This window comes from Miscanthus floridulus, chromosome 2, assembly GCF_019320115.1.
Source record: "Miscanthus floridulus cultivar M001 chromosome 2, ASM1932011v1, whole genome shotgun sequence".
NCBI classification, from domain to species: domain Eukaryota; kingdom Viridiplantae; phylum Streptophyta; class Magnoliopsida; order Poales; family Poaceae; genus Miscanthus; species Miscanthus floridulus.
The window spans coordinates 48,989,234-49,061,322 of NC_089581.1; the positions used below are offsets into that span (position 1 = coordinate 48,989,234).

The window sequence follows — 72,089 nt, forward strand, 5'->3', positions numbered from 1 at the left end:
GGCAAACATCGCGTCCATACAATCACATTGCCAGCATACATACACTGGACTTTTTATGCGTTCAGATATCGCATTCGAGAATCAAGTTCCAACCACATACCAAGTCTCATACGTTCGAAACAACATACGATGGATTACATGCCAACAAAAGAAAGGTCATCGCGACAAGACCTAGATACTAGCGCAAGGCAACTAGCCTACTCCTCGGGGCCATCGTCGGGATCGGAGACGTCACCATCGCCTCCAGGTGAAACTACAGGCTCATCCTGGTCGTCGTCGTCGATGTCCATGCCAGCAGGCATTCGGTGGAGCATATGGGCCAACCCCATTGTAGAGCGCGTGAAACTCCTCGTGCAGGTTGCCGTTGTATTCCTCTAACTCATCGACTCTCTGCAGTAGAAGGTTTCTTGCGTTCCAGGCTTCATTCCTTTCCTGAACCAACTGTCCAATCATGCGATCTGCATTGTTGTTGGCTTGAGTCAACGTATGCACTCGCTGCATAGCTCTATCACCTCTCTCAACCGCCTGATCTCGCTGTAAGTTCATATCAGCCAACTGCTCCTGCAAGCTAGCTATAGCTCGTGCCTGTCTCTTCTTCTGCTTCTTCCCTTTGAGCTTATCCTCACTACGCAAGCCAGTCAAAGTCCAGTAGGTACTCTCGAGACCCTCATATGCTCTGATGGCGGTGAACATAGCACTCATTGCCTGGTTATCACTAGCCTGTCCTTCAGCTGGACCTCTGACTAATGCACTTCCTTGAGGCTGAACCCAAATGGCATCGTGAGGATCATCCCTAGGAAAAGTACCAGCTAGAGCTACTGCAAGCTTCACTAGGAAATCTGCTCATAATGTCCCTGATGACACAGAAGGCTGCTCCCTCTGCACCCTCAGCTGGAGTGCGACCCTCAAACTCCAAATGCCAACCATCCCAATCTGGAGCATCACCGAGAGCAGGAACCGTGATCTCCACCACTGCAAGTCCATCATCTGCCAACTGGCTCTCATTCCAAGAGTACACCGGCTCTTGACCCTCTGGGTACCCCACATCATGGAGCACTCTCCAAAGCAAAGTTGGCATGCCAAACTCGCTCAAGAAGGTGTCCGTGGTGCGGTGCTCCCTCAGGGCCAACGGACGTCGGGGTGCTCTTCCTCCGGTGGACTTACGGGCGGTCTGCTTCGTGCGGGCCATCTGTAGCAAAAGTTCTCTTATTACTTCGGGGAAACATATTTTAGGTGATACAACTTTTATCAAAATGAGATAATCAATTTATAAGGGGAGGAATGCATGAGATGAATGAGATGCACAAGTAACATGATGTATGTACGTGTCGTACGTTCTCACAAACTTATGAAATAATAATTTCTAACGACGAATTCGGTGGCATAACAACGATCTCTCAATTACGTAGCTAATACGTTCTACACGATAGCGTTGTTATGTACCTGCAGAAGATTCATTTCAGCCCAATTCCCAATGAATGCATAAAAGCAGTAAAATTTTATCTACACGCTCTACACGGATCCCCAGATACGTGTACAACGGTAGTAACTACCCGAACCATCGTCCTATTGACGGCATCGCCTCCATAGACGGAAGACCCATACATGAGATACCTTTGTAAAACATGCGTAGAACATGTAATTACTCCAGCATCAAATAAGCATTCACCCTAGATCGGCGGTGTATCCGATCATGCTCTCACAACTCACACTTACCGAGGCGTAGAGGCAAATGATCCATTCATTACCACTCAAACAAGTGGCACTCATACAATAGCACGCCGTATGAGCGACGAAAGAGAAATATGATGCAAGAACCCCAGTCAGTACTTAATTAAGCCACCTAAAGTCCTTAACTGGGCATAAAGGATATGATCACTGGCACACTTTAGATTTTGAAAATCACGTTTTTCAAATGCCTTTTTGTTTTAAATACACTTGTGAACAGTAACACGCTAAACCATGCTCCGATACCAGCTGTAACAGAACCGACCAATTATACGAAATTAAGTAAGAAAATCATCCACCAGAGCAGACGATTTAACAAACTTAAGCCCGTATAACCCGGTAGTCCGTGAAATCACGAAGGATTTCAAACCAACTCGTGTCCCAGCCATGATCGTAATAAGTTTAGCGGTCACCATCACATATTACATAAAAGTTTGCATCACGGATACATCAGAGTTTCAACATAGTTATTACAGAACCAGTTCGAATAAAAGTAGCGGAAGTCATTTGTTTAAACCACACACACACTCACGCGGAGTTTAAATATAGTGCCAGCGAATGATCATTTCCAACAAAAGCATCAGATGAGACATAAGGAACGACCATGCCCATGGTCCTAAGCATCACCCATCGCAGGATATAGGCAGTTGATACAGTAGCCGTAATACATCTGCCCATCTGCAACAAGTGGGAATAAAACCCTGAGTACGAGAAGGTACTCAGCCAGACTTACCCGACATAACCAAAAATAAATGACACCAAGGATTATGAAGGGCTTTATAGTAGGGTAGCTGACTCATTTGCAAAAGAAGCATTTTTAGCATTTCAAGAACCTTTCTAAAAGCATTATTGCCAAATTAATTATTATTAACCTGTCAACTAGATTTACACCTATACTAGAATAAACATGTGATTAAGCAGATAATGATAACCAATGATCATTAAGCAACTTCCATACTGTCATATTCATTATAACTGTCCAAGTGTTCCATAACATTTACTACGATGAAGTCACTCAAGTCAAGTGCTCACTATCCAGGAGCGATGGCGATTCGAATCGATTCCTAACCAGCTGGTGATTTATTCCTTACACAAATCTCACTCACCCGCTAAAGTGAGATATTGATCACCGAGTCAACTTTCCAGGTATCTCGAGTTTGCCAGGAACCACATGTACCCGGGGGCTGACCGACTGCGCTTTGGTCTTATCATCCCGCCCCCGTGTCCTACCACACCTGCTTCGGCACAGTGCGCTGCGGGCAATCTACTCGGCCCGAAAAATCTCCTAGCTTCGCGGTCGGAAGGTACTTTATCCGGCCAGCTAAATGTAAGGCATGCGTTCAACATGACTCGAGGCCCAACAACGGTCGGTCCTTAATCGACACAGACGGAAACACTACGGTCCAAAACTCTGCAAGTCTCCGCCCGGTCTCAACTTCATTTAACACTTAGTTATACCATGACTTCAGAGCCATCCAAACAGATCCAGGTAACCACCTATAGCTCACAGGTGATAGGAAATCACCTGACTTCTACCGGTCTAAGCCAGCTAAGCATTGACTCGACTGTGGATAACAGGGTAACAAGGATGTAGTATAACAAAGGTAAACAAGGTATAATGCAGCAACGGTTGCAAACAACTCCTGAACGTAATGCATCAATTAAAGTAAAGCATTTAATTAAACAATTGCAAACCGGGAGAAAAATGCTCCGGGGCTTGCCTCTCTCGAAGGAGCTCGGACGGTGATCGGGGCACTCCGGAAGTTCCTCAACGTCCTCCTCGTCGGCTTCTAGCACTTCCTGCTGCTGCACCTCGAGCTGCTCCTCGGGCTCCTCGGGTATGACGACTGGGTTCTCGGTTTGCGATCCTGTATGATGCAATGCGCGTAAGGGATTATGCAAACGGTGCATCAAATGAGATGAATGCGATGGATATGTAGAAATACAAGGTAGTCAACATCATCTAAGAACTATGCTACAAGCACATATCATCTACTGCATTCTCTTCTACTATTAATATGTTAAGTTAACCTATCTTATGAAATGCTTCAAAGATACACCAAAGCTTTACTAATTTCTTAATCACACTTAAAGCAACACTTGCTTAAACCCTAATTAATAATAGGTTTGAATAGGAACCTATATTTCTGATGCTCCTAAAAATCTGAGAAAATTACAGTAGCATACTACTACCCTAAACAGACTACCATAAAAATTTCATGACATTTGGATAAGTAAACTATCCTACACAAAAATGACAAGCTATAGCATAAAAAGGAGCATGAAATTACTTTGTACTATGAAAAGTGTCAAACAACAGAATTAATATTTTTCCTAGGTTCTTCATAGCCTATAATGACTGTACAAAAATTACCACATGCATGTTTTATACAAAGTTTGCTTTCTAGCAAAAATAACAAAAATCAGCCATTAAAAGTACTTGAACTACACCTCAAAAATTTCCCACAGCACATGTATGAAACATATTTTTCCTAGGAAGTACATGACATAATAAGATTAACAAACTTGGAATCATATTTTTCTGAAGACTATAGATTTTTCTACACTTTTTTCAAGTTATCAGCAATATTCATGATGAAATAAAATCCTACAGAAAAGTATATCAAAAATGACATGCACTATTTTTCCCAAGTAGATCTGGTGATAAGGAACCTAGCAAATTTTGTTTCAACAAATTTGGAACAAGTTTGATCATCCAAACAATTTTCAAACCATTTTTGATTTCAAATAACAAATAATAAAGGAAATCAATTCACTTTAAACAATACTGGGCCGGCCTGAAGGGAACAGCTGGCCCACGGCCATCACCGGCCTGCGCGGCCCGAGCGCGAGGGAGGGGGGGGACGGCCCAACAGGGCGTCATCCCACGGCCTGGCTCGGCCTGGCCAGCCGAGGCAAGGTGCCTCGCCGGGGCGCGCGCTGGCGCGGCGGCGCAGCTCGGCCAGCGGCCGGCGGCCATCTCCGGCCACGGCAGCGCAAGCGAGCGAGCGCAGGAGACATGCGAGGAGAAGGCGAGCTCGGTAGGGTAGCTAGGCGAGGCTGGAGGGGAGAAGGAAGACGGATTCCATGGCGGCCGAGCACGGCGGCGCCATGGCCGTCGGCGGCGAGACGCGGGGAGGCCCGACCTGTGCTCGGAAGGCGGAGCAAGCTCGAGCGCGACTTGAAGGAAGGCGAGGCGGAGTTGCGGGCGCGAGGAATTGGAGAATGGCGCAGTGGTGCGGGAGTTTGACGCCGGCGGAGCTCGGGCGCGGCGAGGGCGGAGCTCAGGGCTCGCGGCTCTAGCGGAAGGAAAGGCAGCGCGGGAGGAGTGAAGGAGGGCAGAGCGCGTGCGGCTGGCAGCAGGGCGTGCTCCTCTTCAAGCCAGCCAGCGCACTGCGTGGTCAGAGCTAGCCGGGCGCGTGGCGGACACGCGGCGGGCGTCGCCTGACGCGGTCGGGACGTGGCGCGGCGACGGGCACGGCGCGCGGGAGAAGAAGGCGCGGCGCGCGGAGGCAGGCCGGGCTGGCGCGGTGCGGGGCTGGGCCGAGGCGAGGCACGCGCGGCACGGGAGGCTCGCTGGGCCGGCTTCGGCTGGCGGGCCAGAAGCGAGGCGGCGGCCCGCTAAAACAGAAAACATTCTTTTCAATTTCAATTTTCAATAATTTTTCAAATAACAGTTTTCAAATATTATTTTGAGCAAGAAAATGACCTCTTTTGAAAATGTACCAAAAATGAAAGTTGCTTAGAATTTAATTCCCTACAACTTTGCTTTTATGACCAAAGTCCAATTCTATCTAGATTTTAAATTATAGAATCAAAGTTAAATTTTAACTCAAAACCCTAATTTTGGGAAATTACTTTGGAAACAAAATTTTGAATTAATTTGAATACAACCCTTGCTCCAAAAATTGTGCTAAACAATTCTAGATGATTTTCAAGCATAACCAACAGTTTCTACTCAACTAGCAAGCAAGAATCAGAGCAAAACAACCCTAATAAGTGTATGCATCATTTACTTTTCACAAACATGTTTCGTATGTTTCGAAGTAATGTTTCAGTTGTTATATGCAAGATTACGCATGTATGAATAGGATGCTTGATGATGCACGATATGTATGATTAGCAATGCCTAAATGCAGGCATAACACCGGGGTGTTACATAGACAGGCTTATATGTTCCATCTTGGGTCCGTCAGTTCTATACTACACTTTGGATTGACCCACAGCACAGATTCATTCAGTTTGCTTTCAGAGGTAGAGATTACATGCTGATGAGCTCTAGGGTCAGAGACATACTTAGGCTTCAGGAGCAGCTCGTCTAGCTACATGAGGTTTGCTATGGATAGACAGCGCCTCCTAGATGCCCTCATGGTGGTATGGTGCCTCCTACAAATCTAGTCTGTCATTGCTTCATAGAGCCTTTCGGCGAGGGGTCGAGCAGGACACCCAGTGATCTCACTCCTACTGCTAGAGTGCTTGATGCTATTATGAGGAGGACCCTGCTTCCGAGGATGGGGTATCGCAAGGGCTTGACTCGTATACAGCTATGACTACTGAACTCTCTGATGTAGCAGACTGTGTTTGACATTTGGAATCTCCTTCTATCAGAGATGGAGGATACTATTGCAGAGGGATTTAGGGGGTCATAGGTAGCTGCCATATGCTCACTAGATTACATTCTTGATCCATAGGGTAGTTACTGTGAGGCCACCTGAGATGCTGGCAGAGTATAGTGGTTCTACTATAGAGTTCCCTACATACAACATGACTCAGATGATCCGCCATAGTGCAGTGAGGACACCCAGCCAGCTGTGCCATCGTCTAGAGGTGCCAGAGACTGTAGCCCAATCGGATGAGACCATCAGAGGTATAGCAGCTACAGAGGAGGAACAACTTGATGCTCAGTAGGAGGGGATGATCAAGAGCGACCCTAGTGACAACTCAGATGATGACTACTGCGATATCCCTCAGATGCCTCCATGACGACATGACCATGAGGCCGGTAGCTCTAGTTTAGCTCCACCTACACCATAGACAGACTCCACTCTACTTGCCATACTTGAACGGATGATGCAGGATTAGGCTCGCTAGGCTCAGGAGACCGCTGCTACATTTGCATAGTTTTAGACTCGGCATGATGAGTTCCGGCGACAGCAGCAGGTGATCCAGTAGCAACAGCAAGCTATACAACAGCAGCAGCAGGCCATGCATCAGTAGTAGCTTCTCATGCAACAGCAGCAACTAGGGTTTATGCAGCATGTTGTGACAGCTATTGGGGCTCCACCGCCACAGCCTTCACCCTAGCTTGGTCAATCTGCCACCACTTCTATGACTCTAGCTTTACAGTCCAGTGGGCTTCAGAGTTAGGGACCGCCAGCGCCACAGTTTCCTTCACCTACAGAGCAGGTGTCCTAGTGGTTTGCTTCGCTAGTGCCAGCCCCGTAGTTCACTCCTATTCATATGAGCTTTACTTCACCTTAGAGTTCGCCAGTGCTCACCCCAGTTTCCAGGAGCCTTGGTGCTTCATTTAGTGAGTTGATAGGGTAGCCTACTCCGCCAGAGCTACATGTCCTAGGTCCTTCCATAGTTGCACCTATTACCAGGACAACAAAGACGCTCCCTTCGTTAGTTGCATCATTAGAGCAGGCAGCGCCAGTTATAGATCCGACCCAAACCACTTCAGCATCGCTTCTAGCTACAGAGGGTCGGACTGCTCAGAGCTCAGGATCAGATGATGATAGCACATAGTTCCAGCTCGCTCCTCGCACCTCAGCGCCCGACTCGTCCACTGCAGCTCCACCGATAGACCCTTAGGTTTTGGTGTTTGACGCCAAAGGGGGAGAGGGATCGTGTATGTTAGACTTAGGGGGAGCAACTTATCTAGGGGGAGCTTAGTTTTTCTATTATATTTGGTTTTTATGTGTGATACACTATTATGCATTCGTGTGTTTACTTTTATGCATCAAACTATATTTATGTGATAGTGATATCTACGTGATCATGATATTTGACATGTGTGCTCTCTACTTTGAATCTTTTATATGTCATATCACTTGTGTTATGCTCATTTGTTTTGCTTCCGCGTTTTACTCCGATGTAAATGAGCTTTATTACTTGTACTCTTGCTTATTTCATATCTTTTGAGTACATCATGTTGGCTTGGGTTATATAAGCTTGCCTAACTCTTTTTGTTTTTATTGTCAAAAGCTTACATGATCCAAGCATGTTAAAAACCTCATCTCTTTCACATACTCGAAGTGGTATTGTCATCAATCACCAAAAAGGAGGAGATTGAAAGCATCTAGGCCCCTAGTTGAGTTTTGGTGATTAATGATAATACGTGATTACTATGACTAACGTGTGTTTTGCAGAGGCAATTAAGTTAGGTCACGGTAGTGGATATCGATTGGGCTATCATGGTGGTCATGCCCCTACGATGGAAATCATTTTGGTTTTCAAAGGATGGACGACAAGGTTAAGGATGGATTAGTTCTAAGTGTCGTTTAGTGTTGAGGAGATACTTAGAGTAGTTTAGGACTTTGTTTTTCCTTTGGCCATACTATTAAGGGGGGTATGGATGGGTAGCTTGACCTAGACGAGTCTAGTGGGTTAAGTGTGGTGCACACTTGCTAAAGCCCTTAGATCCATTGGAACAAACTTTATTCACGTATGATCGAGAGTTGGAAATGAATGGAGGGTCAAATGTTGATCGGACGCTGGTTTTAGAGTGACCGAACTCTAGCGTAGAGTCCGGTCAGTTCATTTGATTAAGGTGAAATCATCTGGATGTGATCGGACGCTGAGAGGTGAGTGACTGGACGCTGGGTGCCAGCGTCCGGTTGACTCCAGTAACGTTCCAGAGATGGAAAATTATGACCGGACGCGTTCGGTCAGTGCTGATCGGACACTGTCTAGCGTCTGGTCACAACTTAAACACTGAAGTTCAGGGAGAACTGATCGGAGCATCCGGTCAACATGGCTGGAGCGTCCGGTCACCCCGTAAAGGCACATAACGGTTCGTTTTTGAACCAAGGTTATAAATACTCCCTCCATTCATGTGAGGGGGTACTTCTGCTCATTCTAACAACTGAGAAACACCTTTGAGAGTGCTAAGAAGAGTAATGTCCTAGTGAGGTGATTGAGATTTGAGAATCCCAAAGAGAGCCTCATTAGTGAAAGCAAGAGTAGCAAAGTGTGCATCCACCCTTCTCATTAGGCTTGTCGTGGTCAAGTGAGAGTTCATGCTTGTTACTCTTGTTGATCGCCATCACCTAAACGGCTTGGTGGTGATTGGGAGCTTGGTGATCATCCGACGGAGCTTGTGGATGACCCAACTCAAGTTGTAAGCGGTTGTGGGTGATTCACCACGACGGAGTGTCAAAGAATCAACCCGTAGAGAGCACTTGATCCTTGCGCGGATCAAGGGGGAGCTACACCCTTACGTGGGTGCTCTAACAAGGACTAGTGGGGAGTGGTGACTCTTCGCTACCTCGGCAAAACATTGCCATGCTCCTCCTTCTCTCTTTACTTTGAGCATTTACTTTGAGCAATTCAATTCTTGTCATTTACATTCATAGAATTTCCATACTAGAGTAGGATTGGAACATAGGTTGCTAAACTTTTGTGCGGTAGATCAATAGAAACACTTTCTAGGCACAAGGGATTAATTGGGCTAACCGTAGGACTTAATTATTGCAAAAAAAAAATTAAAATTAGCCCAATTCACCCCCCCTCTTGGGCATCTTGATCCTTTCATAGAGAAATAAGGAAAGAATGAAAGAAATGGATGTAAGAAAGGGGTAAGCTCCCAATAACCATACGGTTAAGACACTTACTCGGATGATTCTATGTCAAAGGGATCTCATGAGGAGGATCTACCACAACAACATGAGTCTAACAAGCATCTCCAACTATCGCATTAGGGGCAGATTGAGCATCGAGAACCATAGGTGCAACCTCCACATCCATATCAGGTTCTGGGACAGGAGGGTCGATGTGTGTCTGGTGACCCATTGGTGGGGAAAACCCATGAGGGATGGGATCGACTAACACCCGATGCACAACCACGTCCAAATATTGCAGCTGGCTCTTCATAGCCGATCTCACATAGTTCTCCCACTAATCCGCAAAATCAATTGGGATCATTCGCCTGAGGATGTTGGGAGGAGAACCTAGATGCAGTACACCCTCAACTGTAATGCCATCATTTCCAAGGCAATGCAGCTCCTCCTGAGCCCTTGCAACTATCTCACTAAATGAAGGCCTATCATTGAATATCATAGGCACGCTTTATATGTCAACAAACTCAACATATCCATAGCGATCGTATTTAACGGTGCCTCCATGATATATGGTCACTAGGTTGTCCATCTAGTTCAAACACATAATGAAACACATGTCCTTTAGTCCAAATTAGACGATAGATAGTACCTAACAAGTGCTTTCTAACTATAAACTAAGTAAATAAGATAATAACTACATACATGGATACAGTGTACTAACTAAATAGCTAGATCCTATTTAGTTAACTAAATATGTAACTACCTATCTAAGTAGCTATCTAACTATATCTATGTACCTATGTATCTATGTTTCTATCTATCTACATATCTATCTAACTAGATCACTAACTAAATCAACTATCCGAGTCATCACATTAACTAGTAAATAACAAATGCCAAAACTACTACACTACAATCAAAGCTAACTAAGTACGTATATTGCAAATTCACAATTTTTACCTGTCCGACGATGGAGTTGCGGACATCGATAGAGTCGCAGCGGACATCGGGCGTGGGTCAGGATGATGAGCTAGGCCGGTGGTGGCATAGGCGGATGCTGCAAGTGCTGAGGCCGGTAGGGGCACGGGCGAGGACGGTGGTGGCACGCGGCAGACGTGGGATGCCCAGTGCTCTGCGCGGTGAGGCTGGCTCGACGGGCGTGGGTGGCACGGCGGGCGTGGCTGAGGTCGGCAGTGGCGGGCGGCACGATCACGGTCACTACACCGGCGCGGCGGGGCGTGGCTAAGGTGGTCGTGGGCGTGGGCGAGGCGAGGGCGCGGCGCAGGCGTGTGGACTGACGAGGGGACCGGCGCGAGCATGGGGTCCGACACGGCCGTGGTGGAGGCGCTGTGCTGGCGGGCGGGCGCAGGGCGAGCGCGGGGATCGGTGAGCGAACAGGCGCGGTGTAGGGCGTGGTGAGGCGTGGGTGTCTGTGGACGAAGGCGAGAGAGGGCGCAGGCAGCGGCGGCGGTGTGCTGCTCGGGTGAGGGAGGTACGAGAGAGAGAGGGAGAGGAAGAGAGAAAGGATTGGGGCCCATATGTAAGATAGGCTCGGCATCAGTAACCCTTGCGCCGAGTTGCCTGCCATGTCACCGCTATGTCTGCTTCGAGCCCAAGAGCTCAATGCCAGCAACGCTGGCACCGAGCTAAGGGTCCAGATTTTGAAATCTTACCTCCAGAGGTATATTTGTGAAAAAATTTCAAAAAAGGCTAAAAAATAAAAAAAAATTGGCCCTCCCAGTCCTAGCTCTGTGCTATAGTGCCTCTGTCTCGTGGACCATTTTTTTTTGTTTTTTAGCCTTTTTTTAAAAATGTTTTCACAAATATGCCTCTAGAGGTATGCTTTCAAAATCTGGACCCTTAGCTCGGCACCATCGTTGGTGGCGCCGAGCTTACATGTCTCGATGCCATAGATTTTGGCGCCTAGGTCTTAGGCTCGGTGCAGATATGGCGGTGACTTGGTAGGAACCTTGGCGTCGAGCTTGGCGTCGTGGTTATTAGTGCCAAGCTTGGCGCCGGGGTTATTGGCGCTGAGAACGGCGCCGAGATCTATGGCGCCGAGGTGGTGTTTTAACCCGGCGCCCAATCTTCCTGCCCAAGCCTTCCTCCTATTCTTTCTCCTCCCTCTCAGATTTTTTCTCTCCCCACTTCATCCTACCTCACGAATCGGCATATTGGACCTTGGAAATTTTGATTTGATCCATAGATCTTCGAGAGCAAGGTATTCTCATTCCCTCCTAGTTTTTTTTAAATTGATTCGGTATATATTAGTCGGATTTTTTAACTTAAGAATCATCATTACTTAGGGTTTCATGCAATTTTAATATTTATATTATACAACCGTAGGATGCCAAGGCGTGGAAAAGCTACCAAACCAAGGTAATCTCAGCGCACGTTGTTATGATATGGGTTCATTGTTGTGGATCAAATAGGAAACCCTAGGTGTAGGGTTTAATGTTAATTGCTTTGGTTCTTAGAACGAAAATTGCTAAATTATAGTTATGGCCGGACGACCAGAAATGCCTTTAATCCATTGCCTCTGCCTAGTGGTGTTCTAGTGCCCATATGTTTTTGTGGTGATCCTTGCAAGGTAGCCAAGTTCGATGAAGATGACATGTATAGGCAGAGGTATTGGATGTGTTCAATTTTGCATTTGATCCTACACTTCGTCAGCGCCGCATTAACAAGATGGTGATAAATTGATGTTTTTGTCATATGACATCTTGCATGATTTTTTTTGTTTTGTAACAATTGTATTTTTTGCAGACCCCTCCACCGCTCTATGACTTTGAGCAGTGGATCGACACTGAGGTTAAGCCTGAAGACAAGAAATGGATGCAGAACTATTGCGATGGGAGGCAGAGGACAAGGAGATGATAGAGAAGATATGTAGAGAGGAGGCTGTAGAAAAGGAGCATAAGGAAGAGGAGGAAAGGAGACATGTTGCTGCATACATGGAGGAGAGGGAGAAGAAGCTTGAACATGCACGACGAGCAAAAGCAGCGATGGAGAAGAATCCCGATGCCCTGAGGAAAGGAAAGTAGCCTCGTTGCACTCAGTAGTCTCCATTACTTGCTAGTTCTATGGTTTATTCATAAACAATGTTGTCTACTGTTGGACTTTTCATTGTGTTGTCATGTAATGCACTTTAAGTATGTGCATGCTTAGGTCATGTACTGCGTTATTTAGTTTGTCGGTACGCACTTCTAGTATTAATGTGTTGTTTAATGTGTCATAGTATTGGACTTTTCATTATGTAGTTGTTTTCATTATTTGTGGTCATAATATTTAGAACTAAACCTAACATGCCTTAAGTAATTGAAGCGAACAACAAACAAAAGAAATGGCATGTGAGAACATGTACCAAACAAGGGTACATAGTTCCTTCGACTAAACCTAACATGCCTTAGATAATTAAACCAAACAAAAAACACATGGATGTACCATATGAATAAGATAGGGTCGTCCTAGTAGTGTAGCCACATAGCAAATTGTGTTGTACCTTCTCCATAGTAGCCTCCCATTGTTGTTGTTGGTGGTGGCGGGGTGACGGCGGATGCCCCTTGTTCTTGTGATTAGGGCAGATGCAATATGGATCATTACAAAGTGTCTCCTATGAACTTGCACCATTGTTGTTGTCGTCGTCTTTGTCTTCCTTGTACCCGCTGCTAACTTCCCTTTGTAGATCGAAGATTTGTATTAGATATACTGCTGATGTAGATAAATTGGTCCAGGATCGACCCACCTAGTGAACCCATAGTTTTCTTTGGACTCGGAAGACTACAATAAGTATGTCATGTGAGTTGTAAGGGTATTCGAGAAACATATTTAACAACACAAAATGTAATAGCAATTACCCATGCTTGTGGGTATTTGAAGAGGCGATGACCTGTTGGTAAGTATGGTAAGTTGATTAATTTAACATATACTCTTGTTTTCTTTGTCCTAGCGTTTTTTAGTAAACTTGCTCACTTTCAGAAGCAATGCCGGTGAGTTTAAGCTAGCTCCTATAAGAAGTCGATACTGCTAAGATTTAACGGAAGCGATAGCCCCCATATTCATTATATATTGACAGGAGTTACAATACCGTGCAACGTTTACAAGCCTAAGACGATCATTCTTACAGAGACCTTGCTAGTCATGACTAGAAGAATAATTCAATCTACCACTATGTTCATGTAGGAGTCCTAGTAGTACAACATTAGCCATACTCTGAGACTTCACTTACATGGCAGCCTGATAGTAATCTGTCAGTCACCACCATAATCATTTTGATTGACATGCCTTTGACTACTGGATAATTCCCAACTCAAGCAATAGCCTTTGGTTCTTGGTCTCATGCTACATAACCGTGATTTGCAGTACTATAGTAGCACTGATTATTGGACTCAGGAGATATACCTAAGTGCATGTAGCCCTTCTAGTCTCTATACTATACATGATTTTCCCCTTCCTTTTGGAGTACACCTCTAACACTTATGTTGTGGATATCGAGTTTATCTGATAGATTTATGTCTTTACTAGATTTGTTATTTATGATTTTTTTGGGTGTATTCTAAGCTTACTAATGCTGTGGACAGTAATAGAGATTTACTTTTTAAAAGAATCTATATTTATCTCACTAACTAAATCAACTAGCTATCTAATAACTATATCTATGTACCTATGTCATTAGCTATCTAACTATATTTATCTAACTATATCTATCTCACTAACTAAATCAACTACCTACATCATCAAATTTACTAGAAACTACCAAATAATCAAAGTAACACTACAATTCAAGCTAACTAAGTACCTACATTGCATATTCAAAAATTTTACCTGTCCAAGTCAATGCAACGATGCGACGCGGACGTGGATGTCGGGACCGGAGTAGGACGGGGACACGGAGGATGGGATCAACGGCGAGGTCACGGTGCACTAGGAGCAGGGGCCGTGTCGTGGCCGAGGTCGTCGGAGGGAGCGCCTATGCGCACGGCGGACGCGACGAGCTAGGGCAGATGAGGCGGCGTGGGCTAGGAGGGGCGGCGTGCGGCCGGCCCGGCGGGGCCCGGCGTGGGCATGGGAGAGAGAAAGAGAGAAATGAAGGGAGGGCACATACATAAGACAGGGCTTGGCGTAAATGAAAGGTCCTAATGGCTAGAGGGGGGTGAATAGCCTATTAAAAATTTCTACAACAACACTTAGCAAACCGGTTAGACAATTATGAGGCGAAGCAAGTGTTGCGCTAACTTACTAAAAATGCAAGCCACCTACCACAATTCTAGTTTCTAACCACACAATGGCTATGTCACTATACTAAGTTAGTGTGCTCTCAAAGGCTAACTAAAGAGTCACACTAACCAAACTAACAAGCTCTCACAACTAGCTACACTAAAAAGCTTGATAACTAGTTTGCGGTAATGTAAAGAAAGTGAAAAAAATGGTTATACCGCTGAGTCAAGGAGTGAACCAATTAATCATAAGAATAAATACCAATGAAGACCAATCACATCGGAATCAAATGATGTCACAATGATTTTTTTACCGAGGTTCTCTTGCTTACCGGTAAGCTAGTCCTCGTTGTGGTGATTCACTCACTTGAAGGTTCATGCGCTAATTGGCATCACACGCCAAACCTTCAATAGGGTGCCGCACAATGAACATAAGATGAGGATCACATAAGCCACGGGCAATTCACTAGAGTACCTTTTGGCTCTCCACCGGGGAAAGATCAAGAACCCCTCACAATCACCGTGATCGGAGCTGGAGACAATCACCAACCTCCGCTCGATGATCCTCGCTACTCCAAGCCGTCTAGGTGGCGGCAACCACCAAGAGTAACAAGCGAATCCCGCAGTAAAACACGAACATCAAGTGCCTCTAGATGCAAACACTCAAGCAATACACTTGGATTCTATTCCAATCTCACAAAGATGTTGAATCTATGATGGAGATGAGTGGGAGGGATTTGACTACGCTCACAAGGTTGCTATGTCAATGCAAATGGTCAAGAGAGTGAGCTAGAGCCGGCAATGGGGCTTAAATAGAAGCCCCCATGAAATAGAGTCGTTGTACCTCTTCGCTAGGCACAACACGGGGTGACCGGACGCTCTGGTCAGATCGACCGGACGCACCCTACCAGCATCCGGTCAACGGATGACTGCCATGTTATCCCTCTCTTCAAATACTGAGCGCCTGATCCTAATGGTCAAGTGATGATCGGACGCGCTGCTCGAAGTGACCGGACGCTTTCGGTCATACCCGACTGGACTCACCCAGCGTCCGGTCACTCACTGACTCCTCTATGCGCTTCCACATTAGTAGGACCGGATGCCCCCAACCAGCGTCCGGTCACGAAGTGACCCAGCGACCGGTCGAAGACCGACGCCAGCATCTTCACTGCTTCCACTAACCGGACGCGCCGGTCTAGTTGAGGCCAGCGTCTAGTGCACTATGTGAAATCATATCTTTTCTGTATAGGCCTATAGGGCGTCGATGGCACCGTCGAACTATACGCACTCTAGGGGCGGACACTCTACCGGTAAAGTCTCTTACCCCTGCTCAAATGTGCCAACCACCAAGTGTATCACCTTGTGCACATGTGTTAGCTTATTTTCACAAACATTTTCAAGGGTGTTAGCACTCCACTAGATTCTAAATACAAATGCAATGAGTTAGAGCATCTAGTGGCACTTTGATAACCGCATTTTGATACGAGTTTCACTTCTCTTAGTAGTACGACTATCAAACCTAAATGTGATCACACTAGCTAAGTGTCTTGATCACCGAAATAAAATAGCTCCTACCTTTTATACATTTGTCTTGAGCCTTTTGTTTCTCTTTCTTCCTTTTCAAGTCTAAGCACTCATCACCATGACATCACAATCATCATGTCATGATCTTCATTTGCTTCACCACTTGAAATGTGCTACCTATCTCATAATCACTTTGATAGACTAGGTTAGCACTTATGGTTTCATCAATTCACCAAAACCAAACTAGAGCTTTCAACCAATAACCACAGTGACAAGCTCGATGCCAAGATCTACGACGCCAAGCTTGGCGTCAAAGTGCCTGTCAAGTCACCGCCATGTTTGCGTGGAGCCCAAGACCTATGCGCCAAAATCTATGACGCCGAGACGTGTGCCTCCAGAGACATATTTGTGAAAAATTTTCAAAAAAAAAAAACAAAAAATTCGGTCTCATGGACCATTTATTCCACCAACCCGCTGCTGGCCTGCAGCAGCACCAGCTGCTCATTCCTCTATCTTTAAAAATGTTTATTATGTTGGTTTAATTGTCTTCTCTTCGGTCTTACTTCCTCAAAAAAAAAAGCTGATCAAACCTCTTTAAATTTAACTAGAAGCACGTTTGATGATCTAGGCTAGTTATTAGTTGGGCTAAAAATTATCTCAAATTAATTAGGATTGGCTATCTAGTCGTCTACAAACAAGTTGAAGGTTTGGCTACAAAATTAGTGCACCTATTAGTCCTCCTGTTTGGATACACTAGGGCTAAATATAGCTAATTTTTAGCTATATAGAAACTAGTTCTCGCATCCAAACAGACCTAGGTTTGTAGAAAAAAATTAGCAACATTTGTATTCCAAATAAATTTATTATATTCAGTGATTTATCTAAAAATACTAATTACTCACCATAATATTAATATATTCTTATATATATTTGGTCAAAGTTAAAAATGTTTGGTTTCTCAAAAAGTGAGAGTAACTCAAAATCTTCTATACTTAAGAGCCTGTTTGGTAGAGCTCCATCTGATTGTGGAAGCTGATTCTCTAAGAGAAATGATTTCGTGACTGAAAGTGATTCTATTGGATTATTTGGCATAAACTCTCAAAATAATGATGGAGAATCCCTTAATAGAATTAGAAGATGCTACTTTTCAACCTCTATTTCATTCCAGAGAATCACTTCATGGAATCAACAGATAATCACTTCTCTTTGAAAAACTGTTTGGCAGAGCTCCTGTTGGATCCAACAGAGAATCACCTCTACCAAACAGGGCTTAAATTGGGCTTTTATGGGCCTTTTGCGTAATATATACATATTGCTTAGCCGAAATCACTCATACGCCCAAGGTTGACAACAAAAGAGTTATGCGACCTAAATTTTTAATCCTACTCTAACATAACAATTCTTAGAAATCATCACAAAAATAATAATAACAATTATTAGAAAGTAAATTGCGGAAGCAGAGTAAGGCTTAGGTAGACTTAATCTTTTCATGATATATCCAAGTGTAGGTTATCTTCATTTGTTCTCTTTGGAGCACCTAGAACATATTTCAATAAGCTCATATATTTTTTTTATTAAGTAACAATGCTTCTAGTTTAGTGGAACAACTGTTTATGTTTATTAGAACAAAAATATTATAGATTTAGTAAAAAATTGTCACACATTGAAGAGAAAATTGTTTATAGTTTAGAAGGAAAACATGATATACACAAGAAAAACATCCTAAGTTCGTGAATTGTTTTACATTCAAGTAAAAAGGGTTTCTAGTTTCAATTGAAAAAGGATGTTCAACCTTAATAAAATATAAAAATGTTCCATTTACTTATTTGTGATATACTAATGAAACATTATTTTTTCACTTAATTGAAATCAATGTTCCTCTAGCCATTGATAGTGTCCTGTATAAACAAAGAAATAAAAATATGAAATAAGAAGAATAATAAAAAATAAAAACAGTGAAAGAAAAAATAAATTGCAAAAAAATACTCTACGCGAAAAACAACGGCCCAGAAAAGGCCCGTGCGGGTGCGCTCCCGGGCCGAACAACCTCGGACCGGGCTACCGCCGTACGCCGCATCTGTTCACCTTCACCCCATGTGCTCTCTCTTCCCCCTCTCTCTGTGCGACGGCTGGGTGGGCTACCGCCGCCGCCGCCGCCCTACGCCAGGTGCCGAGGCCTTAGCCGGTCTCTTTGTCGGCGACGAGAACCCACAAGGTATTCCCACCCCTTCTCCTCCCTTCCTGCTAGGCGAAACCGAGCACCCAAACCCTAAATTAGCTATGTGGCTATTTTGATTGATGCCTACTAACTTCCCTGCGCAGGCGAGCTAACGGCAACACCGAGTCAGGCCGTCCGGGCTTAACAGTTCGCGGCGATGGGCCGCCCGGAGCCTATCGTGCTGTTCGCTCAGACGATCCTCCACTCCCAGCTGGACGAGTACGTCGACGAGGTGCGGTTCCCAATCCCGTTTCTTCTCCCCTTTATATTATTGTTAATGCGCTCTGGAATATCCGACCAAGCTAGTGCTGGGTGAATAAAATGCTCTAATAGTTTGGTAGGCTGGTGTTGGGTACATGCAATGCACTTGCATGGTTAGGCAAGGTTGAGAACAAGAGGTAATTGGAGTGATTTGATCTTAATGCACTAATTATGTAGATGAAGCGGTACAGTGAGGAAAATATTGTACCTAATCATGGTAACTAGGTTTAGGTCTCACAGAGACAGAACACAGCTAACTGTTATTTATTGCGGAAAACCTAAGAACTATTTCATTTTAGAAGTTCATGACATACTACATAGGATCTGTACTACCATGGCTCTGCATTTGCCTGTGCAGTACAGTGAAATTGCTGGTGTCACCTAATTGAAACATAGTTGAACATACTGTATCATACATGGATGGATTAAATGCTAATGAGACCCTTAACGGACCAACTATTTATTGTCCCTGTTCGATACGATCGTCTGTATCGTAGAACCTATCCTTAATATATTTTCCACTAACCTATGAATGTAATGTTGGGATATGAATGAGTAGAAATCTGCACAGCTGGTACTCAACCTTGGGACGTTTTCCTCTAAGCCAAGAATCTAATTTTTAGCTGTCAATGATTGCAACTAACAAATGTCGAGATAAACAGAGTGGCATTCTCTTAAGTCTTAACTTCATATATGTTTCTTATCCTTAAGTGCACCTTACATCATGCAGGTGCTATTTTCTGAACCAGTTGTGATAACTGCTTGTGAGTTTCTTGAGCAGAATGCATCTCCTTCTATGCCAAACATTTCCCTTGTTGGGTAAGAAGCATTTCTTTTGAATCTTGTTTTTTGTGCTTACGACACTCTTGTATTTACGATATTTTTCTAATCAGCAAAAAGATGATCCTGATGTAAAGGTTACTTGTGACAGAATGTGTCCTGCAGAACTTATTTGTCTATTGCAGTTTATCGAAAACAGGGATAACTTTTTGTTGTGAAGTATTAGTGGATTGCTCACCTCTTCCCAATCGCTTAAGCTTTTGGGTCCATCTGGTGGTGCATGAAACCTAACACTTTTATAACGTCTGATGATCTTGATGTTTGACCGTTTTGATATATTGGTGATAGGATTTGCTTATGTGACTCTGCATACAGTAAATATGTTAATTACCTTCATTTGTCCCTTTTGACCCTTGAAGGTTTAATGCCATGCCTGGGCAACTATTTAGGTGTTCGATGAGAGTGTTCCTTTTGCTTTTGTACTGTAGAACAACAGCTAAATCAGATTATCAAGTGCTTATATTTCTATGAGTAAAAGTTGAAAAAGATCCAAATGTTTGGAATGATTTTATTTGGTTAGAACATGTCTTAAGGAAAATATTTTTTTTACAGTTCTGAAGCATGCTGAAAACAACAATGGTTGCATCAAACTTGGATTGCATACAAGTTTGCTTATGCCATTTAACCTAACTACAATCATAATAACAATGGTAGATAGTAAAAATATTTCAAAACATGGAAGGATCAAACAAACACTCTCAGTTTTATCTTTTTTTTTTTTAAATCTTGCAAATGCGATTACACATATGAATTTTCCATGTATATGGGCCATGCGTTACAGCTGACAATTTTCAAGAACCTTTGTAAACTATATAAGGCATGCCATTTTTGAAGAGTTTGCAAAGTTTTCAGTTAGTCATTTTTCCCCCACAGGGAATGACCTATGGACTATGGTAATACGTGTATCGACAATAATCCTTGGTAGTAGTCATGTTGGTGGCAATACTTTATATGCAGATGCCAATGATTTGTGACTTCTTGTTTTGTTGTTTCTTGTGGTAGTAATGTTAAATTATAGTACCCATTCAGTTCATTAAGCCTGAGACAATCTTCTTAAAACACTTTTTTTTTCCCTTTTAAGATTTGATACAACTTGCTGGTAATGATTGATGCTTTTGTTTCTTTAGAGTAAGATTCCAGTTCCTTCAGTTTGGATTTCCTAATATAGTTGTACTAATTGTTGACCTGTGCAAGGAGCAAGTGCAATTTTTTTTATTAACAACACTGCTTTTGTTTATGTTGATTGATGAGCCATGTTCCCTGATTACTACTGTTGTTGTTATATCCAGTGCTACATCGCCACCTTCATTTGCTTTGGAAGTGTTTGTTCACTGTGATGGGGAGTCTCGATTTAGGCGTCTTTGCCATCCTTTCTTATATTCACATTCTTCATCCAATGTGCTAGAAGTTGAGGTATGAATACATTCATAGTTTCTAGTTTGTCTTGTTCTCTTAACTGGCACTTCTTATTTTGTTGCTATTGTTACCCATATCTTGCTGAGGTAAGGATTGTCGTAGTCCAGGTTGGGTAAGGATCCCAATGTGTGAGGGTAGGACGCCTGTCCTTGGTTGCCTGGTCAGGAGCTCTTCTCCTATGCAGCTTGCCAAGAATCTGGCCGGTTGAAGAAAGAGGCTGACCCAAAAGAACATTTTGTATATTTCCTTATGAATTTCAAGGTTATTTAGATGATTGATAGGGAGCCTCTGAAAATGTGTTGTCTAATCTTTTCAAATTTCAACTCATCGAGATAATGTTCTGGCCAGCTAAAATATCATGTAACTGATCTTATCATAAGAAGCTAATTTATCACTTATAGAGAAACAAGAATTCTTGTTTAAGATATGAATTAGTTCTAATTTTGGCTGCAGCCATCGCAACACTACTTCAGGTTTGTTCATACCACACTCTGGGCCTAAAAGCCATAACAACATTTCATCTTTCATGTTAAGTTAGTGAGATTTTTCATATTGGAAGTCCTAAACCCTGTGCACTGTCCTATCTGTCGTACACAAAAAAAATCTTTAAATCTAGAAATTGCAGTTAAAACTTGTGATCATTAAACTGCAAAGATTCACATTATCCAGAGTGAGCAGATAATCCCATCCTCACTTGAGGATGCTATGTGGTGCATGCGCAAATCAATCCACAGATATTCATTTAAGGTGAATATGGTAGAACCCATTAGAACCACCTAATTTCTCTTTAAGCAGTATCGATATGATAGACTTTCTCTTCAGCATGGTAAACTATTGGCTGAACAGGATTAGGAACCATTGATCTGAAATGTGAAAAAATCTCACTAACTTAACATGTAGAATAGACAGGAAAGGAGGAGAATCACCACACACTGAACGTGGGTGGGGAGCCTTTCATATATAGCTAATAGGCATACAAGGAAATTACACATATGGAAAGCTATTCCCTGTACAAGGAAACAATCCTAGGCTATACATAGAAAGAATCCTAGGCTATATATGGCAGCTAGCCTATCTATGGGATTACAAACAATCTATGATTAGTGCAGGATTATACATATCCTAATACCCGCCCGCAGTCGTAGCGGAAGCATCACGGACGCACAGACTGGTCCGAAAGTCAGTGAAGAGCTGGACGGGCAGACCCTTGGTCATAATGTCACCAAACTGGTGTGCAGAAGGAACATGGAGAACCCTGAACTGTCCCAGAGCGACCTTCTCGCGGACGAAGTGGATGTCAATCTCGATATGCTTCGTGCGGCGGTGGTGGACAGGGTTGGCAGCCATGTAGACGGCGCTCACATTGTCACAGTAGACAACCGTCGCTAGCGGAATGGAGATGTGGAGCTCCTGGAGGAGCTGACGCAGCCAGTAGCACTCAGCAACCGCATGGGCCACCGCACGGTACTCAGCTTCGGCACTGGAGCGCAACACAGTCGTCTGACGCTTGGAAGACCATGAGACCAGGTTGTCGCCGAGGTAGACGCAGAAGCCTGAGGTAGAGCGACGTGTATCCGGGCAGCCAGCCCAGTCGGCATCAGAGTAGGCTGTGAGCTGATCTACAGGGCCGGAGCTCAAGTGAAGATCTGCAGATAGCGAGCCCTTGACATAGCGCAAGATGCGCTTGATCAGCGCAAGATGCGGCTCACGAGGGTCGTGCATGAAGAGGCAGACCTGCTGCACAGCATAGGCCAGGTCTGGCCTCGTCAGAGTGAGGTACTGGAGAGCTCCCGCCAGGCTCCTGTACTCCGAGGGGTTGGCGACGAGAGCGCCCTCAGTGGAGGACAGCTTGGTCCGGGCATCCACCGGGGTAGCTGTCGGGTGGCATTCAGACATGCCAGCGCGCTGAAGAAGCTCGACGGCGTACTGCCGTCGGGACAGGAACAGGCCATTGCTGTCCCGCGTCACCGAGATGCCGAGGAAGTGCTGGAGGTCACCAAGGTCCGTCATGGCGAACTTCAGAGAGAGTCGGGAGGCGACGTGCAGGAGTAGAGCCGGTGACGACGCGGTGACAATGATGTCATCAACGTAGAGGAGAAGATAAGCCATGTCATCTCCAGCCTTGTAGATGAACAGGGAGGCATCCGACTTGGATGTGGTGAAGCCGATGCTGCTGATGAAGGCGGAGAAGCGCTGGTTCCAAGCTCGCGGCGCCTGTTTAAGTCCATACAAGGACTTCTGCAGCAAACAAACGGAATTAGGAGCAGTAGGGTCGACGAAGCCTTTGGGTTGCTCGCAGTAGACCGTCTCCTCGAGATTGCCGTGGAGGAAGGCATTCTTCACGTCGAGTTGGCGGATAGGCCAATCCCGGGACACAGCAATGCTGAGCACGGTGCGGATCGTGGCCGGCTTGACGACCGGGCTGAAGGTCTCGTCGTAGTCGACGCCGGCCTCCTGGGAGAAACCGCGGACGACCCAGCGCGCCTTGTGCCGGGCGAGGGAACCGTCGGAGTGGAATTTGTGCTTGAACAGCCACTTCCCAGTAACAATGTTAGCACCAGGGGGCCGAGGGACAAGGCGCCAAGTGCCATTGTCGATCAGCGCCTTGTACTCATCGGCCATCGCAGCGCGCCAATTGGGGTCGGCGAGGGCGCTGCGATAGTTCGCCGGAACCGGCGAGGCGACGGAGGTGGTGAAGCCGTAGCGCTGGACGGTGCGCAGGGAGCCGGTCTGTGACCGTGTCACAGGCCGGGTCGGTGGTGCAGCAGGCTGCTGGGTCGCTGCAGGTGGCGGAGCAGATGGTGCTGGAGCCGCGAAGACATCCGCAGGGGCGACGACCTCGGTGGCCGGTGCAGCAGCCACAGGAACCGCCGCCAGGGGAGCCACGGAGGCAGCCGCAGGGGCCACGACCTCAGTGGCCGGTGCATCAACCGCAGGAGCCACGTTCGGCGCTGCAGGAACTCGGCTGCGGCGAGTGAAGACGATACCGAAACGCTGGCGCCCCGGCTGTGGAGCGGCTGGCGGCTGTTGCCCGCCCGCAGGCGGAGCAGGCGGTGGGTGCCCGCCCGTAGAGGCAACCAGGGGGCCCAGCTGGATGACAGCTGGGTCCAGGAGCGCAGGGGCTGGATCCTCGCTGGTTTCAGGGAGCGGCGGAGGAGTGCTCACTGTTGTCGTCGAGGAAGAAAGTCCCTGCATCAGAAATTCAAGTGAGGGCGGCACGGAGGCCGCCGATGGTGCTGCCGCGAATGGGAACACTGACTCGTCGAATATGACATGGCGGGAGATGATTATCTGGCGAGTGTTCATGTCAAGGCAGCGGTAGCCCTTGTGAGAGGATGGGTATCCGAGGAAAACACACGGGGCGGAGCGAGGAGCGAGTTTGTGGGGGGAGGTGGCGGTGAGGTTTGGATAGCATAGGCACCCGAAGACACGGAGGGAGGAGCAATCTGGGAGGGTGCCATAGAGAATTTGATGAGGTATTTGGTGGTGGATGGAGGAGGAGGGACGCCGATTGAGGAGGGTGGTGGCTGTGGTGAGAGCCTCAGCCCAGTAAGGAGGAGACATGAAGGCATGGAGGAGCATGGTGCGGATGGTGTTGTTGATAGTGCGGAGTATGCGTTCGGCCTTGCCATTTTGCGGGGACGTATAGGGGCAGGAGAGGCGTAGGGTAGTGCCCTGGCTGCTGAGGAGTGTGGCGGTGGCGTGGTTAACGAACTCGGTGCCATTATCTGCTTGGAGGGATTTGGGTGTGGTGCCGAATTGTGTTGTAGCGTAGGCAAAGAATTCGACAAGATGCCGGTGCACCTCAGATTTGTGGCGCAGTGGGAATGTCCAGCAGTAATGGGAAAAATCATCGAGTATGACGAGATAATATTTAAAACCGGAGTTGCTAGGCACGGGAGATGTCCACACATCACAATGTAGTAAATCAAATGGGGCACTTGTTACAGAGGTGGAATGGCTAAATGGGAGTCGCACGTGCTTGCCAAGTTGACATGCATGGCAGAGGCAAGGCGGATTCTTATTGTAGGAGATGGCCGACATGTTCCGTAGAGTGGCGAGGCTGGATGGGCCGGGGTGGCCAAGGCGGTGGTGCCACAAGGACGACGTGGTGGTGAGGCTGCAGGAAGTGGACGGTGTGGTGGGGAAGGTGTAGAGGTCGCCACCACTATTGCAGCGAAGAGTCACGCGCCCGGTCTGCTGGTCCTTGACAGAAAAGCCACAAGAGTCAAATTCAACGGAACAAGCATTGTCACGGGTGAATTGACGAACTGAAAGGAGGTTGCGTACTAGAGCAGGGCAACCAGAACATCATGAAGATGAAAGGTAGAGTGCGGGGAGAGTAATCTGGATGGTCCACGGCAGGTGATGGGAATGGTAGTGCCATCGCCAACCGTGATGCCAGAAGGAGGAGGAGGGAGACGGGACAAGAGTATACCATCCGAGGACGACATGTGGGCAGTGGCACCGGTGTCGAAGACCCAGGGGGAGGACCCCTGAAGCGACATCTGGTTTAGGGCAGCGATGAGGCCTGCCTGATCCCAGCCGCCCTGCTGCTGGTGAGGAGGCAGAGCAGAGTTCGTGGCGCTGGAGAACTGAGCGGGGGCAAAGGTCGTGTGAGCCTGGGCCAGGGGAGGAGCCCCGAGCACGCCAGGGCCGCCCCATGCTGGTGGACGCCATGGCTGCTGGTGCGGCGCAGCATTCCAGGGCGGGTAGCAGAGCCACGGAGCCGCCGGTGCAGCAGACTTCAGGGCGCCGCCCTTGCCCTTCTTCTTCCAGCGGCCATTGCCGCCGCCCTTCCCGCCGCTGCTGGAGCCGCCACCATAGCCGGTGAAGCTGCCGCCGGTGGCGCTGGAGACAGTGCGGCAGGCAGTGCCGCACGCGGCGTGGAACGCCGTCTGGGCTGCCACGGTGCCCTCGTTGGCGAGGCGGAGCTCCTTGAGGACGAGCTTCTCGTGGGTGGTGGCGAAGTCCGGCAGCGGGTGCGAGTCGGCGATGTTGTCGGCGGTGCTGGCGAAGCGGGGGTTGAGGCCGCGCAGGAAGTTGAGGACGAGCTCCGAGTCGGTGATGACGCGACCGACATCACGGAGTGCGTCGGCGGTGGCCTTCATCTTTTGGGCGTAGTCGTTGACGGGGGAGTCGCCCTAGGTCATGGAGTAGAACTCGTGACCCAGGAAGATGGCGCGCGGGGCCTTGTTGGCCTCGAAGAGGCGCCTGATGGCGAGCTAGAGGGCACGCGCGGTCTGATCTGGCGCCGTCGCCAGGCCGAGGACATCCGGCCCAACAGAGCCAAGGAGCCAACTGCGGACGCAGGCGTCGGCGATGTTCCAGGCAGGGTCGGGGGAGCCAGCTTCCTTCGTGATGTGGGAAAGAAGGCCGAATTTCCCGCAGAGAGAGGTGAAGAATGGTTCCCACTGGTTGAAGTTGGGCCTCGTCAGTTCCAGGGTCACCGGGATGTGGTTCTTGACATTGATCGTTGCATAGGGAGCAACGAAGACAGCAGGGGCAGAGAGGGAGCCCAGGCTGTTCGTGGTGCTGGAGGAGGAGGAGGAGCTGGTGGCAGACTCAGTCGACATGGCGACCCTGGTGGGAGGAGGGAGGGGCAGCAGAGGGTGCGGTGGGAAGGGGAAGAAGGATCGGTTAAGCTGATACCATGTGGAATAGACAGGAAAGGAGGAGAATCACCACACACTGAACGTGGGTGGGGAGCCTTTCATATATAGCTAATAGGCATACAAGGAAATTACACATATGGAAAGCTATTCCCTGTACAAGGAAACAATCCTAGGCTATACATAGAAAGAATCCTAGGCTATATATGGCAGCTAGCCTATCTATGGGATTACAAACAATCTATGATTAGTGCAGGATTATACATATCCTAATATAACATATAACATTGTTATGGCTTTTAGTCCCAGAGTGTGGTATGAACAAAACCTGCAGAACACCCTCAACTGAGGATGGGATTATCTGCTCACCCTTTTATCCATCTGGAAAATGTGAATCTTTGCAGTTTAATGATCAGTAGTAAGTTTCAACTGCAATTTCTAGATCTAAAGATATTTTATGTGTGTATGACAGATAGGACAGTGGATAGGGTTTAGGACTTCAAATAGTTGTTTATTTCAGATCTATAAATTGCAATAAGTGATTGTAAGACCCTGAACTTTCCAGAGTCTGACATTGAGTCCTTGAACTCAGCTGCAAAATTATTTAAAGATTCTTTGGGAGCTGTTTAATGAGTGTTTATAAAATGGTTTTAAGTTGTTAGTTAAGGTCCTATTTAATAGTACAATCCTTGTTTACTTCTGCCTCTAATAAACCATATTAGGATTTGAAAAAATCTTTCGAAGTATACTTTGACTATAGTACTTTGTCTTACAATATATTACCAATTACTACATACCAATCTCTATCTCTATCTATATATCCTATAATCCTAAACCCTACTAGAATTCTATCTCGACATGCAAACCATCCACATCAGCAGCCCACTAGCACATGCAACTGTGGCACCTATCTATTCATGCAAGCTATCCACCTCAACAAGCCACATCATCTACTAACATGCATTTATTTGTCCACGTCAGCATGCCACACCATCCACTAAAATTCATTCACATTCCCCGCAGCAATCTGCGGGGTATGCTTCTAGTGTCTTACTGAAATACATGTGAAATACAAATCAATTGATGCATCTTTTGTGCACTAAATAATAAATATACATATATTTTGACTAATGATGTCAAAGTTTGACTTTTTTGAATTCTCATACTACACCCTATATATTTTGAAAGGAAAAAAGTCTACTCCACCCCCTCAACTATGGAAGATGGTCTACATAACCCCCTCAACTATGAAACCGTCTGTTTTACCCCCTGAACTTTCCAAAACCGTCTAATTTACCCCTGGGCGGTTTTTCAGGGCGGTTTTGCTACAGTAACAGCGGGTTTGCTACAGTACAGCGGGTTTGCTACAGTACCGTTGTTTTGAATTTTCCTTTTTTTTGTTTATTTTCGTTGAATTTTTGAAAAATCATAGTAAATTATAGAAAAATCGTAAAATGAAAAATCTAATTTTATTGGACTCCACATGAGTAGATCTACACAGTGAATATATAATACGGTATGTTTTAGTACAAAATTTTTTTGTAGCTTTAGATTAATTGGAAAATCCAATTTTGTCTGTAATTAATTAGAATTTATCTATAACTAAGTTATACATAATCCAATGAGTACGAAATTTTTACTATAGTTCAAGCATACAATAATTAGCGTACCATAAAAATTTCACCACAATTGGACCATAGAAGCTGCAGCTATGAATTATTCCAATTAATTACAGACAAAATTAGATTTTCCAATTAATCTAAAGCTACAAAAAAAAATTTGTACTAAAGCATAATGTATTATATATTCACTGTGTAGATCTACTCATGTGGAGTCCAATAAAATTAGATTTTTCATTTTATGATTTTTCTATGATTTACTATGATTTTTCCAAAATTTACCGGGGGAAAAAATTCAAAACTGATGGCACTGTAGCAAACCGCCGTCACTGTATCAAACCCGCGTTACTGTAGCAAAACCGCCCTGAAAACCCGTCCAGGGGGTGAATTAGACGGTTTTGGAAAGTTCAGGGGGTAAAACAGACGGTTTCATAGTTGAGGGGGTAAAGTAGACTGAGTATGATAGGTGGGGGGGTCAATTAGACTTTTTCCTATTTTGAAATGAGGGAGTAATAGTATCAACTACTTTGTTCTTTGTTTTTTTGTTTAATTTTCTTTTGTGAAAAAAGATATGATGAAGCTCATCATTTTGTGTTCGAAAAACAGATTTTCAGTATCCTTATTTTATCCTAACAAACAAAACGTGGCCCTTATTAAAAAACAATTAAAATGTGGTATTTAAACTCTATTTGACGAACCGTGACTAGGGGCTCATGTTGGGTTTCAACTCTAGCCTACCCCAACTTGCTTGGGCCTAAAAGGCTTTGTTGTTGTTGTATTTAAACTCTATTTGACAAATGACATTTTTTGTAAAGCTGAATATACAAGCAACCATAAGTCAGCAGCAGTTCTATGCTTTCTAATTGGTAGTCATGGATAATATTACACCTTGACTCGAACTAATTTACAGGTCACTGGTGTCAGATGTCATGCTTATTGAGCTCTCTAGTAACAGATTTTCTTACTGGGCACTGCAATTTACAAGTTAATAGACATTGGAAATACAGCCAAACATGTTTGAGGACTTCTGTTGTTCTTTACTTAGTGTAAACTGCCTTGTTCTAGATTTTCTGCTTGTTATCTAAATCATGTGGCAGTCATTGACTTGGTAGTATTTGTCACATGTGCTTGTCTGATATTGTGGGGCATGATTCTTCTTTTGCTTCACACGAATTTCATTGTTTTTCTTAATTTGCAGGCTATTGTGACAAACCATTTAGTTCTGCGTGGAACTTATCGCAGCCTCACCCTTGTAATATATGGCAATACCGCCGAAGACCTTGGTCAATTCAACATAGAACTAGGCCTGGACCATTCTCTTGCGAATGTTGTTAGCTCTCCATCAGAGGGAAAGCTTGAAGACCTCCCACCAGCGCTACATTCATCCAAATTGTCATTTGAAGAATCATTATCATCATTGAAACCGTTGAGTTTTCATGCCACTGGTGTTGACTTATCAATTGAAGCGAAGAAAGTCTTACATTTGGCTCTGAAAATGTACCAAATGTCTGATGTGGAAAATCTTATTCCTAACCTAAGAAGCGCAGTTCTCTCAGCTATTTCTAAATATGTGACTGCTAGTACAAACCATACTCTACATACTTCGAGTCAAGACTCAGCAAATGCGTTCACCAAGAGTGATTTTGATTCTCAGGAAATTAACAAAATTCTTGCTGAAGCTGGTAATGAGCTCTCTGAAATTTGGAAAAATGTCCATGCTGTTACTGACAGTAATCTTTTCAATGATAATGGTTTTACCATCGGAGTAGATGAAGACTTGCCCACGACCAAGATTCTAATTGAGTTGTTTAACCAATGTTTCCCATATTACAAGAATTTTTCTTTACTTGATCTACAATGTCCTTCTCAGGTATATTATGTGATGTTATTTGATTGGCTACACATCTATTTAATGTTCAACATTTTTTTTATCTCACGCCAATTCGATTTCAGAACAAATGGTTGGTCCTGTCTTTGAGTTTGGTTCTCCTACTATGCTCCTCAAAGGAGAGTTGCTTTTATTTTGTTGATACTGGTGGGATGGAGCAAATCATTAATCTGCTTTGCTGGAAGACACCAAAATCTGCAGCTACCATATTGCTTCTCCTAGGTATTGTGGAGCATGCTACTCGAAATGGTTTTGGATGTGAAGCTTTCCTGGGATGGTGGCCGCAAACTGAGCACAGCAGTATACCTGTTGGCGGCAGTGATGGCTATTGCTCTTTGCTGAAGCTTCTACTGGAAAAGGAAAGGCATGATATTGCCTCTCTAGCTACATATGTTCTACAACGCTTGCGTTTTTATGAGATACTATCTAAATACGAGGTTCGAAGTACCCCCCTCCTAACCCCCTACCGACTGATCTTTGTATTCAATCTTAATGCATTGTTTTGTAGTTTTATATATGTAACGTTGATGATGCGAAGCTCTTGGTTGTTTTGCAGTCTGCAGTAGTCAAAGTGATTTCCAATCTTCAGGATGATAAACTTTCTACTGATGGAGTTCCATTTCTTATTTCTGCTAGTGTTGAACTTGCTGAAATGCTGGTAAGACTATCACTTTGTCCTTTTACAGGCAAACATTCTTTACATCTGTGTGTACAGTGTCATCCTCAAAAGTGATGGGCTACATTGTGACTTTATGTTGACAAATGCTGATACAGAAATTGATTATTTGCTGTGGCCCTATTGAAGATCCGTCACCAGTGGCTACTGCTAGAAGAATATTTAAGTATGAACATTTAGAAGGCTTGCTTTCATACAAAGCAACAATTGATCTTATAACTTCGTCTAAGTACAGTTTTTTGCAGTATGATACTGATCCATACTTATTGTCTCTTATCCAGGTAATACTGTTAATTTGCTTTGCTGTTTCTACACATATTTTGTACCTATGTGGTCTGAGCTTGATCATAGTTAGGTTAATACTCGTGTGTCAATTTGCATTATCTTCTCTGTTTTTATGTTATTATTTTATATAACTTCATTGTCTATATTAGACAGTTGCACGTATTCTGTACCTATGTGCTCTGACTGCTGTTTTGACAGGCTATGAATGCTTTGTGCTCTCAACATTTCATGTCTGTTTCTAGGAATTAGGGTCCAAACCTTACTAGCTCTTTGATCTTATAAGTGTTAACATCTCTATTATGGCGCTGTCAGCCAAGGTCTGACACAGCTTGCATTGGGTTGAGTTGAGTCCTGGTAGTAGTCCTTGTTTCTCTTTTCTGTTTGTTGCAGACTTTATACTTCTTTGATTGGGTGGTATAACAACAACAACAACAAAGCCTTTAAGTCCCAAACAAGTTGGGGTAGGCTAGAGTTGAAACCCAGCAGAAGCAATCATGGTTCAGGCACGTGAATAGCTGTCTTCCAAGCACTCCTGTCTAAGGCTAAGTCTTTGGGTATATTCCATCCTTTTAAGTCTCCTTTTATTGCCTCTACCTAAGTCCACTTCGGTCTTCCTCTACCTCTCTTTACGTTACTATCTTGGCTTAGGATTCCACTACGCACCGGTGCCTCTGGAGGTCTCCGTTGGACATGTCCAAACCATCTCAACCGGTGTTGGACAAGCTTTTCTTCAATTGGTGCTACCCCTACTCTATCACGTATATCATCGTTCCGAACTCGATCCCTTCTTGTATGACCGCAAATCCAACGCAACATACGCATTTCCGCGACACTTATCTGTTGAACATGTCGTCTTTTCGTAGGCCAATATTCGGCACCATACAACATAGCAGGTCTAATCAACAACAACAACAACAACAACAAAGCCTTTAAGTCCCAAACAAGTTGGGGTAAGCTAGAGTTGAAACCCAACAGAAACAATCAAGGTTCAGGCACGTGAATAGCTGTCTTCCAAGCATTCCTATCTAAGGCTAAGTCCTTGGTTATATTCCATCCTTTCAAGTCTCCTTTTATTGCCTCTACCCAAGTCAACTTCGGTCTTCCTCTGCCTCTCTTCACGTTACTATCCTGACTTAGGATTCCACTACGCACCGGTGCATCTGGAGGTCTCCGTTGCACATGTCCAAACCATCTCAACCGGTGTTGGACAAGCTTTTCTTCAATTGGCGCTACCCCTAATCTCTCACGTATATCATCGTTCCGAACTCGATCCCTTCTTGTATGCCCGCAAATCCAACGCAACATACGCATTTCCGCGACACTTAGCTGTTGAATATGTCGTCTTTTCGTAGGCCAACATTCTGCACCATACAACATAGCAGGTCTAATCGCCGTCCTATAAAACTTGCCTTTTAGCTTCTGTGGTACCCTTTTGTCACATAGGACACCAGACCCTTGCCGCCACTTCATCCACCCTGCTTTGATTCTATGGCTAACATCTTCATCAATATCTCCGTCCCTCTGTAGCATTGATCCTAAATATCGAAAGGTATCCATCCTAGGCACTACTTGACCTTTCAAACTAACATCTTCCTCCTCCCGAGTAGTAGTGCCGAAGTCACATCTCATATACTCAGTTTTAGTTCTACTAAGTCTAAAACCTTTGGACTCCAAAGTCTCCCGCCATAACTCCAGTTTCTGATTCACTCCTGTCCGACTTTCATCAACTAGCACTACATCGTCCGCGAAAAGCATACACCAAGGGATGTCCCCTTGTATGTCCCTTGTGACCTCATCCATCACTAAAGCAAACAAATAAGGGCTCAAAGCTGACCCTTGATGTAGTCCTATCCTAATCGGGAAGTCATCCATGTCTCCATCACTTGTTCGAACTCTAGTCACAACATTGTTGTACATGTCCTTAATGAGCCCGACGTACTTCGTTGGGACTTTATGTTTGTCCAAAGCCCACCACATAACATTCCTTGGTATTTTATCATAAGCCTTCTCCAAGTCAATAAAAACCATGTGTAGGTCCTTATTCTCCCTATACCGCTCCATAACTTGTCTTATTAAGAAAATGGCTTTCATGGTTGACCTTCCGGGCATGAAACCAAATTGGTTCATAGAGACCCGCGTTATTGCTCTCAAGCGATGCTCGATAACTCTCTCCCATAGCTTCATAGTATGGCTCATCAACTTAATTCCCCGGTAATTTGTACAACTTTGAATATCCCCTTTATTCTTGTAAATCGGTACCAATATACTTCTCCTCCACTCATCAGGCATCTTGTTTGATCGAAAAATATGGTTGAACAACTTGGTCAACCATACTACAGCTATGTCCCCGAGGCATCTCCACACCTCGATTGGGATACCATCCGGTCCCATCGCCTTACCTCCTTTCATCCTTTTCAACGCCTCTCTGACCTCAGATTCTTGGATTCTCCGCACAAAGCGCCTATTGGTGTCATCAAAAGAGTCATCCAACTGAAAGGTTGTGTCCATATTCTCATAATTGAACAATTTGTCAAAATACTCTTGCCATCGATGTCGGATCTCATCCTCTTTTACCAAGAGATGCTCCCTTTCATCCTTAATGCACTTAACTTGGTTGAAGTCCCGTGTCTTTCTCTCACGAACCCTAGCCATCCTATAAATATCCTTCTCTCCTTCCTTCGTACTCAAATGTTGGTAAAGATCCTCGTACGCTCTACCCTTTGCCACACTTACAGCTCGCTTTGCAGTCTTCTTTGCCACCTTGTACTTCTCTATGTTGTCCACACTCCTGTCATGGTACAAGCGTCTATAGCATTCTTTCTTCTCCTTAATAGCCCTTTGGACTTCCTCGTTCCACCACCAAGTGTCTTTAGCCTCGCGTCCCCTTCCTTTGGTTACTCCACACACCTCTGAGGCTACCTTCCGAATGTTGGTTGTCATCTTGTCCCACATATTGTTTATGTCGTCTTCTTCCTTCCAAGAGCCCTCTTTGATAACCCTTTCCCTAAATACCTCTGACGTCTCCCCTTTCAGTTTCCACCACTTTGTTCTTTCAATCTTAGCTTGTTTATCCCTACGGGCACGCACCTGAAAACGAAAATCTGCCACTAAAAGCTTATGTTGAGAAACAACACACTCCCCTGGTATCACCTTGCAATCCAAGCATGCTCGTTTGTCCTTTCTTCTTGCGAGGACAAAGTCAATCTGGCTACAGTGTTGTCCGCTACTGAAGGTCACTAGATGAGATTCTCTCTTTCTAAAGAAAGTGTTGGCTATCATCAGGTCAAAAGCTACCGCGAAGTCCAAAACTTCCTCCCCCTCCTGATTCCTACTACCATACCCAAAACCTCCATGAACTGCCTCGAAACCTGCGCTTGTAGTACCTACATGCCCATTAAGATCTCCTATAAAAAGCTTCTCACTACTAGGTATAGCTCTAACCAGGCCATCTAAGTCTTCCCAGAACTGTCTCTTAGCACTCTCGTCGAGGCCTACTTGGGGGGCATACGCACTAATTACGTTCAAGACCATATCACCAACGACAAGCTTGACTAAGATAATCCTATCTCCTTGCCTTCTCACTCCCACCACACCATTCTTGAGGCTCTTATCAATCAAAACTCCTACTCCATTTCTATTCGCGACTGTCCCTGTGTACCAAAGCTTGAAACTTGTATTGTCCACCTCCTTCGCCTTCTGACCCTTCTATTTAGTCTCTTGAACGCATAATATATTTACACGCCTCCTAGTCGCGGTATCAACTAATTCTCTTAACTTACCTGTAAGTGACCCTACATTCCAACTACCTAAACGGATCCTAGTTGGTTCGACTAGCTTCCTTACCCTTCGCACCCGTCGACTCTGATGCGAAGACCCTTGCTCATTTCTCACTACACCCGGGCGCCGATGTAGCGCGCCACTAAGGAAGCGACGACCCGATCCTTGGTTACTTGACACCATGCCCAGATCACGACACGGCGCGTCACGGGGGTGACGACCCAGCCCTTGCCCATTTAACACCATACCCGGGTTCCGATATGGCGCGTCGCTAAGAGGGTTACGCCCCAATAAAACTTGCCTTTTAGCTTCTGTGGTACCCTTTTGTCACATAGGACACCAGATGCTTGCCGCCACTTCATCCACCCTGCATTGATTCTATGGCTAACATCTTCATCAATATCCCCATCTCTCTGTAGCATTGATCATAAATATCGAAAGGTATCCTTCCTAGGCACTACTTGACCTTCCAAACTAATATCTTCCTCCTCCCGAATAGTAGTGCCGAAGTCACATCTCATATACTCAGTTTTAGTTCTACTGAGTCTAAAACCTTTGGACTCCAAAGTCTCCCGCCATAACTCCAGTTTCTGATTCACTCCTGTTCGGCTTTCATCAACTAGCACTACATCGTCCGCGAAAAGCATACACCAAGGGATGCCCCCTTGTATGTCCCTTGTGACCTCATCCATCACTAAGGCAAACAAATAAGGGCTCAAAGCTGACCCTTGATATAGTCCTATACTAATCGGGAAGTCATCCGTGTCTCCATCACTTGTTCGAACTCTAGTCACAACATTGTTGTACATGTCCTTAATGAGCCCGACGTACTTCGTTGGGACTTTATGTTTGTCCAAAGCCCACCACATAACATTCCTTGGTATTTTATCATAAGCCTTCTCCTAAGTCAATAAAAACCATGTGTAGGTCCTTCTTCTTCTTCCTATACCGCTCCATAACTTGTCTTATTAAGAAAATGGCTTCCATGGTTGACCTTCCGGGCATGAAACCAAATTGATTCATAGAGACCCGTGTTATTGCTCTCAAGCGATGTTCGATAACTCTCTCGCATAGCTTCATAGTATGACTCATCAACTTAATTCCCCGGTAATTAGTACAACTTTGAATATCCCCTTTATTCTTGTAGATCGGTACCAATATACTTCTCCTCCACTCATCAGGCATCTTGTTCGATCGAAAAATATGGTTGAACAGCTTGATTAGCCATACTATTGCTATGTCCCCGAGGCATCTCCACACCTCGATTGGGATACCATCCGGTCCCATCGCCTTACCTCCTTAACTGGATCTTTATTCTTAATGCAATGATACACAGTTCTCTCATGTACTTGAGAAAATTTTGTGATAGCTATTCTATTCCGCTGTTACAATTCCACTGAGGCTGAACCTTATACTGCTGTAACCATTGTATCTCATTTGTTCTTTTCCTGTTAGCCTGTATTATTGGCCTTTCTAGGATTCCACAATTTCCAATCAGAACGGGTTTGACCCATCCCTTGCATTCTGATATGAAAAATTATGACGAGCTGATGGTCATACCATTCTTTATCTTGAAAATAGTAACTTTTGCTAGCTATCCAGGCAACAGTCCCAACCATAGGAGCAAGCATATCTGTTCTTTTGATTCTGATGCCAAATTGAAGCTAAGATAGTACCACCCTTTGTCCCAAATTATAGGTCGTTTTGGAGTTTGTAGGTACATAAATTTTGTTATGCACCTAGATATACAATATATCTAGATACATAATAAAAGTTTTGTATCTAGAAAAGTCAAAACGACCTATAAATTGGAACGGAGGGAGTAAATGAGTTTGGCAACTAGAAAATGATTTGGAGAATATGTGATCTGTGGCGTTGCCTAACTGGGCAACTGGATAAAGCAAATTGATCAACTGCAAAATCGCACAAGATGAAAAGTATTTTATTGGCCATCTGTTGATTATCAATTTTAACTACTTAAAAGCACAAGATGAGAAATATTTTAACTTAGCTTCATAAACGAAATGATTTATGGGAATGCATTCTACAATCTGTTGATTATCAGTATTCATAGACGTCATAAATGCACTTGTTTTATAAGCTTACAGCTAAATTCGTTACTTGAGATACAATTTCTTTACTTCTGTGTTCTTTATATGCAGGAAAGAAGTTTTTTTCCTCTGTCAGCGGCCTTATTGTCATCACCTATATTGCATTTAGCCAGTGGCCCTGCTGCCGAAATTTTGATGGGGATAGCATCATCAATTGAATCTATTATCCTCTCCCTCCTCTTTTGTCGTTCAGGTTTTGATCAGCATTTTACCTTTCTTAAACTGGAAACATCTTAATATCCATTTTCCTGAAATTCTGACTGAACTTATTCTTTTATATTCCCAGGGTTATCATTCTTGCTCAGTCAACCTGAAGCAACTGAGCTTGTAGTTCTTTCTCTTCAAGATGCAGAAAATATGAATAAAGCAGAATGCATAACTCTTCGGCAGGCTTTTGTTCTTTTATCAAAAGGGTTCTTCTGCCGCCCAAAAGAAGTTGGAATGATCACAGAATTACATCTTAAAGTGGTTTGTGCAGGCCTCATTGCATCACACCTATTCAATTTCTATTGTTTTATAAGAGCTTTTTCATATACACATATTCAACACTCTGAAGAGGTCGATGAAAGAAAGGGTGTCATGTGGGGCATGCCCTACTGGCCTACTGTTGGTCAAGGGCTGGCAACTTGGCTTTATGCTGCCATGAAACTAAAATACATAAGATTATACAATTCAATTTTAAGAATGTGGACTCTTTCTAAAGAGGATGCCATTATGGAATAAAGGATATCATGAAAGAAAGGATAAAAAATAAATTATCTCTAGTATTCCCCTTCTCCACATCTCCATCTCCTGCCCTGGGCTAGACAACCAGTGTTCTGTGTGTGTTTTCACATGTTTTTGTGAAATCATTCAGTTCATACTATGTATCATTTTGTCCACCCTATGAATGCAGTTACATATACTACTCCCTCCGTTCCAAATTATAAGACGTTTTGGCTTTTTTAGATTCATAGCTTTAGCTACGCACCTATACATAATTGTGTATCTAGAAATGCCAAAATGTTATGATTTGGAACGGAGGGAGTATTAGTTATATTATATCACTTGTAGGAACATAATTTACATGCAAATAATTTATCGGATTTGAACTGTATATAGTCTCTTATTTCTAATGATAATAATATTCTTCTCTATAGGCAAGTGCTGCCAATAGGATACCCTCAGTTCCTCCAAATTCTGACGAACTTTTGTGGGTTCTTTGGGAACTTTGTGCCATTTCAAGGTCAGTATTGAAGATAGCGTTACATTTACTTGTGCATATGAACAGTTGTGTAAAAGAATAACGAGAGGCTGCAAATAGAGATTATCATCCAATTTTGTGTCCAGTACCCTGCTCAGATTTTTTTTTCTCACAAAATTATCTTTTCCACAATAATCAATAATAGAACATCACACCAATATTTTCTGGATGTCCAGTAATGCATCGATTTCCTCTCAGTGCTCTAGTTAAATACCTGCAAATTTTATATTTTAACTAAGAGTTGTATCTAAAATTGAAGATGCCTAGTTAAATTCTCAACACAAAGGTTTGCACTTCTGGAAAGGGAAAGATTCTTGTTTCCAACATCTTTATTTGTAGACTTTTCAATGACTCCATATGATGTTCACCACATAGGTTTACATTGTGATACAGGTCTGATTCTGGTCGGCAAGCATTATTAGCTCTTGGGTATTTTCCTGAGGTACACTCTGTTTGTCTACGTCTACTATTCTCTTACGGAAGTTATTGAGGGAATTACCTATGTGCCACTAAAAAACCTTGTTCACCCATATGTACTACAGAAAAATCCTCCTCCCCGATGTACCATGGCGTCAAGTTTCTCTGTTTCCCTGTGCCACTACTAAAAAAAGCTAATAGGGTCGAAACCCCGGCCATATGAGATGGCTTAATGCTGTGCACACGGGGATTCGAACCGTGGTTGCTAGCTCAACTCTAACACGAGCTAGCCAACCAGGCTCGAGCCCGCTTGCTCCCTGTGCCACTACTGTCAAGTTTTGCCTACGTACTCCCTCCGTCCTGAAATATAAGGGCTTTTCTCTTAGGTCAAACCATACTAAGTTTGATCAAGTTTGTAGAAAAGGACAATAATGACATATACAATATCAAATGAGCTTCATTAGATACAATATGAAATGTGTTTTCATAATTTAGCTCTTCGATGTGATAGATTTTAATACTCTTCTTTACAAACTTGGCCAAACTTAGAATAGTTTGACTTAGGGCAACTGAAAATCCATGTTTTTTAGGACGGAGGGAGTAATTGTTAATCATGTGTGTGGAAAATATTGTATTACACTTTAGTTCAGTAATAGGCTGCTTGTTTTCGTTCCCCATGCCATTCAGACAAAATAACACAGACAAAGAAACACACACACACAAAAAAAAGACGCTAGGGGGTGCTCCTTGGCACAGAGATCACACAGCTACAGTGCATACTGGTGGAAGCATCCATTCCATGGCAGTTCTTGGGTTATCCCAGACTTGGGAGAACCTGCTCACCACCTGTGGGGATGAGTGCCCTGCTGCAAGCCATCATCGTCGGTCAGGCTCAGATCAAGTAAAGCAGACGAACAAATATGTATATGGAAGGGGGAGAAGAGCATGCTCACTGAAGCATATGAAGACGACCTGCAGTGGGAGGACGATGTGACAGGCAATGGTGAGGTACATCATGCACATGGGGTCCACAGGCTTGGGCCGCATCTTGTTCATGTCCCCCGGGGATCTCTGGGCACAGGCACAGCAGCATGCGGTCATCGTCCCCTGCCCCCTCCACGGCATTCGAGTTGTTCAGGAACGCACCCATGCGCCACTGCAGCACTTGCTCTGCGGCGTCGGCGTCTGCTCATTGCTCGAACGCGAACGGTACCGCATAATCCGTCAGCAGGCCCAAATTGCTGTTTGGGCCCGGCACACCTTGGTGTAGATGCAGTCAAGGTGTCCGCATGCAGTCTGTCGGTGATGTGCTGCTGTGCTCATCGGGGATCGTCATTGGCGAGACGACAGACATGTTGCAAGGCTAGGTGCCGATGATGTGGGTACATGCATCGGCAAGGGCCTTGTGCCCAGGATCCTGGTGGCGAGGCTCTGCTTCCTTGCCTGCTCTGGCCTCTCTGTTGACCAGGGAAACATAGCATGTCAGCCTCGGAAGGACAGCTCGCCGCTTTGGCCATGGCTATAACGAGGAGGATGATCTTGGCTTGGGGTCAGGGTCAACTCCAGTCAAGGAGAAGGGTTATATCCTTCAAGCAAGGGCAAAATTGTCTGTTAAAGCAAAGAGTAACAGCACAAGTAGACCTAATGGGTGACAAGTAGGCAGAACTTGACAGTAGTGGCACTGGAATGGAAAATTGGAAGCTGTGGCACATGAGTTAAGATGTTTTTTTTTTTTCTTTTTTACATATGGGTGAGTAAGTTTTTTTAGTGGCACATGGGGAATTCTCTCAAAAGTTATTTGGGTTGTTGAGTGATGTCAATATTTTTGTTGCAGGCAATATCAGTTCTACTGAGATCTCTCTCTTCATATAAGGATCTTGATTCAGTCATGGCTAAGAATGGTTGAGAATCTTCTGGATCCTTCCATTTGATTTAGTGTTGTATTCATGAGCTTACATGTCTTTGTGTCTGTCTGATCTCAGGAGGGTCGCCTTTGGGTCTTGCAATTTTCCATTCAGCTGCAGAAATTCTTGAAGTTTTGGTTGCGGATTCAACCGCTTCATCACTGAAATCATGGATTGGGTTTGCTGTTGATCTGCACAAGGCTCTGCATTCATCTTCTCCTGGTTCAAACAGGAAAGATGCACCAACAAGGTTGCTTGAATGGATTGATGCTGGTGTTGTTTATCAGAGAAATGGTGCTCGCGGGCTTCTTCGTTATTCTGCTATTCTTGCATCTGGTGGAGATGCTCATCTTTCTTCAGGAAATGTGCTTGTGTCAGATTCAATGGATGTAGAAAATGTAGTTGCAGATTCAAATAGTAGCTCAGATGGTCAGGTCATTGATAATCTTCTTGGTAAATTTGTTGCGGATAAGTATTTTGACGGAGTTGCCCTATGCATCACTTCTGTGGTCCAATTAACAACCGCTTTCCGTATCTTGGCATTTATTTCGGATGATAAGGTAAGAAACTCATGCTCATAGGTCTCATGGAAAACCCATTTATTCATGACTTATAGTTCGCGATGACATGCTTACCTTTTTGCTATCTGCAAAGGCCGTGGCGTCATCCCTTTTTGAAGAAGGCGCCATAACTGTTATATACATAGTCCTGATGAACTGCAAGTCTATGCTTGAGCGTTTATCAAATAGTTATGGTGAGTGCAACATGTTTTATATTTTTTACTGTGACATGGAATTTGTGACAGCAGTATATCTTTAGATTCTTGTATGTATTCATGAATCTTTGTGTGCTCTTTTTTGTCCTAAAACTTCAAAATTATTCTTCAGATTACCTTGTTGATGAAGGGGCTGAACTGAGTTCTACCACGGAATTACTTCTAGATCGAACTCATGAGCAAGCTATTGTTGACCTCATGATTCCCTCACTTGTCTTGTTGATAAATCTCCTTCATATATTACGTGTAAGCTGCACTTCCTATTCTCTGTGACACAATCAATATGGATATATCTTCTGCGTATGAGCCCAACAATTGTTTCAAGCTGATTTTGTGGTCTTGGGTTATCTTTTCATTGCAGGAAACAAAAGAACAATACCGCAACAAAAAACTTCTTAGTTCTCTTCTGCAGTTGCATCGAGAAGTTAGGTTGTGCATATCACGTTCCATTTTATACCTCCTACCCTTCCCTCTCAAACTCTCTATCTAACAATGTCTGCAATTCTATTCTTGCAGCCCGAGGCTAGCAGCTTGTGCTGCAGATTTGTCCTTCATGTTTCCTACTTTTGCTATCGGTTTTGGTGTTGTTTGCCATCTTATCACGTCAGCACTTGCTTGCTGGCCGTTGTATAATTGGGCACCTGGTCTGTTTCATTGCCTTCTTGAAAATATCGAGGCTACTAATGCGTCTGTACCATTGGGCCCAAAGGCTGCTTTTAGTCTGCTTTGTCTTCTGGTAAGCATTTTGGCTACTTTTGCACCTCTGGGACTGAGGATGTGAGAACGAATGGATCATCCAATCCTAAGTAGGACCTAAAGCTAACGTTTTGGTTTGTGGAAGAATATTTGCTCCATCACCATATCATCCTTAGTAAGCTTCAGCCAATATCGTGGGTTGTGGCACATGTCCTCAAACCTAATGTCTAATTTGAGATGACTATAAATTCCCTTTTCTTATCCCTCTGTTCCAAATTATAGTTCACTTTAGCTTTGTCCTAAGACAAACTTCTCTAACTTTGACCAATTTTTTGGAAAAATATATTAACATCTTCAAGTTCGAGTAAATGCATTACCAAGTTCGAGTAAATATATTTCAAAGGGAGTCTATCTAATGAAACTGATTTGCTACTACAGAGGTTGATACATTCTATAAATTGGTAAAGAATTTTGACTTAGGAGAAAGCTAAACTGAACTATGATTTGGAACAGAGGAAGTAGTATTGATGCCATCTTTTTAGTTTTTTTTTTCTACTGCTGTTCTCATATCTTGTGTGCATTGTAGGGTGATCTATTCCCAGATGAAGGCATATGGCTATGGAAAGTTGAACTTCCTTCTCTGAGTGCCATTAGATCTTTGAGTACTGGAACAGTGCTTGGGCCTCAAGTGGAGAAAGAGGTGAATTGGTACCTGCATCCTGAACATGTGGCCATATTACTTGTGAGGCTGATGCCACAACTTGATAGACTTGCTCGTATCATTGATAACTTTGCTACTTCGGTATGTACTGGCTTTATTTCTTTTGCTTATCATATCTCTCCAAAGCAAATGGCTTCTTTTCTTTATCACTTTTTACATAAATCATCGCATATTGCAGGCCTTAATGGTGATACAGGACATGCTTCGTGTTTTCATTGTTCGTGTTGCCTCAGAAAAGATTGAGTGTGCAGTTGTTCTTCTACGCCCTATATTTATATGGTTAGACGATAAAGTTGACAAAACTTCCCTGTCAGAGAGAGAGATCTTTAAGGTATGAGACTGTGCAGTGATTATGCTTGCATAATATATGTGCTATCACTTTAATTTGGTGATTGTAAATGCATTACTGTTGGAATTCTTGGAGTTAGGTGGGCATTTACCTCATGAGAAATGCAATCCTTTGTTTGACCAGTTCTTGAAGGCCAGCTTTTTTTTTTGTATGATTGTATGATTTTGTTGCATTTTTTTTTTGTTTTTTAGCAAGATGAATGTTAGAGCTTGTCTATATGCTGATGCAAGCACTTCTTTTATGCGCAACTCACTTATCTATTGGAGCCTTCTGAGTTTCACCTAAATTGGTTAGGTTCCTGGAACAGGGATAAATCCAAAAGCCTTGTTCTGGTTTCTCCTTTTTGTCTGGATGCTTTGGTTTGCTTTTTTTTCTTCCCTTTATGTGCTGGAACATACTAAACAATCAGTTCTGCTGGGATAACCCACAAAAGACCTTGATGCTTGCCACTGTGGTGCTGGGGTGTCCTGAAAATTTGCTAGATTCTGGCATGAATCTCCTGCCAGCATTTTGAGAAGTTTCTGTTTTGAACTGTATGGCACATTTCTAGATGTGCCTTGAATCGTCTTTGGAAATCGATCAAGCATCAAACTTCAGAAAATTCTATTTGTGTGCTAATTTAACAATGAAGCATGTAACACTCGGTTATTTTCTCGGCATCATAGAATGGTTGAAGGAGCCTCTTTTTTCTTTGTTCCTAAAATTCAGTTCTGTCATCATTTATTTGGTAAAAACACAGCATTGGCAACCTGAAGTTCTTTATGCATTTTCCAGGTGCATCAGTTGCTTCAGTTTACTGTAAAATTATCTGAGCATCCTACTGGCAAGGTGAGAGGTTATTTGCTATCTATGATTCTTGGAAGCTGTTTCTCTCGTGGTCCCTTCTCATTTCTCTTAATTCAGGTATTGCTTTGGAGGATGGGATTCACAAGGATTTTTAGAAAGTTACTACAGAATTGTAGCCGAGCAACTTTTTCGGATGATAATCAGACTTTTGGAATGGCGGCCTCTAAGAATGACCTCATGCTCAAATGGAGGATCCCTCTATTTAAATCTATTGCATATATCTTTAGTATCGACCCGTCTAATAATGAGAAGGCTGTTATTGAAGAGTAAACACACAATCACGCTGTTATTTATTTAGAAACATATTTCTTATTTACATACTAAAACTAATGATTTTCCATTCAACTAGGTCCCTGAATGAGAAATCTGTTCATGAATGCTCTCTTGTCATGCATCACCTCATGATGTTCTGCCAGGTATATTTCTTTTAGTTTGTTTATCATTAGTCTATTCTTGTGGAAACATGGGTTTTGATGCGTATTGAAACACTCTTCATAATATATTACTTGTTTATTTATTTGATCCCCAAGCTTTGCTTCATGATGTCAGTATTGTCATGTTCTTAAGTTATCCTGCTCTGAAGGAATTAGATATGATTTGAGATGACCCTGTGTGTTTTGATTTGGCCCGAGAGTTGGCAATAAGAACAGACAATTAGGCACTTGTTGGTTCCACATGAAATTACATCATCAAATTTTGTAATGTTGGGCCACATGGTAATAATGGTGAGAACTTCTGGAGCTTTCAATTGTGTTTTGAGTCCACCTAGTTTATATGGTAAATACTTGTAGCCTTGTAAGAGGCTAGGAGCTGGAATTTTGGTACACTAATCCATTTGGCATGGAAAACCTCAAAAATCAGCTTTAGATTCAAAATGGTTGCTCTTAGACAACAGAAGGAAACCGTGAAGGTGTTGACCTGGGATGCTGAAAAATTTTCTAGATACCTGCTGACCGTTGCTTTTCTATTTTTCTTCTTTGCCAGGGTTTTACAGACCTTATTATTGAAACTGTAATTCCCTTTGAGTCTAAAGTAATGTATGCAATCATCTTAAGATATCCCAGTACATGCAGTCATTTTTGGTGTACAAACTTATGTATATTCGGAATAAGAAATACCTGGATGAAAGATGAACTTTAGAAATTTAATTATTTACCGTACTGCATATTTTCCTTAATGCTGTGGGAAAGTAATAGTATGTTGGAAAAGTTAACAATTGGAAATTATACTCATTTTGATAAAACACTATGTATGTAGAAGTTTTAAAAAAGGTCTAAAAAAACTTCAGCAATAAACGAGGCAGAAAATATAAGTAATAGGTGTGACAGTGTAAACATTGAACAGTAGATTTGCACTATTGCACTTGCATTTCTTCTCTCTTTTTCGTATCTAGCAGATGGGATTATATTTGTTCTTGAGTGTTACACGGATGCTGAACATTATCTTGCCTGTAGCTGAGATGTCTTTGAGCATATTAGAAAACTTGTTAGTTTGTTTCCACCTGAAGTACTTCCTAATGTATTCATCACTGTTTTAACTGAATCGTATACAATGCAACTCTAAATTTGAAATCATTAACAAGTTATAATCTTTATTAAAAAATTCAATATCATTCTTATATCTTTGTTCAAATTTAGTTTATATTATTTCTGTGATTCATTATAATGTTTATCATGTTATAATATAAATACCCCAGGTTTTGCCTGTTGGCCGGGAAATGTTAGCATGTTCGTTGGCGTTCAAGGAATTGGCTTCTTCTTATACCTGTAGAAGTGCAGTAACTTTGATATTGTCACAAATACATACTTCCAACAAAGATGTTCTTGAAAAAGATGAGAGTGACCCTAACCATAACTTGCCAACTCTAGATGGTTGGAATTGCTTTTCCTCATTGTTCAAGTGCTGGAAGAAGCTTGTAAAATATATTGGTTCTAATCAACCAATGGATTATTTAGTAGAAACTATTTATTCCTTGACACTAGGTGCTATCACCCTCAGCCAATATGGTGAAAAGTAAGTGTTGCTTCCTCTTATTGCTTTTGAATGTTTCAATAGCATTTAATCCACAGAAGATTGTGTAGAGGTATTATTTGCAGTTACATGTTGTCAATGTTCATTGGGTGAAGCCATTTTATTTAGCACACTTGCCTTTTGCTCTCTTTCTGTTTGTTGAGGTAGTCAACATATGGTAATTTCTACAGAACTGTGTATATTGTGTTACCTTGCGCCGTGTCTGTGGGTCATGCATGTTTGGGGAGATAGCCATCTCCATACACCCACAATCCATGTAGGATCCTATTATCTATACATATGGGTATAAGACCATCCATGTAGGATCCTGAGTTGCCAGATTCCATGCTGTCACATCGTGCATGCATGTCCCAGCCTTCTCCATTTCCATTTCATTTTCTTCATTTCTTATTTTTCCATTTATTTCTCTTTTTGAATAATGTACTCATTATTGGTACAATTTATCCACTTATCCTGCTCTCAAAGTTAAAATCATTTTCATAGTGTGGTTGCTGTTTCTGGTCCATCCTATCCGATGCCCTCACTCCTGAATTCACTGTGAATCCTCCTAAAAAAATGCATGATGTTTGTCTATTCCATTGTACATTAGTCTGCATTTTAGTGGTCTGCTTTGATTTAATTTTTTGGCATTTGTGTTCGCTGGAAAGCTCAGAGATCTGTTCAATTGCCTGTGATGTGCACACAGGATAGTGAAGAAGTAATACCTATTTTAATTTTAATTGCATTTGATTTGTTCGCAGAGGAAGTAACACTATACACTTTTACTTGTTTTGAGATCTTTAAACGAACTTGTTGTATTCACAGTTAACTTTTACCATGATTGGGTATTAGTTGATTCCGGTGCTATTTGCGTTGGCTTGCAGTTTATTTCTTTTTGCATATTTAGGGTTCATATCAGAGTAAATCTTATTGACTTGCAATTATTATCTTGCTGTTTCTTGTAGTCTCGAGGGTCTGTTAATATTGAGGCATCTATTTGGGCTCCCTTCTGATCCTAGTGGTTCCTTGGAATCATCTGGTGAGAGTCCAAGTGAGATTGAGTTATTCATGAAGACATCTGAAGAGAAGATATGCCAGAGCTTTGAAAATTCAACGACTGCTGTTGGAAAGACTCTTTTACGCAAGGTATATAACTTCATTACTATGTTAGAATATTTTTGCTCTACTGTCCTGTTTCTAATATTGATGTCAATTCACAGCTATTGAATTCGATCACATTACTACACACTATTCTTGAGAATTCTGGGCAATCCGCAGATTCAGTGCAGATGGTTCTTGAAGAAGGCACTGACTCACTGTCCGAAATTGCTCGCTCTGTTGTTATGACAGCTCATCTGATGCCATCCCTAGCCAATGTGTCAGTAAATGATGAATCTCCTTTTCTCTTCTCTAATGTGTGGAAGGTTATTGTTGATTCAGAAGAGCCTCTTGACTGCCAAGAGGGTGAATTTGCAAAGAGACTAGTTTGGGAGTTGCCTGATTCTTCTCTTGATAAACAACTAACACCTGGCCAATCTGCCAGGAGGAAATTAGCACTGGGAGAGAGTGCAAGTAGGCGTGTAAGGGATAATCAACTGCCTGAACCCACTGGACAGTTCTCACGAGGTTTAAATACAACCAATGCTTCTTCAGGACATACACGCAGAGACACTTTCCGCCAGCGGAAACCTAACACAAGTAGACCACCTTCAATGCATGTAGATGACTATGTTGCAAGAGAGAGAAACATAGATGGTGCAAGTAGTGCGTCAAATATTGTGAACTCTACTCCACGGGGAATGCTTAGTGGAAGGCCTCCATCCATTCATGTTGATGAATTTATGGCAAGGCAGAGAGAACGTCAAAATCCTGTGCCAGCCCCAACTGGAGATGCACCTCAAGCTAAAAGTCAGACAAGTTTAGATGACAGCCTTCGTACTAAGACAGAGAACTTGCGTCAACCCAAGACTGATCTCGATGATGACCAAGAAATTGAAATTGTCTTTGATGAGGAATCAGGTTCAGATGATAAACTTCCTTTCCCTCAACCAGATGATAGTCTCCAATCACCACCTGTCATTATTGGGGAAAATTCTCCTGGTCCTGTTATTGAGACAGAAAATCAGGAGAATGAAAGAATTCCCTTTTCCCAGAGGGCCACATCACTCCCACAGGATGATGAAAGTCCTGGCATTGACATTTCTTCCCAGACTGCAATGCTTTCAGAAGCTAACAATTCTTTGGAACTGAAATATTCAGTTTCTAGCCCAGGGAAGAATTCTTTTCGTGATCATGCTGAAGAGTCTAATTATCCTTCTATTGGTGTGTCTGGGAGATCATCTGTACAAGCAGATCATCAACAATTATCTCGCAGACATGAAAAGAGAAGTCCACAAAAATTTTCTGAGACTTCTCTGTCAAGTGGATCCCATGGGCATGAGCATAGACATTCCAATAACCATCCACCTCTGCCACCAATGCCACCACCAATTTCATCGGTGCCCATGCAAAATACTGATTCAGTTAATAGGCAGTCATCTTCCTTTAGTGCTAGAGATCGACCAACACCTAGTCCTTCTGGTTATCCTACACAATCTTTTGACTCTAGTATGCCTAGTGCTTTCACAGGCCTTCAGGTAATTGAACATAGGAAAGCTTTATGCAGCTTCTTTTCTGTTTTTATCTGTTATAATTCAGCTTTTGAAATGTGAACTTGCTTTTGTAGGGTCAAACTCAATATATGCTTGCAGGCGTTGGCGGTTCATCAGCGAATGATTTACCCAATGCAGAGGCCAAGCTTCTATGGAACACATTTCCAGTAAATAGGATCCCTCTGGAGACCTTCAGCTCAGGTTTATCTGCTCGGCCGATGCCACCCCATACACCTTATTCAGCTGTTGCTACTCAACATGCTACGATGAGCTCTAGCTCTCCAGCAACGCTGTATAACCAAGGGAGTGTTGTCCAGTCTTCTCCAACTGCTTCTATTATTAGTGATTCAAATTTAGCCATGAACTCCGCATCTGGCAGCATGATCACATCGAATCTGTTGCCATCATTTGCACCACAATTTCTGATGGGCAGGCCTTCAATGCCTACTCCGTTTTTTGGAATGCCTCTTCAACAAGTTCAATTTTCATCTGGTCTTCCACAAAATATTTCTAACCCTCAGCCTTCTGTCTCCTCAGTACAACCACGGCCACCTCCACCCCCACCACCACCACAGCAGCCACATCCTTCTCAGACACTACAACAACTTGGTGCTCTCCAATTACCACACCAAGATCAGCAGCTGCCATATCCCCAGAGTGCTATCTTGCCACAAGTTCCATTGCAGTTTCCTAACCAGCTACCCATTCCTCAACTACAATTGTATCATCAAAGCCAGCAGGAATCTGGGCAAACACTGAGGCAAGTTGGTGAACAATCACAGCTTCAGAACCAGGGTATGCAAGCTGATAGTTTCTCACAACAGCAGCAAGACTCAGGGATCAACTTAAACCAGTTCTTTTCATCTCCAGAAGCCATTCAGGTAACATTTAAATTTATTTTTATGAAACTACATTTTGGGATGAACTTAATGCCAAGGAGACTAATAGTCATAACTTTTATTTCTTGCAGAGTCTACTTAGTGATCGTGAGAAGCTCTGCCAGCTTTTAGAGCAAAATCCAAAACTTATGCAAATGCTCCAGGTAAAGTCTTGTGTTGAAGTAGTCACTTCTAATTTTCGACCCTCTGGAAGCTTCATTATGCTGAGTTTTATTACACCTGCATTTGGGCACCCAGAGGATCGGACTGATTGTATGTGTACCGTTTATTCTCAAACTGTGATGCCTGTTGATTTGAGATTTTCTTTTCTTGCATTGCTAACAGGATCGCATCGGCCAGTTGTAGCCGCCACTCTGGGTGCTATTGTGAGTGAAATATGATGCTGGGTCTATTGGTAGGTTCCTAGAGTATGGCGGTGTTCCGTTTTCGGCTATGGCTGTAGCTAGATGAAATCAACTGCTGGCTTGCTATTGCTAGTCACCGAAATGTATTCCTATGTACATTATCTGTAACTTTGTTCTATGTAATGTGAATATTTGTAATATTGGTGCGTATCTAATTTATTGTTTTAAGTTTACCTTTAGTGGTTAGATCGTGTGACGTGTGCAGCGACAGAAAAAAAATGACTTAGGGCCTGTTTGGATGAGTTTCAGATTCTTAAAAACCATTTTTCGCCTTTAGTTTCTAAAATCTGGATTCTGAGTAAAAACTGGTCGGAGTGTTTGGATCCCTAGTTTTTAAGAATCTGGCTTCATTTTTTGCTCATAGGGTCACAAGAAACTGGTAAAAGCTGATACAAGAAACTGGACAAAAACTAGCCTGTTTCGATCCCAGTTTTTAAAAACCAGATTCTTAAAAGCTGAAGGGATCTAAGCAGGGCCTTAGTCTGAAATGGTTTATGACGCAAACTACATATAGAGTTTTGAATATACTGTTACATGCTCGTGTATTTGGTTGCTTTAATGCTCAAAATGAATGCCCTCCAAGGGTTTGGATTCGGATGCAAATCATCAGCAATCCTACGCATCCGTTCCTATTTTGAACTGCAAGAGTTTTCTGTATGAAAAATAAAAATTAATATAGAGAAACAGTTTTTACGCAATGGTCTGTTTCCATGCACAGTCCATTGTCTATTCAATTCAACGCCAATAAATAGTTTATGAACCATAATTGAATGACATGTGGATTAATCATCAATGATTTAATCAGGTGTACTACGGACTATCATGTGAAAGACTCATCTAATTCAATCCGATATGTCTAATAGAGGGCGGGTTATGGTCCTAAGAACTAAAAGCTCTGTTGGGACACGGTTATGAGTCACAGAGGCTCAAGGATCGCAGTGGCGCTAAGAACTAACGATTAACCATGTTCTGTGAGCATTGTGTAGGGAAAGAAGGATAGAACCTCCGCCTAGTCAGACGCCCTGAGCGAAGGTCCGGAAACTGCGGTGAAGGCGCTCGGATGCAGCCGAAGGTGAAGGCTCAGGCGATACCTGCGGAGGCTATAGGAGTTGGCGCGAAGGTCCGAGCGAAGGTTCTAGGAGCTGAGGGACTTCCCGTAGGGCGGCGTTGCCGGGCCATGGGCCACAAACGCACTCACGGTAGCGGCCCATCAAGCAAAGACGGTTGAAGAAGAAGGCACCCAAACTACCCATAGCGGTTTGTATTAGTATAGGAATATTCCGAGGATGTATTGTAACCGACAAGGGGTAGAATTGTAAAGAGTAGCTTTAGTAAGCAGTGCCCTATAAAAGGAGACTCAAACTCTGTACAAAGGGAGGTGGTTGAATACATTTATGAAACCCTAATCAGGCTTGGGCCCACTTTTCATCTTTCACGCCTTCGCCCAGGGCACTCGGTCAGGCGAAAGCCTCCGTTAGTCCTTCCTTATCCCACATGTTGGAAATCCCTCTTTCCAACATTGGTGCCCATCGCGTGTTGGCTGAGCAAAACGCACGATGGCAAGAAAGAGAGCAGCCTCCGCTAGAACTCTCGTGGAGCCCTTGATGAGGGGACGACCTAGGCGTAGCATTCGTAGCGCTTACGCTAGCGTCCCAGAAGACCAAGTTGAAGAAGAGCCCGCGGTCAAAGATCAGCCTCCGGCAGGCGAAGATCAGCCAGTCTCAGACCCCACCCCCGAGCAGGTGCTTCAACAACTACAAGCTCAACTACAGAGCACACAATAGGAAAGAGATAGGTTGGTGGCAACCTTCGCTGCAAACCAGAGGGTAGCCCAGACATCATTACAGGCCGTACTATAGAGTGAAAGTGCAATCAAGCCTTAATTGTGGGTTTTGGTGATAATGACCACATAATTAGAGAACTAATGAGATTTATCGAGATGACAAGCAGGAAATTTATATTCGAGAATGCTACACGAAACGGAGGAGCCCCCAATTACAAATATAGATGGTTTCAAACTCAAAAGAGGTTTAAGATTCTTTTATATCTTTGAATTTGAGTATAGGAAAAGCCGTACTATAAAGAGGGACACAATGCTTAAGCTAATATGTGCTACCAAGTGCTCAAACAACCACAAGCATCCTTAGATTCATAGCCAAGACAGTCTACACTTCACTATTACCCTTGCTGTCTTGCATGGTGCGAGCTCCGTCTCGCCCGACCCCAAAGTTGCGGGCTCCGTCTCGCTCGACCTCTAGGCCATGGGCTCTGTCTCGCTCGACCTTGAGGCTGCAGGCTTCGTCTTGCCTGACCCCTTGGGTGCGGTGTCTGTTGAGGGCTAGGGTATATATACCTTTTTCTTTCCTCGCCAACGGCTATCTATGATTTAAGTGATCGTTGAGGGCTGGGGGTATATATACCTTTCCTCTTCCTTCCCAACGGGAACCCGCTCTCCTCTTCTAAACTTCAGCACGCCCAAAACAGAGCAGGAGCTCTCTCTCTCACTCCATTGTTGACCTCAAGCCTCCAAGTAAATCCATTGATTTCCCCATCAATCCTTGAAGGATTAGGGTTCAAAACTCGATTAGAGAACAACTCTATTGATTCCTAAACTCTAAAGTGCACTTGGTTTACGTTTTAGTCGGTGGTTGTGTTTGTTACTCTTGGAGATTAGCTCCTAGCCGGCTAGAGCATCACCCGTGGAGCTTGCCAACTTGTGTGGCAGTCTCGAGAGGTTTGTAACCATCTCTTATAGCAAGTAAAATCACCCCTCATCTCAAGAGTTCACTCTCTTGACTTGAGAATGAGGTAGGATTGCAAATTCCTAAGCCTTAGTGGTATACCTCAACAACGTGGACTTAGGCAAGCCTCGGTGGCGAGCTGAACCATGGGATAAATCCTTGTGTCATCTTGTGCTTGTGTTGCTACACTTGTGTTCTTGTTGTTGTTGAGGTGATTTCTAGGATTGAGGCCGATCTACTTGTGTGTGGTGTTCCCACCACTTTCAGCTGTCGATCTGTGATCTTCTACCCTACAGGAAGCTAAGAAATTTACCCAATCTAAATCTTGTTGGGTAGATTTTAAACTGTGAACTAATATCTTCTGTAGGTGCGGCAGTGCCGCGGGTGAATTTGACTTCGGTTTGAGTTGAATTTTTACAGGCCTATTTACCCCCCTCTAGGCATACCAGAGATCCTACAAGTGGTATCAAAGTGAGGTTACCTCATGTGCGCTTCACCGTGTGAGGTATGGAGCCCAGGGGAGGATTCGGTGTTGTGAAGCCCATCAACGTCGACCCAGAGGACGTTGGGCTGCATGACACCGATAGCAGTGAGCTTAGCGCCTCTACAGCGAGCAACTCCACGCTCCCCTAGCTAGAGGCAACCGATGTCGAAAAAACTCAAAATGAAGAAGAAAGAAAGAAGAAGAAGGGCAGCTAGAAAAGAGAAAAGAGAAGCAAGAGAGAAGAAGAAGGAGCAACAACGATTAGAAGAGAAGAAAGCAAGAAAAGAAGAAAGAAGACTCAAGAGAGAAGCTAGAAGAAAAAGAAGAGAAGCAAGAAAGAAGAAGAAACAAGAAGCAAAAGCCTCCAATGCATCTTCAAGTGAGCTATCTAGTAGCTCCGAAGATGGTGATGATGATGAGTCCTACTAAGTGCATAGCAAGAAGGACAAGAAAGGAAAGGGCAAGAAGAATGACGACAACAAATATGCTGCCGTATCCTTTAACTATTCTTCTATGTCTTTGACTAACCATGACCGCAAGTCTTTCATCAATGTGCCCATGGGCAAGTTACCTCATTTCGATGGGACTAACTTTGCCAAGTGGAAGCACTTGATGAGAGCCTATCTTATAGGTCTTCATCCTAGCATTTGGGAGGTTGTTTGTAATGGATTTGAGCCACCAGTTGATCCCAAGAATCCAACCATGGAAGAAATGAGAATCATCCACCTCAACGGTCAAGCTACTAGTGTGCTACTTAGTGCCTTGGATGGTGATGAGTACAATAGAGTGATTGGTGTGGATGTTGCCAAGCAAATTTGGGATACTTTGCATCTTGCACATGAAGGAGTTGACAAAGTGAGAAAGGCAAGAATTGATTTGTTGATGTCCAAGCTCAACCAATTTGTTATCTTGGATGGAGAAGGGCCACAAGAGATGTTTGATAGGTTAATGACCATGGTGGACAAGATTAGAGGCTATGGTTATGATGAGCTAGATGATCACAAAGTTGTCAAGATTATGATGGAAGCTTATTCACCAAGAAATGAGACCATAGTAACTCTAATTAGAGACAAAAAGAAGTTTGAGTACTTCACACCAAATGATGTACTTGGGAGGATCTTGACCTTTGACATGCAAAGAGAAGAAGCAAATGAGAGGAAGAAGCTTGGAGAATTGCAAACAAAGTTAGAAGGCATCAAGATCAACAAGGATGTAGCTCTTAAGGCCAACAAATCAAGCAAGCAAGGCTCTACTAGCAAATCCAAGATCAACCAACAAGCTTCAACTAGCAAGCCCAAAGCAAGCAAGCAAGTTCAAGAAAGAGTAGAGACCACATCATCTTCAAGTGAAAGTGAAAAAGATGATGATCAATATGAGAAAGTTGATGATGTTGCTCTCTTTATGAAGAGGTATCACATGGGGCTAAAGAAGCAAGGCTACAAGGTAGTGAAGAGAAGCTCCCCAAACAAGAAAAAGAGGACTTGCTACAATTGTGGAAGACGATCACTTCATTGCCAAGTATCCATATGAGATCAAGGACAATAAATACAAGAAGGATAAGAAAGAGGAGAAGGCCGACCATAGAAAGAGCAAGAAGTACATGGAAGAGGCTCACATTGGGTATGAATGGGACTCAACTAAAGAAAGCACAAGTGAAGAGGATGAGAAGGTTGCAACTTGCTATTCACAAGTCATCCCCTACACCAAGGCTCTTCAACGACATGTCCGATGATGACTACTACTCTCCTTATATTTGTCTCATGGCAAAGGGTGAGAAGGTAAAATCCAAATCAAAGGCCAAATCTCCTCCACCTCCTAGTGATATCTCTAGTAGTGATATTAGTGATAGCTCTAGTGACGATGAATCTAGTGATGAAGAAATAAACATGATAACTAAAAATTTGTATGGAAAAACCAAATTATTCATCACTAAGCTAATGGAGGATCTATAGAGTGTCCAAGCCGAGCTAGAATCTAGAGAAGAGACTCTTATCCAACAAGAGGATCTCTACATTGCTAGCAAAGAAGCTCTTGCATTAGAGAGAAGTGAGATGGAATCCTTGCGCAAGGCTTTGACCAAAGAGCAAGAGGACCATGCTATCACAAAGAAAGCAAATAAAGCCCTCGAGAAAAAGTATTATGACTTAGATGAAAAGTACAAAGAACTTGAGATGCAATATAGCATTCTTTGGGATAGCAACTCACATCTCACTAAGGCAAAGGAAACCTCTACTCCCTCCACTAGTCAAGGTTGTGGAAAATGTTTTAATCTTGATTTGAATGCTTATTCCACTAACCTTGCAAACATGGAAGCTATGAGAAAGGAGATTGCTAGGCTCAATGAAGTCATTGGAAAAGGGTGGATAAGTGTGACCCAATCCAATGACAAGAAGGTTGATGAATCAAAAGGGTCACAATTCAAGCAAGGAAGGCATCTCTCAATCAAACATGGGCTTGGACACACAAAAGGAGCCAAGACAAATAGAAGAAGGATAGTGAATGGCTATGAGTGTGTGCAGTTTGAGAGGAAGGGCAAAATTGGTACAAATCAGCCTACATAGACCGCGACAATGCAGCGTCCTCGAGCAGCAGTGCCGCACAGTGGCAGTGTCACAGTAAAGGGCGGCAGTGCCGCGCCCTACAAAAATGGGAAGGCTACCAATTCTGTTCCTGATCAAATTAATCCCAAGAAGAAGGTGTACTAGGAGAAAAAGGTTTTTCCAGAAGCCTAAGGAACTAGTGTGGGCCACCAAGAATAAGTATGCCTATCAACCAAAGACTTATGCACCTCGACAAAGCTTGACATCATGCTTTGTTTTGAGAGACAATAGCAGTGGGAAATTGGTTGCAAAATATGTTGGAAAGGAAACCAACATATATAGGAATACTTCTATTTGTATTCCTAAGATTCTTGTGACTAACATGCAAGGCCCCAAGTCAAATTGGGGACCTAAATCTAGCAACTAAACTTGTTTTGTAGGCATACTCCTCCGGTGGATCAAGTTGGGTGCTTGATATTGGATGTACAAATCATATGACCAGAGAAAGGAGTATGTTCTCATCATATTCCCCGATGATGGACTCAAATGAAAATATTCTATTTGGAGACAACTCTAAGGGGGATGTGATTGGTCTCGGTAAAGTTGCTATAACCCTTGAGCATTCAATTACAAATGTTTTACATGTTGATTCGTTAGGTTATAATTTATTGTCCGTCTCTCAATTATGCGAGATGGGCTTCAATTGTCTCTTTACGAATAAGGGTGTGGAAGTCTTTAGAAGAGAGGATTCCTCTATTGTCTTTATGGGTCATTTAAAGAACAAGCTTTTGATTTCAACAAGAGTAAAGCTAATCTTGAGACTTGTTTAGTGGCAAAATCTAGCATGGGGTGGTTTTAGCATCGCCGACTAGCCCATGTTGGGATGAGGAACTTGGCCAAACTTCAAAAGGACGAACACATCCTTGGGCTAACAAATATTCACTTTGAGAAAGATAGGATATGTAGCGCTTGCCAAGTCGGAAAGCAAGTTGGCGTACCTCACCCACCAAAGAGCATCATGACCATGATGCAACCATTGGAGCTCATATACATGGATCTCTTTGGACCGGTCACCTACCTAAGTATTGGGGGTAACAAATATGGTCTTGTTATTGTTGATGATTATTCCCGTTTCACTTGGGTATTTTTCTTGTTTGATAAGTGTCAAGTTAGAGACAAGGTGAAGACTTTTGTTAAAAGAGCTCAAAAGGAGTTCGATCTCCCCATCAAGAAAATGAGAAGCGATAATGGGACCGAATTCAAGAACACCCAAGTTGAGGAGTTTCTTGATGAAGAGGGCATCAAGCATGAGTTTTCAACTCCATACACCCCTCAACAAAATGGTGTAGTAGAGAGGACGAACCATACACTAATTGACATGGCAAGGACAATGCTAGATGAGTACAAGACGCCAGACATCTTTTGGTGTGACACCGTCAACACCGCTTGTCATGCCATCAACCGCCTCTACCTACACAAGAAGTTGAAGAAAACTTCATATGAGCTTCTAACCGGTAACGAACCTAAGGTGTCTTACTTTAGAGTATTTGGGTGCAAGTGTTTCATACTTAACAAGAAACCCAAAATCTCTAAGTTTGCATCTAAAGTTGATGAAGGTTTTCTTCTTGGTTATGGATCAAATGAGCATGCCTACCATGTCTTCAACAAAACCTCTAGGAGAGTTGAGATTGCGGTAAATGTGACATTTGATGAATCTAACAGCTCTCAAGTGGAGCAAGTTGATTCAAGTGTTGTAGGAAAGGAGGATCCACCATGTGAAGCAATCAAACAATTGGCTATTGGTGATATTAGACCATAAGAAGACGAAGTCACTGAAGTGGTGGTTCCTCAAGTTGCTGCTGCACCAATTTTTGCTGACGTACCTGATGCTACACTATAGCAAACACCTGCTGCAACTCCAAAGCATGGCAGTGCCGCACCTACATAGTCAGCAACAGCTGATTTGACTCTAGCTCATGGACAAAACCTACAACCCATATTTGAGCAAGATGATGATGAAGATACAGAAGATGAACAAGAGGCCATTGAGCATCCAAGGCTAAGGCAAACAATACAATATGATCATCCCATTGATAACATCCTTAGGAGTCTTCGAAAAGGGGTAACAACTTGTTCACATTTAGCAAACTTTTATCAATATTACTCGTTTGTTTCCTCTTTGGAGCCTCTTTAGGTAGAACAAGCACTTAGAGACCCGGATTCAGTGATGACCATGCAAGAAGAGCTCAATAACTTTGAAAGAAACTAAGTATGGACTTTGGTGGAATGACCCAATACCAATGTCATTGGTACCAAGTGGGTCTTCCGCAACAAGCAAGATGAGAATGGAGTGGTGACAAGGAATAGGCAAGGTTGGCTGCTCAAGATTTCACTCAAGTAGAGGGGTTCGACTTTGAAGAAACATATGCACCTGTGGCAAGAATTGAAGCAATTTGAATGCTTCTAGCCTATGCCGCTCATCATAACTTCAAGCTATATCAAATGGATGTGAAGAGTGCATTTCTCAATGGCCCTATTCAAAAACTTGTCTATGTTGAGCAACCACCGGGCTTTGAAGATCATAAGTTCCCTAACCACGTCTACAAACTCCAAAATGCGCTCTATGGGCTTAAGCAAGCACCGAGAGCATGGTATGAATGCCTTAAGAAATTCTTGCATAAAAAGGCTTTGAAATAGGCAAAGCTGACCCTACCCTTTTCACTCACAAAGTTGGTAAAGATATATTTATGTGCCAAATATATGTCAATGACATAATATTTGGTAGTACTAATTATACTTTTTGTGAGGAATTTAGTAGGATCATGACAAAGAGATTTGAGATGTCCATGGTGGGTGGATTGAAGTTCTTCCTTGGATTTCAAATCAAGCAAGTGAATGATGGAACTTTCATTAGCCAAATGTAGTACACCCATGATATGCTCAAGAAGTTTGACATGGTGAAAGGTCCTAATGGCTAGAGGGGGGTGAATAGCCTATTAAAAATTTCTACAACAACACTTAACAAACCAGTTAGATAATTATGAGGCGAAGCAAGTGTTGCGCTAGCCTACTAAAATAGCAAGCCACCTACCACAATTCTAGTTTATATAGTTTCTATCCACATAAAAGCTATGACACTACACTAAGTTAATGTGCTCTCAAAGGCTAACTAAAGAGCCACACTAACCAAACTAACAAGCTCTCACAACTAGCTACACTAAAGAGCTTGACAACTAGTTTGCGGTAAAGTAAAGAGAGTGAACAATTTGTTTATACCACCATGTCGAGGAAGGAGCCAATCAAACACAAGAATGAATACCAATGAAGACCAATCACCTTGGAATCAAATGATGAACACAATGATTTTTTTACCGAGGTTCACTTGCTAGCCGGCAAGCTACTCCTCGTTGTGGCGATTCACTCACTTGGTGGTTCACGTGCTAATTGGTTTCACATGCCAAACCCTCAATAGGGTGCTGCACAACCAACACAAGATGAGGATCACACAAGCCATGAGCAATCACTAGAGTACCTTTTGGCTCTCCACTGGGGAAAGGTCAAGAACCCCTCACAATCACCACGATCGGAGCCGGAGACAATCACCACCCTCCGCTCAACGATCCTCGCTGCTCCAAGACATCTAGGTGGTGACAACCACCAAGAGTAACAAGCGAATCCCGTAGCGAAACACGAACACCAAGTGCCTCTAGATGCAAACACTCAAGCAATGCACTTGGATTCTCTCCTAATCTCACAAAGATGATGAATCAATGATGGAGATGAGTGGGAGGGCTTTGGCTAAGCTCACAAGGTTGCTGTAACACCCTAGGTGTTTGGCTTCCACTAAATTGCATGTCATTTCATAAACATATGCATCATCTATGTCATCATGCCATTGTCACTGAAACATACATATGCAACATTCGCATATTCTGTTTGTTTCGTACTTGATTGCTTATGAATGGTAGTAGTGCAACATATGAATGCAACATGAATTTCTCATACCTTGAAACATGGCAACAGGGTAGTAATATGACAAATATAAAATAACAACAAGGTCATGAAACATGTGAAACATAGAATTGAAACATATGAGTGAATTGCTTGTTTTAGCTGCTTTATCACATGTGATCATTAGAAGTTGGTATAACAATTTTGTAAAGTGGTTGATTATGGTCTATTACACCTTAAATACACTTAGGTTACTTGTTGGGACATTGTTCATGTAGATCAAAATGACCAAAATGCCCTCAAGTGGAGGTTTGACTTGAATTGACCCTTGGAGTGTCACTGTTTGACTGATTCAAAAGACCAACTTAGAGACCTTGCATGGCTGTGCACTCTTTACCAAAGTTGTAGCTAATTTATTAAGGAACAAAAGTTGTTTTATGATCATTTCATAAAAATGGAAAGAACATGCTCAAACATGGCCCACAAGTTAGTATTTCATGCTGATTTCACACTTAGAAAATATTCTAAGTCATAGCTACATTTTCAGTTGCATCAAGCCCACTTTGGCTTCATGTAACTTTGGATCCACGATGATTTAGGTGTTGGTCCTTGAAAAGAAATTGTAGATGGATGGTAGACCTACAATTTTCATGTACATAGTTTTTGTAAAGGGTCATTGGATTAGCCATGTTGACACGATGAAATGGCGCTGTCAGTCATAGTCGTCAAACACTGAATCGCAACGTTTCAGAAAATGGTCAGTGTCGCCATGGCCGACCGACGTAGAAGCTGTTCGCCGCGTGGCACTCATGCACTGCCAAAGCCTCCACGTCGCGCGTCTGAGCTCCAGAAGAAGACCAGCGCCTGCCCGAACATGCTCACCGCTCCATTGCCTCTCTCTCGCCTCCACAGCGCGCAGCGTCGAGCCGCAGCGGCTTCTCCGTTTCCGACCGTGCATCGCCGTCGCCGTGTGCGCTCGCCACCGCGAAAACGTGTTGCCTAGCTCGTCTATAGCTTTGCAGTGATCTCCTCTACCTCCTCCACCCCACCGTCGATCCTATTGCGCCGTGGTAAGGGCGAAATCGCAGCTTCCTTCCACCGCCGCCATGGCTGACCTCACCGGCGTTGTTGCTCCACGCGGCCAGTCGCCACTGTGGCCTTCCTATCCTATCTCTTTCTTGCGCTAGGTCCTAGGAGCGCTGCTGAAGCTCATAGAATCACCCATTCGAGCCGTAGTGCCGTAGTCTCGCCAGAGCCGGCCATGCCGCGGCCATGCGCCACCATGCTCGTCGCCAACCCCTGTAGCCATAGTACTAGCTTCAATTGAGGGCACCAATAGATGTGCACGAGTGAGTTGACCGCCGTAGCACCGCTGACCTCGCCGGAGGAGCCACCGTCGACGAGCTGCGCCGCCGTCTCCTTCTCCTCCCCTGCCTGTCTCTCTGTTGCGTGGGTCCCGCGCGTTAGTCGCCGCGGCTGAGGCGGGAGCCAACCTGGGCTGCGCCATTCTAGGCCGCGCTGGCGTTCGCTTGCGCGTGTTGTGTGGGCCGCCAAGTCTGACCGGGCCGGCCCAGCAGTAGAGTTAGGCTTCAAATTCATTTTTGGTTTTATTCTTTTCACAGATTTGTGTATAGATTCAAAAATATGTATCTCCTAGTTGGTAGCTTCAAATGATATGGTTCCAATTTTGTTGAGTTCATGATATTGTCTAGTTTATATTAAAAATATGATTTATGCCATGTTCTGTTATGAAAAAGGGAGTTGCTAATTATTTCTTTTATTCATGAAGGAAATAGGGATAATTATATCTTTTTCTATGTAGCTCCAAATGGCATGATATTTTTATGGTGTACTGCTCATATCATTAATAGCTTGTAGTTAAATTTTCATATATTTTGGACACTATATGTAGGAGATAGAAAATTATCTTGTTTGCATGGGTGGATCTTGTGTGAATTTTCATAATTTTTCTATAGATCCAGTAGAGGTAAAAATTGGTGAGTGCTATTCTTATGCTAGAATGATGCTAGGAAAAATGTGAAATCTATTGCTTGACACTTTTCATTAGGGTTTCCTAATTATGCTAGAAATAGACATGCCACCTGTTATTTTGGGTACAACACGTTCTGCTTGCCCAATGGCTTTTAAATTTTTATGGTAGTCTATGTGAAGCATGAGATAGCTACTGTAATTTTTGTAGATTTTTATGAACAGATTTACTATATATTGCTTTAATCACCTAATTAACTAAATAAATTTGAAAAGGATATTAAATAATTTATTTAGAAGTTAGCACTATACTTTCTAGTGTTCCTCTGGTATGTGCAACAAGTTGGTAAACTTGGTTTGGTCAGATTAGGCTTTTGCATTATCATTAAATAATTAAGTTAGTAGCCCTGTCATTTCTGGACAGATTCTAGATTTACTGGAATTCGATTTGGTTAATGTAAGAATCATGCTGTGATGTTTACAATTGATTTGTAGAGAATTTCATAAGCTTTCCAGAATGTCCTCATGCAAGTCATTTGGATTTGTAGAACTCTTGTTGTGATTGAATTAAGGGACTACTTGTGTGCATATAAAACTTTAAATGTTGATTTATGTACGCCTTTACTATTTCTAAGTTTGTGGTAATGTTCCTAGGTGTTAGGCCTTTAACTGAAGATGAGCATCTTTATCTTAGGTTATGCAAGTTAGGTAAGTTGATCTTGTTCTTTAAGTTAAGTTAGATACATGCTTAAAGTGATTTGAATAGAGCTATTTTACTCGGTAAACGGGTGTCCAGTGATGTTTTCGTTAAACATTTACTGTGATTCATTCATCATGAGCATCATATCATTTCTTATGCATCCATGATATTTATCTCGTGCATCGGCATGTAATAGGTGTACCGGAGGGAGTAACACTGCTGGAATTCGAGGAACCGAGCAAGCAGCAGCAGCCGACACCGGAGGTTCATGAGGTGCAGCCTTCAGGAGAAGTGCCAGACGAGGTCGCCGTTGAGTGCCCGGATCACCGTCCTTGCAACTTTGTGAAAGGCAAGCCCTAGAGCATATTAAGCCTCCTAATTTCCTAAATGCAGTTACAGTATTATTGTTATGTATACATATATTGTTGCATTAAGTTTAGGTGTTGGATGCAAACATTTGCTGCATTGGTTATCCGATCCTTGTCCAGATATTGTTACCCTGAATCCTATGTAGCTCAGGCTCATGTAGTGCTTAGCCCTGCTTTAACACGGTAGAAGTCAAGTGATTTCTTGTCACCTACGAGATATAGGAAGATACATATGGCACGGTTGGCTATATTTGCTATCGTGGAAAAGAATCAGTCTTAATTTGAAATGAAGACCGGACAGAGGCTTGCCGGTTTGTAGTGACTCCGTCTGTGTCGATTAAGGACTGAATCTTGGAGCCTTTCCTGTTCATGTTGAATGCATGCCTCTCTCTTAGTTGGCCATGTCTGAAGACCGACCGCGAAGCCGAGTAGCTCACCTTAGGCCAGGAGTCGATAAGTATAAAGTGCGCCTCAGAAGGGAGCCATAGGTTTGAGTCCAAGGGCAGGTGATTTAAAAGTCCTGATTGTCCTGGCAGAAGGGTAATCCCTGAGAGTGCTGGCGCTGATCGAACCCGCGAATTTGGTTCCTAAGATGTTCCAAAGGTGACCCACGGCTACCCTTGCTAAGTATACCAGGGTGAGAGTTAGGAATACCCCCTCAGCTGAGTTGTAATTCGATTTGAGTCGCCGTCTCTCCCGGTTAGTGAGAACTTGACGGGCTTATCTCCAAAGTAGATACACTAAATAACCTAATGGTTCGGAAATGATGATATGATGATGACAGCCTTATTATACCTGCTATGGTTAATATTGTTTGCTCCTAATAAGTGAGTGCTCTAGTACAGGTGCTAATCTAGTGGACAGGTAAATGATGATAAGCTTGATGCTAAGTTTAAATTGGTTACTATAATCATAAGCTCTTTTATGCAACTGTGTCAAGCTAGCCCACCTGAAAAGCCTTGCATGATCCTTGGTGTCTTTTATTTCTGGTTTTTGATGGGTAAGTCTAGCTGAGTACCTTCTCGTACTCAGGGTTTATCTCCCACCTATTGCAGATGACCAGTTCTACTTTAGTTGCTGCAAGTACTGCCTTCTCCTAGCTGGGGATGAAGACTAGACCATTGGGCGTAGTCTCTACTAGTTCTCGTACCTGATAATGCTTTTGTGGGACACGACTCAGACTTGGCAATGTATTTGAAAACTATGATGTTTTATACTAAACTATGTTGCTTCCGCACACTCAAACTTGGTTTGTAATATGTTATTTGAACTCTGATGGATGTAATTCGAATGCTACTTGTGAAATGTTGTAACGAATGATGTGTTGTGTTGAATCACTACGGTCTTGGTTTGTATGTCGAGAGTTGGTTGAAATCCTTCGTGATTTCCGGACTACTGGGATTATGGGAGCTTAAGTACAGGAATTTGATCGCTTCGGTGATTGTTTTTATACTTACGTTCTTATGATTTGGTCGGTTCTGTTACAGCTGGCATCAGAGCAAGATTCGACACTAAACATGTCATTTGTGTATTTAAAACAAAAGTATTTGCAGAAAATCCTAAATTAAATACTAAGTATTGCCAGTGGTCATATCCCTTATGCCCAAATAAGGACTCTTAGGTGGCTTATTAAAGTACTAACTTGGGGGTTCCTGCTTGTTTCTGTTTCATCGTCCATACGGCGTGCTATTGTATGGATGCCATCCGCTTGGGTGGTAATGTATGGATCAAAATACCTCTACGCTCTGGTAAGTGGGAGTTGTAAGAGCATGACCGTCCAACCATCGGTCTAGGGGAGAGTAGTTGTGGTTGCTCGCATACTTACATGTTCGATCATGTATCTATGAGAGTACTTAAATGTGGGTATCTCTGACGGGTAGCTGTGATACTAGAGTATATGCATCGGGGGATGTATGTATGAAAGTATTTAGTTTACTGCTTACTTTTATGCATTTTGGGAAATTACTGGGCTGAAATGAAATTTTCTGTAGGTACACTAACAACGTATCGTTGTAGATCGACTAGCTACCGTATACGAGAGAACGTATGTATGCCACCATATATTTCACTAGCCTTTAAATTTTTCTAGGTTTGTGAGGATGTACGGATCATGCATGCATCATGTTCAAGCATACATGGCATTTCTTGCATTACTCCCTCCTTTAAAATATGATTGTCCTGAATAATTAAATTTTGTATCCCTTAAATGATTCTCCCCTTACGTTGCAACTTTTTGCTACAGATGGCGTGCACGAAACTCACTGCTCACAAGTCTGCTGGAGGTAGGGCACCTTGTTACCGTTTAGCTCCTCGTGAGCCTCATCCTGAGCCTACTGAGGTAGAAAGGCTGAGGGCAGAGCTGGCCCGGGTGACTGCTGAGAGGAATGCGGCTCAACACCGTTTGGAGCAAGTAACACAGGAACGGGACCAAGAGACCCTTGAGGTTCAGAGGTTGACAGTTGCTCACTGCAACTGTGAACGTATGTTGATTCACGTGATGAACCAACAGAATGAAGCCTGGCACGAAGAGAATGTGTTGAGAGCACGACAGGTGGAGCTAGAGCAGCAAGTGGCAGTTGCCGAAGAGTACAATGACCATCTCCATGAGGAGGTTCACCTGTTACACAATCAACTTCACCCTCTCCTGCCACCTGATGATGAGGATGAGATGGGCTCTGGTGTCATCATGGCTGAAGGTGATGATGGCATTAAGGTCAATGGACCTGAGGACATTCCACCTGATGAGGAGGAAGATGAGGAGTTAGAGCCTGCTAGTGATGAAGATGGAGGAGAGATCTTCGACACTGACTCCGAGGATGATGCGTAGTTTAGCTTACTACTTAGCTAATGTGCTAGAGCTAGTCTTTTGTTGATCCTCATGCATGAACGAGTATCTTTGTAATAAGTTAATCGTTGGGATGTAATATCGAACCCTCTGTTATTTCGAATGAAAGTTTGGAACCACTATGGCTTGGATGTAACCTATCAAACATATTATGCTCCACGTATATGAGCCTTTGATGTATTCCATCTTCGCGGTCTATGGATCTCGTTGTTGGTTAAGTTCATCGCATTTATGTGTCAATTGATGCGCTTGATGAGTTGTGTGATTGTGATGAATGATTGTGCCTCTATTGATTTTAAATGCATTCTCTCCAATGGAATCAGTTTGGCATAATTATACAATTCATCTACAAAAGTTTCCACATCGTCAGTGCTCATTGGCTATACCTTTTGCAGATGGCTTATAACCTTCATCGCGGTCGTAGCATGGGAGATGAGGAACAACCACCTCCTCCACCGCCCACGCCAGCTGAGCTAATGTAGACAGTCGTGGAAAGTCAGCGCATGCTAGCTGAGGCTATGCACCATATGGCTAACCGTGAGGATCGGCATGTCCGCTAGGGACCCGAGCCAAACCTGTATAGTAGCTTTAAGGACTTCATGGACACAAAGCCTCCTATCTTTCGTGAGGCAGAAGAACCGTTACAAGCTAATGAATGGTTGAGCACGATAGAGCAAAGGTTTGGATTGCTCCGTTTGACAGAAGGCATGAAGGCTTCGTATGCAGGACACCAGCTCCAAGGCCCTGCAGGCATCTGGTGGACCCATCATAGGACCACCTTCCCTGCTAACATTGAGATAGTTTGGGACCAGTTCTAGACAGCTTTCCGAGGACACTTTATCCCTCCTGGTCTCATGGCCATTAAGCATACCGAGTTTATGAAGCTAACCCAAGGCAACAAGAGTCTTAATGAATACCTCCAGGCATTCAACAACCTGGCAAGGTATGCTCCCGAGTTCATGGATACTGACGCTAAAAGAATAGCTAGTTTCAAGAGGGGACTTTCCCCTAAACTGATGAAGTCTATGGGCAACTACAAGTGTGTCACTTTCAATGAGTTTATCAGTGACACCCTAACTCAGGAGAACAATGATAAGATATATGCTGCTTCCAAGACCAGTAAAAGAAACTTTGAGGCTGGTGCTTCTCAGTCTAAGGCTCCAATGGTATCCAAGACCCAGTACCGTCCACCCAATGCTAATGTCCGGTACTGCCCACCTCAGAAAAAGAATCAAGCTAAAACTGGTTTCCGCAAGGGGTACACAATTTCCTTGCCAAAGAATACCTCTGGGCAGGGCAGCTCCAATGCCCCACCAGCTAACAGGCCATGCTGGAACTGTAACCAGCCGGGTGATTGGGCAAATAAGTGTCCCTATCCTTCCAAGCAGAATGCTCAAGGAAACGTCCGTCAGGGGCGTGTTCACTACACGACTGTGGAGGAAATTCCTGCTAGTGAAGTGGTCACCACTGGTAAGTTCCTTGTTAATGATCACCCTGCAGTTGTGCTCTTTGATTCGGGTGCTTCGCACTCCTTTATGAGTTCTACTTTTGCATCTTTGCATAAGATGAATGTGATTACAATTGTCAAGGGTGGTTATTGTATTAGTGCTGCTAGAAATAATATCCTGACTAACCAAGTAGTTAAAGATGTAAAGCTTGAGATTGGGGATCGAGAGTTCCTTATGGATCTTGTAGTTCTACCGGGGGTAGGAATCGATGTAATACTAGGAATGAAGTGGATGAGCAGGAATGGAGTGTTGATCGATACCTCAACCCATGTGGTAATGTTGAGGGATCCTGTGGATAAGAAGGGTTTTCTAGTGCAGTTACCTCGTGATATCTCTATCCACAATATGGCCAATGCTACCCTAGCCAAAGCCATTGAGGATCTACCGGTTGTCTGTGAGTTTCCAGATGTCTTCCCTGATGACTTGCCTAGATTACCTCTGGACCATGATGTAGAATTCAAGATAGAACTCATTCCGGGTATGGCTCCTATTTCTCGAAGGCCCTATAGAATGCCACCCAATGAGTTGGCTGAGCTGAAGAGTTAGTTGAATGAGCTATTGAAGAAAGGTTTGATTCGGCCTAGTTCTTCTCCTTGGGGTTGTCCAGCCATCTTTGTGAAGAAGAAGGATGAATCTTTGCGCATGTGCGTGGATTATCGCCCCCTAAATGCTGTTACTATCAAGAACAAATACCCTCTTCCTCGCATCGATATTCTGTTTGATCAGCTCTCCAAAGCTAAGGTATTCTCCAAGATCGATTTGAGGTCTGGCTACCATCAGATCAAAATTTGTCCTGAAGATATACCAAAGACAACTTTCTCTACTCGTTATGGCTTGTTCGAATACCTCGTCATGTCCTTTGGGTTGACCAATGCTCCGGCACACTTTATGTACCTGATGAATTCAGTATTCATGCCAGAACTGGACAAATTCATCGTTGTGTTTATTGATGATATCCTTGTATATTCTCAGAATGAAGAAGATCATGCTAAACATCTGAGAATTGTTTTAACTCGGTTACGTGACAACCAGCTTTATGCTAAGTTCAGCAAGTGCGAATTCTAGTTGAACAAGATACCTTTTCTAGGTCATGTGTTATCTAGAGATGGAATTTTGGTTGACCCTACTAAGGTGCAAGAAGTCCTTGAGTGGAAGGCACCTACTACGGTCACAGAAGTCCAAAGTTTGCTAGGATTGGCGGGCTATTATCGTCGCTTTATCCCGGATTTCTCTAAAATCGCCAAGCCCATGACTCGACTCCTTCAAAAGGATGAGAAGTTTGTGTGGACTCCGAAGTGTGAAGAGGCTTTCCACACTTTGCGGACCTTACTAACCTCTGCTCCTATATTGGCACAACCTGACATCGAGAAGCCTTTTGATGTCTACTGTGACGCATGTGGCACCGGTTTGGGGTGTGTTCTTATGCAGGAGGGCCGAGTAATTGCTTATGCTTCGCGCCAGCTTCGAAAGCATGAAATCAATTATCCTACCCATGACTTAGAGCTAGCCGTGGTTGTTCATGCCCTGAAAATTTGGAGACATTACTTGCTGGGTAATGTGTGCAACATCTATACTGACCATAAAAGCCTCAAGTACATCTTTACTCAACCCGAGTTGAACATGCGTCAATGACGATGGTTAGAATTAATCAAAGACTACAACCTTCAAGTGCACTACCATCCTGGTAAGGCAAATGTGGTTGCTGATGCCTTAAGCAGAAAGGTCCATTGCAATTCCTTAGTTAGTGAAGACTTTCATCTAGCACACCTCCTTCATCCTGTAGTGCTCCACAATATCACTGTGGATTGCTCTCTTAGAAGTCGAATTATCGAACTCCAGAAGACTGATGTGGGTGTGTTTCATATCAAGCGGAAGATGAAAGATCAAGAGACCAAGCACTTTAGGGTCGATGACAAAGGAATTCTCTGGTTTAATGATAGGCTTGTGGTACCCAAAGACAAAGAACTTAGAAATCAAATTATGGCTGAAGCCCATTCTTCTAAATTGTCCATCCATCCTGGTAGCAGTAAAATATATCAAGATCTCAAGCTGTATTATTGATGGACCAAGATGAAGAAAGAAATCGCAGCCTACGTGGCAAGGTGTGATAACTGTTGCAGAGTCAAGGCTATTCACATGAGGCCCGGATTATTGCAGCCACTCTCTATTCCTGGCTGGAAGTGGGAAGAAATTAGCATGGATTTCATTGTTGGATTACCCACTACCAAAAAGGGTTGTGATTCCATCCGGGTTATCATAGATCGTCTAACTAAATCTGCTCACTTTATTCCGGTCAAGTCTACCTATCATCCTCACAATTATGCTGAGATTTACTTTCAACAAGTGGTACGTCTCCATGGTGTACCCAAATCCATTGTTTCTGATAGAGGACCGCAATTCACGGCTCGCTTTTGGGAGTGCTTACATCAGAATCTTGGCACTCATTTAATCCGCAGTTCTGCCTATCATCCGCAAACATCAGGACAGACTGAGCATGTTAATCAAATTCTTGAAGACATGCTTAGGGCTTGTCTTATCTCTTGCAAAGGCTCTTGGGAGGACTAGTTACCTCTCGCTGAATTCTCTTATAACAACAGTTATCAAGAGAGTATTAAAATGGCTCCTTTTGAAGCTCTTTATGGCTGCAAGTGTAGAACTCCTTTGAACTGGGTAGAACCCGGGGAAAGAAGATTCTATGGTATTGACTTTGTAAAAGAAGCTGAAGAGCAAGTCTAAACTATACAGAAGAATATGACTGCCGCACAGGCTAGACAAAAGAGCTATGCTGACAAGAGAAGAAAACCTATTGAGTTTGAAGTAGGTGATCACGTTTATCTGAAGGTATCCCCTATGAAAGGAGTAAAACGTTTTAGAATCAAAATGAAGCTTGAGCCTCGATATGTTGGACCTTACCGCATTATCGAGAAAAGTGGAAGAGTAGCCTATAAACTCGATCTACCACATGAAATGGGAGCTATATTCCCGGTATTCCATGTGTCCCAGCTGAAGAAGTGTCTTCGTATTCCCGAGGAAAGAATAGCAACAAGGAAAGTCAACTTGAAATCTGATCTTTCTTATGAGGAGAAGCCCGTGCAAGTTCTAGATACTCAAGAAAGAGTGACTCGTACGCGAGTAGTTAAGTTATACAAGGTAGTTTGGAGTAATCATAGTGAACGGGATGCAACCTGGGAGCGGGAAGATTATCTAAAGGAAAATTATCTGGCTTTCTATATTAAATGGTACACTTTCCAAATCTCAGGACGAGATTTTTCTAAGGGGGAGGGCTGTAACACCCTAGGTGTTTGGCTTCCACTAAATTGCATGCCATTTCATAAACATATGCATCATCTATGTCATCATGCCATTGTCACTGAAACATACATATGCAACATTTGCATATTCTGTTTGTTTCGTACTTGATTGCTTATGAATGGTAGTAGTGCAACATATGAATGCAACATGAATTTCTCATACCTTAAAACATGGCAACAGGGTAGTAATATGACAAATATAAAATAAAAACAAGGTCATGAAACATGTGAAACATGGAATTGAAACATATGAGTGAATTGCTTGTTTTAGCTGCTTTATCACATGTGATCATTAGAAGTTGGTATAAAAATTTTGTAAAGTGGTTGATTATGGTCTATTACACCTTAACTACACTTAGGTTACTTGTTGGGACATTGTTCATGTAGATCAAAATGACCAAAATGCCCTCAAGTGGAGGTTTGACTTGAATTGACCCTTGGAGTGTCACTATTTGACTGATTCAAAAGACCAACTTAGAGACCTTGCATGGCTGTGCACTCTTTACCAAAGTTGTAGCTAATTTATTAAGGAACAAAAGTTGTTTTATGATCATTTCATTAAAATGGCTAGAACATGCTCAAACATGGCCCACAAGTCAGTATTTCATGCTGATTTCACACAGAAAATATTCTAAGTCATAGCTACATTTTTAGTTGCATCAAGCCCACTTTGGCTTCATGTAACTTTGGATCCACGATGATTTAGGTGTTGGTCCTTGAAAAGAAATTGTAGATGGATGGTAGACCTACAATTTTCATGTACATAGTTTTTGCAAAGGGTCATTGGATTAGCCATGTTGACACGATGAAATGGCGTTGTCAGTCATAGTTGTCAAACACTGAATCGCAACGTTTCAGAAAATGGTCAGTGTCGCCATGGCCGACCGACGCAGAAGCTGTTCACCGCATGGCGCTCATGCGCTGCTAAAGCCTCCACGTCGCGCGTTCGAGCTCTAGAAGAAGGCCAGCGCCTGCCCGAACGCGCTCACCGCTCCATTACCTCTCTCTCGCCTCCACAGCGCGCAGCATCGAGCCATAGCGGCTTCTCCGTTTCCGACCGTGCATCGCCGTTGTCGTGCGCGCTCGCCACCACGAAAACACATTGCCCAGCTCGTCTGTAGCTTTGCAGTGATCTCCTCTACCTCCTCCACCCCACCGTCGATCCTATTGCGCTGTGGTAAGGGTGAAATCGCAGCTTCCTTCCATCGCCGCCATGGCTGACCTCGCCGGCGTTGTTGCTCCACACGGCCAGTCACCACCATGGCCTTCCTGTCCTATCTCTTTCTCGCGCTAGGTCCTAGGAGCGCTGCTAAAGCTCATAGAATCACCCATTCGAGCCGTAGTGCCGTAGTCTCGCCGGAGCCGGCCATGCCGCGGCCGTGCGCCGCCATGCTCGTCGCCAACCCCTGTAGCCGCAGTACTAGCTTCAATTGAGGGCACCAATAGATGCGCACGAGTGAGTTGACCGCCGTAGCACCGCTGACCTCACCGGAGGAGCCACCGTCGACGAGCTACGTCGTCGTCTCCTTCTCCTCCCCTGCCTATCTCTCTGTTGCGTGGGTCCTGCGCGTCAGTCGCCGCGGCTGAGGCGGGAGCCAGCTGGGCCACGCCGTTCTAGGCCATGCTGGCATTCGCTTGCGCGTGTTGTGTGGGCCGCCGAGTCTGACCGGGCCGGCCCAGCAGTAGAGTTAGGATTCAAATTCATTTTTGGTTTTATTCTTTTCACAGATTTGTGTATAGATTTAAAAATATGTATCTCCTAGTTGGTAGCTTCAAATGATATGG

General features: G+C 43.5%; 2 protein-coding genes across 2 annotated transcripts; one reads left to right on the forward strand and one right to left on the reverse strand.

Annotated features, from left to right (window-relative positions):
* Nucleotides 1–5,135: 5,135 nt before the first annotated feature.
* Nucleotides 5,136–11,097, reverse strand: LOC136536512 (CASP-like protein 4U1). Its single transcript, XM_066528780.1, has 2 exons — nt 10,625–11,097; nt 5,136–5,349 (listed from the first exon to the last, which is right to left on the reverse strand). Exons 1-2 carry the CDS (start codon nt 11,095–11,097, stop codon nt 5,136–5,138), a joined length of 687 nt encoding a protein of 228 aa, XP_066384877.1.
* A 7,217-nt stretch (nt 11,098–18,314) lies between these two features.
* LOC136523526 (protein virilizer homolog) lies at nt 18,315–50,142 on the forward strand. Its single transcript, XM_066517184.1, has 29 exons — nt 18,315–18,464; nt 18,572–18,699; nt 19,459–19,547; nt 20,858–20,981; nt 29,414–30,085; nt 30,169–30,540; nt 30,660–30,761; nt 30,878–31,060; nt 37,004–37,145; nt 37,239–37,420; nt 38,092–38,177; nt 38,589–38,637; nt 40,447–40,513; nt 40,595–41,076; nt 41,171–41,270; nt 41,404–41,537; nt 41,653–41,720; nt 41,808–42,027; nt 42,574–42,789; nt 42,887–43,039; nt 43,832–43,885; nt 43,961–44,169; nt 44,253–44,319; nt 45,600–45,916; nt 46,879–47,059; nt 47,134–48,549; nt 48,639–49,445; nt 49,535–49,606; nt 49,788–50,142. The coding sequence occupies exons 2-29, from the start codon at nt 18,625–18,627 to the stop codon at nt 49,806–49,808; spliced, it is 6,660 nt and encodes a 2,219-aa protein (XP_066373281.1). The 5' UTR covers nt 18,315–18,464; nt 18,572–18,624; the 3' UTR covers nt 49,809–50,142.
* The last annotated feature ends 21,947 nt before the right edge of the window (nt 50,143–72,089 follow it).

Bases quoted from the DNA above. Each gene is read 5' to 3' on its own strand.
- LOC136536512 (XM_066528780.1), bottom strand. From the start codon at position 11,097: ATGGCAGGCAACTCGGCGCAAGGGTTACTGATGCCGAGCCTATCTTAC. The intron at 5,350-10,624 runs GTCTGCCGCGTG...TTTCTGTTTTAG, and splicing joins CAGAGCACTGGGCATCCCAC to CGGGCCGCCGCCTCGCTTCT.
- LOC136523526 (XM_066517184.1), top strand. From the start codon at position 18,625: ATGGGCCGCCCGGAGCCTATCGTGCTGTTCGCTCAGACGATCCTCCAC. The intron at 37,421-38,091 runs GTTTGTGCAGGC...TCTTCTCTATAG, and splicing joins CAGAATTACATCTTAAAGTG to GCAAGTGCTGCCAATAGGAT. The intron at 41,538-41,652 runs GTAAGCTGCACT...TTTTCATTGCAG, and splicing joins ATCTCCTTCATATATTACGT to GAAACAAAAGAACAATACCG.